General features: G+C 36.8%; 4 protein-coding genes across 9 annotated transcripts in view; all 4 read right to left on the reverse strand.

Annotated features, from left to right (window-relative positions):
* Nucleotides 1-4,325, reverse strand: part of tom1 (target of myb1 membrane trafficking protein) — a 17,834-nt gene extending 13,509 nt beyond the window's left edge. For all 3 annotated transcript variants that reach the window (XM_053514014.1, XM_053514015.1, XM_053514013.1), the window contains exons 1-5: nt 4,171-4,325; nt 2,361-2,439; nt 2,160-2,238; nt 996-1,145; nt 353-481 (exon numbers count right to left, since the gene is read on the reverse strand). In XM_053514014.1, the coding sequence (XP_053369989.1) occupies nt 353-481; nt 996-1,145; nt 2,160-2,238; nt 2,361-2,439; nt 4,171-4,222 (489 nt within the window). In that variant the 5' untranslated portion in view covers nt 4,223-4,325. The remainder of the gene's footprint in view (nt 1-352; nt 482-995; nt 1,146-2,159; nt 2,239-2,360; nt 2,440-4,170) is intronic.
* A 6,031-nt stretch (nt 4,326-10,356) lies between these two features.
* zgc:171844 (uncharacterized protein LOC100151763 homolog) lies at nt 10,357-37,077 on the reverse strand. Its single transcript, XM_053515140.1, has 6 exons — nt 36,902-37,077; nt 29,267-29,390; nt 24,330-24,403; nt 19,593-19,707; nt 13,060-13,130; nt 10,357-11,407 (listed from the first exon to the last, which is right to left on the reverse strand). Exons 1-6 carry the CDS (start codon nt 36,954-36,956, stop codon nt 11,289-11,291), a joined length of 558 nt encoding a protein of 185 aa, XP_053371115.1. The 5' UTR covers nt 36,957-37,077; the 3' UTR covers nt 10,357-11,288.
* Nucleotides 37,078-42,729: 5,652 nt separating this feature from the next.
* mfsd6l (major facilitator superfamily domain containing 6-like) lies at nt 42,730-47,096 on the reverse strand. 3 transcript variants are annotated; one of them, XM_053515071.1, is made up of 2 exons: nt 46,525-46,614; nt 42,730-45,339 (listed from the first exon to the last, which is right to left on the reverse strand). In XM_053515071.1, the coding sequence occupies exon 2, from the start codon at nt 45,299-45,301 to the stop codon at nt 43,580-43,582; it is 1,722 nt and encodes a 573-aa protein (XP_053371046.1). In that variant the 5' UTR covers nt 45,302-45,339; nt 46,525-46,614; the 3' UTR covers nt 42,730-43,579. The 3 variants fall into 3 exon arrangements, with proteins under 3 accessions (XP_053371046.1, XP_053371047.1, XP_053371044.1); XM_053515072.1 differs by lacking the exon at nt 46,525-46,614 and adding an exon at nt 46,127-46,173; XM_053515069.1 differs by lacking the exon at nt 46,525-46,614 and adding an exon at nt 46,966-47,096 and having other exon boundaries at nt 42,731-45,339.
* A 524-nt stretch (nt 47,097-47,620) lies between these two features.
* Nucleotides 47,621-70,200, reverse strand: pik3r6b (phosphoinositide-3-kinase, regulatory subunit 6b). Of its 2 annotated transcripts, none has more exons than XM_053515142.1 (20): nt 69,987-70,200; nt 67,922-68,016; nt 67,713-67,814; nt 67,420-67,511; nt 65,351-65,419; nt 65,060-65,192; nt 64,760-64,829; nt 62,179-62,362; nt 61,467-61,611; nt 61,289-61,375; nt 60,781-61,195; nt 60,555-60,651; nt 55,326-55,445; nt 54,978-55,088; nt 53,578-53,692; nt 53,346-53,413; nt 53,122-53,212; nt 52,953-53,008; nt 52,079-52,182; nt 47,621-49,191 (listed from the first exon to the last, which is right to left on the reverse strand). In XM_053515142.1, the coding sequence occupies exons 2-20, from the start codon at nt 67,983-67,985 to the stop codon at nt 49,044-49,046; spliced, it is 2,271 nt and encodes a 756-aa protein (XP_053371117.1). In that variant the 5' UTR covers nt 67,986-68,016; nt 69,987-70,200; the 3' UTR covers nt 47,621-49,043. The 2 variants fall into 2 exon arrangements, with proteins under 2 accessions (XP_053371117.1, XP_053371116.1); XM_053515141.1 differs by having other exon boundaries at nt 67,713-67,817; nt 69,987-70,199.
* Between the last annotated feature and the right edge of the window lie 1,889 nt (nt 70,201-72,089).

Consider the following 72,089-nt stretch of genomic DNA (forward strand, 5'->3'; position numbering starts at 1 on the left):
TGGGTTACTCAAACATGCAATTTAAACTATAAACTACAAAACAAATGATCAATTATACAGGAAAAGAAAAGCAGCAGGATTTACAGTTTTACAAATCAAAAGTGTCAAAGATACAGTATAGGTGTTAAAAACAACCTTTTAAACTTGTATTCTACCCTCCTGCTTCTTAATTGACTTTTCCAATAAACATATAAAATCTGATACTGGCATGAGTGTGGACATTAAATAACTCCTTACAAATAAAAACTTGTATTTGATGAAATACATGCTTAGTTTTTTACATTTTTAATAGACAATAAAATGTAATGGTCAAAACAATCAGGTGCAAATACTGTCAGTGTACAGTATGTACCTTGTTAGGGGTGTGTATTGGGCTACACATATCAGGCACAGGAAACTTTATTCCTTTCCTCCTGAGATCCTCATATACACAAACCACACCAGTTAAATCTGGAGAACTGCGGAACGCATCAGCCCAGGCCTGGAAAGAGAAAGAAAGAGAAAGTGATAGAGTGACTGGACACACCCAGCACTTTGTCCGGCACAACACACACTACAAGAGTTTCTTTATGTAAACATTATTGCGCAAGTGCTGTTGTACTGTACTTATATCAGCCAGACAACATAATTGCTAGTGAGATATTTCAGCTAATTCAATATGAGAAATACATATTAATTGATAGATATGGACAAATATTTTGTTTACATTTGCATCATCAACAGCAATAGTTCTCAAAGAAATCACAGCATGTATAAAGTATAGTAACAGTTTAAGTTTAATATAGTATTGCTAGAAATGGAAATTCTAGTTTAGACTTAGCAAGCACGGACAACTGTAGCGATCCAGGAAAAAAAATAAATAAATAAAAAATGTGCCACTGCTGTTAAACCAAATATTAGCATTCTTGGAATGCTGTTTGTCCAATCAAATTGGTGTAAAATAAATAATAATCTTCTAACATTCAACCAGTGTGTCTGACAGTCCTGAATCTTACCTGTATTATAGTCAATATTCTTTCATAAACGACCAAAGGAGGATCATTTCTGGGTAAAATAGTTCGGACCAAAACCCCTTCTACAAAGTCTCTGGAAGACACTAGGACATGGAACCTGTAGCCACAGTTTTTCACACAGGCCTCCAGAACCTAAGATATAAGCAAGGGAAATGAAGTAGTAGAATCACAGACAGTAAAGAAATTTTCACAATTCTCACAAAATTACTTGTTCAACAGGATTTAAAGAATTCCAACCAGCTGGTAGGAAAAAAAATAGGTATTGTAATGTATGAAGTAATCAAGTAAATTTTTAATAGTACCATAATGTTTAACAATATGAATATATTAACAATAACCAGCCTATTAATACTTTTTACAGTATATTGTAAAATAGATTTTAGTTTAAAACTATTAACACAGCTAATTGGGAATATAATACAATATGAATTCAGTCTTAAATTTAAAATGTCTATACACACACACACAAAATGGAGACCTACTTGATATTAGGTGAGTGGTCATAATGTTAAGGCTGATTGGTGTGCATATACACACATCGATCAGCCATAATATTGTGGCCTACAGTGCCTAATAATAAGTAGGTCCACCTTTTGCTGCCGGACACATAGGGGCATGTTCTCCACTAGACCTCTGAAGATGGTACCAAGCAGTCAGTAGCAGATTCTTTAAATCCTGTAGGTTGCAACGTGGGGCCTGCATGGATCAGACTTGTTTTTCAAACACATTCCACACATGCTCGTTCGAATAGTGATCTGGAGAATTTGGAAAACCAGGTCACTGCCTTAAACTCTTTGTTGTGTTCCTCAAACCATTCTTGATCAGTTTTTGAAGTGGGGCAGGGCACATCACCTGCTAAAAGAGGCCATTGCCATGAAGAGACATACTGAGTCAGCAACAACGTTTAGGCAGGTGGTATGTGTCAAAGTAACATCCACATGAATGCCAGGACCAAAGGATTTCCAGCAAAACATTGCCCAACGCATCACACTGCCTCTGCCAGGTTGCCTTCATCCCATAGTGCATCCAGGTGCCATCTCCCCCCAGGTAAGCGACACACAATCCAAACTTTTAATCTCTCTACCTTTTTTTTTCTCTCACTGTGTAGACACACGTTGAAAAAAGGATATAAAGCGAGCTACTCACTGTTAATGCCAGCATGACCTCTTTAAAATTTTTATTTCCCACAATCCTCTTTTTGATTGCTCTGACCGCATCTTTAGGACTAAAACAGAAAAGAAACATAGCAGTAATGTAATATATGACAAATAAAAGGCAAATGCAGTGTTAGTAATGCAGTGTTATAAAATTACAAATCCAGTGCAAGGGATATGACATGACACACACCCATCTTCTGTCTCACAGATGATGTCGCAGATCTCCATATTGATGCCCCAGTCTTCTGTCTGCAAACTTGTAGCATGTTCTAACACACACATGCATATCCGTCATGCAGAAACCATCCAAATATACAGATTTACACATGACGTAGATGAACTCAGATAAAATAAGATCATGAGCAAAGGTAACACGAGAAATAAGTACACCATTATTCATTCTAAGCATAATTTGATCATTCTTTTTGCAAACAAAATCAGAGATCGTTTCAATATTTTATGAATGCAATGAATATGCATTTCAAACAACAACAAAAACAATACACTAAAAAGCATTGCATATCCTTTCACAGATGTTCTGTAGAGTCGAAGTGTGCATAAACACGGTACATGCCATATCAATCTATTGTGTGCTCATGCTACCGTGCTTGATAAATTGCCTTGGACATCTAAGGCAGCTTTTAGCCTACTGTAAAAGTAAAAGCTTGTTTTATACAGGTGACTTTTCCCTTTCACTTGTGTCATGCCAGCACAAGACTGCGTTATGCTCAAGGTGTGGCTGTAACCTTGAAAAAGCATTGAACTGTTTGTTGGCAAAATATTTACTCAGAATTGCTCAATTAGAAATTATTTAGTCTTACATAAATGATCAAAAAAATGTTGTCCAGAAGCTGCATGAGTGTTTGCTTAATGATAACGAAGTGAGGGTGCAATTTGGAAATATTCAATGATGCATATGTTTTTTCAGCACTTCAGTCAGAAATTAATTTACAGCCCGTGTGATTACACTTCTTTGTCTTGGTTTATATTAGTTCAGGGATCTGGGGAGGGCAAGCAACTCTCAGACAAAAGGCTTCAATTTTGCTATTTGGGGTTGCTCAGACTGATCCAGAGTTTTGCTTTGAGCCAAGTCACTGTTGTGTTACATAAATTTATTCTTTGTTCGTTAGGTTTGGCACACTCAGTGTTACTTGGCACACTGGTTTATTCAGGCACATGAATAGATCAGCTGAAAGGGAGGAGATGGTGCTGGAATGTAGGAGAAGGGTGTGTAAAACTTTATCAGATTGTTTTAATTCTTAGACTTTTTTTGTTGTTGTTTTTTTTTTACAATGGTGCAAGAATTTGTGGAATTGAATAAAAGCTTTGTGTTAAAGATATTTATCATCGTAGTTATGCAATATCTTTGGTACTGTAGCTCTCAGCAATAAAGAGGATGTAAGAGAAAAAAAAAGATAATTACACCAAAAATATGAATCTAACAACATATGCATTGTGCACTTGGACATGGATGGTGCAAGTAGGTTTTGTCAGGACGAAGAAAATATTGCACAAATTATAATAACTGTTTACAGTCCTAGATGAAAAGTGCTGCAAAAGAAGAGGAAAAGCCACTCTCAATCATTATCTGACATTTCACAGTCAAAATCAGAACTAATAAAAAGATTTACAGTAAATACATAAGACACCAATGCAATTTGACAAGTACAGCAAACCGAGTCAAAACGCACCAATCAGAAACAGCAGTGCAAGGTTAAACCCCGCCTCCTATGTGTGATTGGACAGATGCGCTGTCAGACTGAGCTTAATCCATGCATTTGCTGTCAAGTTTTATTCTATTCTTATTACTGTGCGTTTTTAGCTAGGTGTAAAACTCTAACTCGAGACAAGATATATTTCTATAGTTTGCTGCAAACGGAATACGTTTTAAATTCAATATGTCTGTGCTATACGTGCTCAGGGTATCGGGCTAATATTAAAAGCAATACACTCGCTAACCGGCGCGTCCAGTGTTTATTTTAACCAAGTGTTAGACTCACCTATCCGCAGGCCTACAGGTGTACAAAAAGGGTTTCCTGTTAAAAACTCCATCTTGCCTGTCGGCTCTTTTCTGAAGGATATGAGATGGCACCCAAAGAAAAAAAAAAAAAAAAAGCAAACCCAAACAAACCCTGCTGTTTCTGAAAGGGCTTACTCGGCGAACTGGAAACTCAGCGATGTGACGTCATCTTTTAAAGGGGACGCGTGATTGATATACAGTACTCACTCTCAAGGCGGGGTACACACACATGCGCAGTTCGGGAATACCGGTTAACCTACTCATGTTTAGAATCATGAATGAATCGGACCAGGACTCTGATATGCCACTGTGCCTGATGTACCCTGAGTAAATTTTTGTAGGAACGCATTCTTAAAAAAAAAAAACATGGCTACTGGTCAACCTTTCCATATCTGCACACCCAATAAATCTAACATAAGACACAATATACACAATATACATGCACCATACATCAAAAGTAATGACTTTCCTACATACTGTATACACTGATCAGTCTAAAGATTAAAACTACTGAAAAGTGAAAGGGATATTAATAATAATCTCTTTACAATGGCACCTTACAAGGCGTGAGACATACAGTATTTAGCAGTAAGTGAACTAATATTCCTTTCACTTGTCAATAGCTTTAATGTTTTGGCTGATCAGTGTACAATATATACCATGTAGGATATACATGTTTGATGTATGGTGCCTGTATACTGTGTATATTGTGTCTTTAATCATATGTTCGCTTTATTGGGTGTGCAGATATGAAATGGTTGACCAGTTGCCATGTTTTTAAAATTAATATTCGTGAATAACACAATCTTCTCAGTTTATATCAGACACCATTATAAAAGCCATTGCCACTGGTTGAAAAGATTTCACACTATAGAGCTACCTCAAATTCTCAGAGACAACATTATTAAACATCACGTAAATGGGAAAATCTATATAGCCATAACATATAACATATACAACACATACATATACATAACATAACAAATACTGTTAAATCACTGCCAGCAAATATTAGATTAGTCATATGCCAAAGGTTTATGGAACCAGAGCTAATCATCACCTGAAAGATGTGTTATGGAAGATTTCACAGTGGGGCGTAGGTGATAGTGAAGGGAAGAAAGAAACCAGGAAAAATTAGGGAAGAGTTGCTGGACATCTAGAAATCAGTAAAAACCACAATTTCACAGAGACAATATACTCTGGTCAGACAAAACAAAAGCAGAACAGTTTGGAAGTATTTTAGCTTGTCATTAGACAATAGAGAAGTACAGTACAGAGGTAGGGGAATCATAATACTGTACGTGGCTGCTTCTCTGAAATCAGTGCAGGTGCAATACATGCTATTGTAAGAAACATAAATCAAGCAATATACTGGGACATAACATCTCATCAGTAAAAATTTTATCTGGGAGAAGACTAACCTTTCCACAAGAAGATTCAAAACAGACAGCCAAAGTACCTGAAAAAAATCTTAGATGGGCATACAAACTTTAATTTAAAAAGCCAAAATACATCTTACCATGGCCATCTTGTACAAATATCCAGTTGTATTTGCCAAAAATGGCTTTGCAACAAAGTACTAATGTTGGTAACTTGTGGTATTCTGATACTTTTCCCTTTATTTGTTTTTACGCACACCTTAGTTTATGTTCATATTCTTTTTAATATGCTTTTCTGCTAATATATACAGTATCAATCAAAAGTTTGGGATCACTTGCAAATTTGTTTTGCTCTCTACATTCTACAACAATACTGGGGATTTCAAAACTGTGAAATAACACATATGGAATTAGGTAATTATGTACCAACAACAACAGCCAGATAGTTGCACGGACAGAACTGTCAAGTGCATTTGCAAATTCCATCAAGCACCATAATGAAAACCATAAAGAAAAACTTACCTATGCTGCAGAGGAGAAGCTTATTTAGTGTGGCCAGCCTCAGAAATCATCAATTATCAGACCCTCAGATTAGAACCATTATGAAGGCTTAACAGAACATAAGTAGCAGATACATCTCAACATTAACTTTTTTATAAGAAGATTATTGCATATTTTGGACACCTTGTACAATGTACAAATAAATAAAAATCAGGAACGGCCATGAAGTTAAAGAGTGATCCCAAACTTTTGAGTATAAATGTATATAGTTTATACAGAGTCAGCTAAAAAATTTATACACACAGTATGATGAAAATTATATTATATTAATATAATATTAATACATTATCATATTGTTATATAACACATATAGCAATAAATTTAGTATTAAAATATTTATACAAGGTTTTTATTTCCTGAACCGTGTCAAAACTAAAATTTTTGGCTGACCCTGTATATATTTATATATTTATAAGTACACAATACAGTGGCAGTGGTGACTCAGAGGGCTAAGACACTGAGTTACTGATCGGAAGATCGGCGATTCGATCCCCATCTCCACCAGGTTGCCACTGTTGGGCCCTTGAGCAAGGCTCGTAACCCTATCTGCTCCAGGGGTGCTGTATCATGGCTGACCCTGCGCTCTGACCCCAGTTACACTGGGATATGCGAAGAAGGAATTTCACTGTGCTGTAATGTATATGTGACAAATAAAGGCTTAAACTTAAACATTATGTGTAGAAATTTTATTAAAGCAAGTATATTAACCTCTTCAGACCTCATATGAAGACAGGAAAATTTCTCCTAACTTAATTGTGTATTCACCAATCAGTCATGATACAGGGCCTCTGTGGTGTCTGGCACCAGGACGTTGGCAGCGGATACTGGGTGCTGAGGGTTGGCCTCTGTGAATCAGACTTATTTGTCAAGCACACCCCATGGATGCTCAGTTGTGAAGTTTAAAGCCTCGTTGGAGCCATGGGCTTTTTTCTTTCTAGGCACCATGCAGAGCATGCTGTGTACACTGGATGTTCTGGTGCTGCATTGCCTTTTCTTTGGGATAGGACTATTTGGTCCCAGCGGACATGTGTGAGCCTTGGGTGCCTATAATCCTGTCACCAGTTTGCTGGCACATAGTTGGTGATCAAAGTTGTTCACGTCACCCGGCAGTGGTGTTAACGTTAAGGCTGAACGGTGTATATCATTGTATAGCCAAGCTTTATATTTAAATACAGTTATTAAGTTCATAGTTATTAGGTTCTTGTAAAGAAAAACAACAGTAGTCCAGGTCAGGAGGATAAATAACAAAAAAACATACAAAAAAATTGTCCATGCACTACTGTATATGCTACTTTTTGCAAACCAAAATTCATTTTTGTAGCAACACGCTTCTTTGGTTTCTTCCAACCTATGTACTAAATATATTTCTGTATTAAATAATTGTCATTAATAAATATTGGTTTAGGAAGTCAATTCTAAAAAGTACCAGTCACATCAGTCTGATAGCATTCTCATTTTATTTTATTAATATGATGTCCTGTAAGGGGAAATCTAAAGAATATACACTGCTAACAACTGTGTTCTATTTGGCTTTGATCACTGATTATGATTTGCATAATTTGTACTTTTTTATTGTATCTTTCTCATATCCAGGTTTGCTTTAAAATAAAATAAGAAAAAAAGAGTGGTGAAGATGAGTCATGACATACAGTACAGCTGTGACAAACAAGAGGGAAGAGAATGAGCAGACATGGAAAGGTTTGTTTAGCAGGAAAAGCAATAAATTCAAATAATCACCTGAAATGTCACAGCCAGGTCTTAATCAATTTGAGTTAATTAAAGCATTAGGAATGTCAATAGTATTGATGAAAAATAAAGTTCAAAGCATTCAGAGTTTTTTTCCAGCCACTTTATTAAGAACATCTGTACACTTTAGAAGAATTTCCAAAGTGTTAGAGATGACAAAAAGGCTATGAAAAAACTACTCTGAAAGTGAGTTTACAATTTCAGCCTTTACGAAAAAAGTTAATGAGATCACATGTTGTCCTTATTCTCCTATTAGTTGTTAAAACCTGATGTGTTTGACTTGTATCTGATGATTGGTTGATTGATAATGGCATGAATGAATACATTTGTTCCTTTTAAAGTGTACCATTCGGTGCAATGTCTTAAATGTGTACAGTATAAATCGTCTACACATTGTACTGATGGCACTGGTGGATTTAAATAATTCCCTTACCGTTTATGTCATTACTTAAGAAGACTCTTCTTATTATCTACTGTACAAATCAAAAGACAATTTGTCCTTGCACCAAATGTGTTAGTTAAGATGATGTGCCCTGTAGCAGTATGAAGTGTTTATTCATCCCACTATTTTGATGTTGCGCTCACCTTAACATGAGCACCCACCTGAATAAATGCCACTCAGTTGCTGACTTTCATTTGGTACTAATTGTCTGCATTAGCCTTACGTCAGAAGTCATTTTTGTGTGACATGTTGCTAGGGAACGTACTCAAAAGCATGGCACGTCTCAGGCGATCCATCATGCGTGACCTTGGTCCATACTGCTTGTCTCTATGGACACTGCTGATTGGCTGCACGGATCTCTCATCAGCACAAATAAACATTCTTTTTCTTTTAATTCTTACCATTTACTGTAACAGAACCATTTTGTAAAAAGTCATAAAAAACATTACATGCTATATACAAGTACAGGGCAACTAAGATTGTTGGGCTTTTAAAAAGCTGTTTATTTAACCAACCAAAAAAAGGAAAATACACTAAAAAGAAAAATTGTGTGTTTCCCAAAAATATGCTGGTGGACATGTGCATTTTTGGTCCCCAGGGTGTACTGAAACACTATGAATGAACAGATATAGTTATAGGTTCTACCTTCTTAAAGGGGGTTCTACAGTATATGGGTTCTGGAATAGCATTCTGGATTGAAGTTTTTTTATTTGTTTCTCATATTCTTTTCATATATACAGTACATCAATAAAGCCTTATCATTACAATGCAAAATGGCCAGTATTGCGTAGGTTCCCATGGTGTCACATGGGCAGTTCTTACCACTTACAGCATGACTCCAGACCTCTGGGGACGTGCTGTGGTGTCTGGCACCAGGACATTGCCAGCTGATCCATTGGGTGCTGTTGGTTGCAGGGTGGGGCCACCATGGATAGCACTTGTTTGTCTGGTTTATCCCATTAGATTGGGATCTGTGGAATTTGGAGGCTGCGTCAGCTGCCTTGGGCCTTGGGCAAATTGCCTTGGCAGTTTGTGCTGCATCGGCTTTACTGTGGGATCAGGACGAGCTTGTCTTCGGTCCCTGCAATAATGGGCGCCCAAGATTCTGTCACTAGTTCACTGGTATATAATTGATAATCAGTGTTAATGTTTGTTATTTCTGATCTGTGTATTTTGTAGTTGACAAATTGATTTTTTTTTGCATTTCTATTTTTATAGATACGGTACTGTACAGTGTGACCGTTTGACCTTCAAACATCAACAACAAGCATACGTAATTAAACATAATTATACTGACAGTCATCTTTTTAAGACATTGCATGCCTTCCTTCCTGCATCCCAATGAACCTCCCTACTTGATGTATGAGTCATCCTGCTGCGCAGTGCAGTGGCTCAGAGCAGAACACTGAAAGGTACAAGACAACAACAGGTTTCCTGGTCATCCACAGCAGTTTGGGAAAAGGTCATATATTCATTCACAATGACACAATGTGATACTTGGGAATGTATCATATGCTTTCTCATCAAAAGAAGAATCTGATACTGATCACAAATTGTAAATGTTTTATCTTAAGTAGTCAGCTACTGCTTAAACTTGTTTCGACTGTTGTTAATTAATTCTGGCTAATCAGAAGGTGTACATTAATTTTCATTCACTTACTCATCCATTGTGTCTACCAATTATCCTGTGTAGGGTCAAGGGCGGCCTGGAGCCTAACCCAGGGAACTCACAGACAGTTGCACACCCAATCATACATTATGGGCAATTTGTAAACATCAACCAGACTTATGCAGATGTCTGAAAAGGAACTGCTGAAAGGAACAAGATTACGTGGAGGAACCCACAAACTAAGAACACCACAGCTCTTATAACTTACTGTCAATAGAAACTAAATCATTTCACGAATACTTCAAAACATCAAAATTAAAACTATAAACTTATTAAGAAAAATGGTTATTGTATACAATACACACACACAAAGATTAATAAAATCATTCAATAAATGTAATGCCTTTAACTTATGACGCAATACCAAAATGCAAGACTCATTTGTTTAGTTTATTTAAAATTTCATTTAGTGACATTTACATGAACATCAAACTTTACAAACTGTTAACGGAGTTAAAGATGTTGCAGCTAAAAGAGAGCACACTTCACATATAAACATGACGAAAAGTTGAAACTACTCAGCCACAAGCAAAGCAAATGTTTCACATATTTAATTCAGCCTGCTTTTTTAATTACATCTGTACAGAACATTTTATTCAAAATATGGATCGTTTAGCCTATTACAGTGAATTATAAACAACTTATCGTTTTTTCAGCATGGATGTGACCTGGACTTGAACTTCAGGCATGTAGCAAATAACGGCACACAAATACAATCAAACCCTGGTTAGCTGTTGTTCTTGGTTCTGTTTACTCCTCCTTAGTGTGGAGTCCATCTATCTATTTGTTTTTATTCAGCCCGGTTAGTGTGTAATGTAATCTCTTTCTGTAGTCTCTCAGGCACACCGGCATGTCAGTCATGTACACTGAAGTGAACTAGAGCTGTATTCAGGTTCTACACCAAGCATGCACTGACAAACATAATAGAGTAAACAGCTGATGCAACTTAGACAACGAAAGGGGGGGGGGGGTGATATAAATTTAAATGATCAATTACTAAACGGTTTTAATCTTTGTACACTTCCTTAGCGGGAACAAGACAGACACGAAACTATTCATAATTACAATAATTTCACCCGCACCACATTGCATAAAGTTTATCTTGTTATTTATTTAAAAATTACTTCCTAAATTTGCACATCAATAATGAGACCGGTCCTCAGTACCTCATAAAATATCTTCTTGTGTAAAAAGCCTCTTGTCTACAGATACCTCTTTCTTAGTCCCTTGCAAAGTGTCACCATATTTTATTTATTTATTTATTTTTATCTCATTCTTAGTCATTCTCATTATCTCTTATTCTACATGACAGAACAGGTAAAACCACAGCATTCTTTAAGCAGAGTAAGGCCAGCCTTGGTCACTTGTGGAGAGGAGACCTGCTGGGCCCTAGAGGTCATTCTTTTCTTCTGAGTGGAGCCTAATTGAGAGAGAGAGAGAGAGAGAGAGAGAGAGAGAGAGAATATTATACACTCATTACAAGTGGAAATACACAGAATAAGGATCTGCTTTGTTTAAAAGGTGCTTTTAGAAAAATCTTCAAAAGAATCTCTCGTACACTTTCTTATACTTGCATGATAAAAAGAGAATAAATGAGCAGTTGTGATTAGATTGCTACATAGTAAGACTGTACACATCTACAAAATACAATAACATTAGTTTTAATACTCTGTCTGTTTCCGTGAATTGATATTTACATTCTCAGATTCACAGGCATGCTTTGACTTTTCAAAAACGCTTCTTCTGATACGACACAAATCTACAAATTACATTTTCAGAGAAATATACAGTATTTATCAAAAGAATGCTATGTAAGCTTTACTCAACCTTCTCTAATCACCACAGTAGACCGACCCCAACAGAGATATTGTACTGTATTTATGTCCTAGTATATGTATGATGATAAGTGCTTTATAATGACTGCTACAAGGAATTATATACAAAATTATTCTGACTGATACTCATACACTTTTATCTGATGATAATGAAACATTCATATTTTGCTTGGTGAGCTCTCTTCTAGAATGATAATACTGTATGCCCATCTACAGGGAACCAGAGCTCACTAAATTTAGGTTTGATGATGTTGAAAGCGAGGTAAATCATAGCTCTCACAGTCAACAGATTTGATTTTAATTTGGCACTATGGGAGATTTTGGGCCGAAGTTTTAAACAGCGCTTAAATCAGCGCTGGTTTTAAACCAGCTTTACCATAATCATCAAAACAATAGTTTAGGAAATATCTTTCGTAATAATGATGGAAATCTTACAGTACCATCCCAGAAACTTGATTCTGACTGGATTCTACACCTGGGGATATGTATGTTTTATTAATATTATTATTATTATTATTAGCAGTATTATTCTTAGGGCTGTCAATATCGACACGCTAACATGTGCTTAATCTAAAAATCGTAACGCCTCCTATTTTTTTAACCCAAATTAATCATATAACCAAGTTTGGAGCCTAACGGCTTCCCATAACAGCAGCGTGGTTACCTGGCTGTGTGTGATAATAGCACTTAACTTGAATAATAAGATGACTCAGGAAACATCACCAGGTGTTGTGTACAGCCAGTTTCATTATAAAAAGCTTCGAGATGGAAGTTTAGATAAAACCAAAGTTGTGCGCTCGAGCTACCTTCAAGGGGAACTATTTTTACAAGGATACGTTAAATGTAAACCCACAACCTGTGTGAGTGGTGGCTCAGGTGGCTAAGGCTCCAGGTTGTTGAGTTTCAGATCTGAGGATCTGGGTTTGAGCTGCATGCAGTGCTGGTCCCATTCGATATATTTTAATGTAACATTTGTTAAATGTTGATATTTGAGATACATTATAAAACTGCATAATCTGTTTCCTCTAACCAGTTTCTCTGTTTTTTTTTTGGTTTTTTTGCAATTTTTATATTATATATTAAGTAAATAAAGTGTTTTAAAGTGTATCCTAAATACTGCTTAAGCAACACTGCCTTTTTTCTAAGAACAAATTGTAGTTAACCACATTTTAAAACAACATGCTTTCAGGTCTGCATTATTATCCACAAATAATTTTTGCTACACTCATATACATACTTTTCTTGGTAGCGCTTGTTGGAAATTTTGCACGTAAGAACTCCGCCATCTCTTTGTCCTCCTCTTGCTCCCTGTGTGGGACAGAGTTACAGTATATACTGTATATGAATAAAGCAAGCTGTCTTAATAACAAATGTACAAATGTGCACAAATAACAAGAAGGTAGAAGAAGGAGGTAAACAAACACAAATCATTTTGAAGCTGAAGACACATTTATCTCCTGCACATATATTCACATATGTAAATTATAGTTCAAAGCAAAAAAGAAGTCCAAAGCAATCGTTTGCACTTCCCTTCTGGCTGACAGAAGAGGTTTATATCGCTGAAAGAATCTGATATTGCTTTCAGCTCATCTCGCTATACCTTTGTGCCACCAAGCTCTTTACCAGCTGACAGCCATGTCACTCAGCAGCTTTTATCAATTTATTTTTATTTTACACATTTATTTACTGTAGTGTATAGCACCTTACAGCAACCTAAGTTGAGCCAAAGTGCTTCTCAGCATTAAAAGTTACAATAAAATGGCAATGAGTTTTTTTCCAAAAAAAGAAAAAAGAAAAACTGCAAACAATTATCAAATTATAAGAAAGACATGAAATTAAAAATATCAAAAGCCATTTTAAATAGGTTCGTCTTAAGTTTTAAACAGAAGCAAAGTAATGGTAAAGTAATTAAAATAACCTTAAATAACTGTTTTTAAGTGTAACAACATGATTGATTGAGTGACGTCAATACTGTATACCATATCAGAGAGCTACCGTAGATATACTGTAGGCCCAACATCACAAATGAACCTTTATTAGCATGTCAGTTGGGCATAAACCAGGGATTTTGGGTGTGGTTTAGATAAAAAGCCACAAGACAACATCCCACATACTGTACTGTATGTGGAAGAGGCTAAACAGTGCTTTCCTCTACATTGCCCAGTGGGACAGCATGAGCAGCAGTTTAAAAAGACACTTTGGCAAGTGTTACCCTTTAGTCTCCCCATTTTGTAGCTGTCATATAATGGGATAACTGACTGATGAGTGGGAATCAGAAATTGGGAAGTGGGCACATAACAGAGAAGAGTAATTACTAAAACACATCCATAACACTTCCTTAGCAGCTGACACACTTTTGACAGGGTCTGATTGCTTCTCCCTTCTGACTCCCAGGTATCACATTAGGAAGACTGTCACGATACAAAAATGAATCGATATCGAATCGATAAATTTATAAAATCACAAGTACAGAATTGCAATATATTGCTTTGATATTAAACAAACTTAGCAAATAATTCACTCCTATCATACAAAAATAAAGAAAAAAGTGATTGATGCTTTTGTGTGCCTTCCAATTTGTATCAGCTATGGCTGGATGAGATTGCCACATGCTGCATGTACATGGAGATATCAGAGGTGATGGACTACGCTAAAAACATTGTGTATTAAACTGCGGTCCAATTCTGTTCAGATAAACTTGGCTTTCACATTTGGAGCTGATGTAAGCTGCGCACAAGTACGCTAATATACGCTAATGCGCAGTACACTAATTCATGCCTAGACACAATATGAAGTGTTTGACATGAGACTAAACGTGTTACATCTAAATACAGTATATATATATGATAATATTATTTATATGATATAAATATAATATACATCATACTACTTCGTTTCCTCAAGTGTGTATAAATCTTTTTGCCTGACTCTGTATATAACATTTAGGAGAACAGTTAATCGCCTAGTATAATTGTTTCTTACAGGTCCCATGACATAACTCTCCTTGATGAAGTTCGCCAGCATGAGTATACAGGGTTTTGTTTCTGCATTTTAATAAATTATAATGAAAAGTTTAAGAAAATATTATTTATCGGAGAAGATGCAGGAAATAATTTGTAAAATAATTCTAGGACTCGATATCATCTTTAGTTGTTTTAGTATTAACTTAGGCTTGTTTTAGACTTTGTGGTATTTATACTTATCTCTTGCCTCATTCTATCAAAATTGTTCTTGCTAAATATATTCATGTTCTTTTTACATGAACAAAGTTTGACAAAAAGTAATTCATTCTTCTAGGAAAAATATCCTAATCTCTGGTGCCATTTCACAATGAAAAATGCACAAGTGAAGCCAACTAGTTGAAGTGAAAGCTTAACCTTAAAAAGGATTTGATGATTTTGGGCCCGCTTTCATTTGGACTCGACCCTTACTTGGCTTTGACTCCATTAAGACACAATCTTGGCTAGTCCTGGTTTTGGACTTGTCTTAACCAAAGGTAGTTGACTACTGCCCTTATTATAACAACTACACAGTTTAAAGTACTATATGTTTTGGATGGCAGTGTGGACAATATACAAGAAATCAATGATCTCTCTCTTATAATTTTAGATGGATTTTAATAAATTGATGGAAACATCTTAAAGTTTTATCTGTGGGTGACCCTTCTCCTGTAGATTTATCAAGTCCTTGATTGAATGGCACAGTGGATTTCCAGTCATGACAAAACAAGAATTTAATTTTTGGTTGAAATAAAGTAGATCTGCTAAACAAGCACTGCCAATTTTAACTCGCCTTGGGCTGTTGCTCTTTTTTTCCCTAAAAGCTCAGTTTCAATCAAGCTGCTGCATTTTCTTTTTTCTTTTCATCATATGCTTCAGTGAAATTTCAGAAATAATCAAATTTTTTATTCTGGAAATGACCTTTTTTTTTATCTAAATATATATTTCACAAAAAGCCACATGGTTTATGGCTTAGGCTAGTGTGCAAAAATAAGTTGTAGGCCAAAACCCATTGCTTTAAATGTGTTATCTGGGACCTCCCAGACGTTTTGTCCCATGGCCATGTTTTTATAAATGTGTTACAATGTTGGAAATCACAACACGCTATTTTAAAGTGACATATTTAGTATTAACTTCTTTTAATAACAGGGTTATACAGAATGAATGCAATTATTAAATAATCTTTTTCAAAATGTGTTTAGTGGGTGGAAAATTCAAGAACACAAAGATCTACTAGCTCCTTTAACATCTTATTGGACACTAATATTTAAATCATGAGTGTTACACAGTCTGTTCAGAAAAGAAACCTACACAGATGGGATTCGTGTTTTATTTTTCTTTTAAGTTAAAAATACCCTGGCTGCAAAACGTTGTTTTCTTTTGAACAAGCAAATTATGCACAAATACGTGCATTAATCTTTTAACCAAATGGAAATATTATCATTAATAATCAAGATCATTTTTAATATATTATTTAATATTATTTTTTCCATCATTTGATATTCATGTTTGTGGTTGCTGATTGATCCAACTTACAAGTGGATGGGCACAACGGCACAACAGCTTGTCAGAACACAGAGGAATAGTTTTGGTGTGTGACATACTCAAATGTTAATGACAGGTGAAGCTTGTTGATAAAGACCAAAAGAAGATCAAAATTTTGGACGAAGAAGAAGTTTGACAGTGATGCTCATAAAAGAAAACAATTACAAGAGAAAGAGCTTTGTGACAAGAGGTGGGTTTAGATATGGCCAGCATGGCTCCTGAAGTTAGGGTGGGTAATATCCTGATGTTAGCCAAATCAAAAAAATTAAATAACAAGGTTATATTTAGGATACAATTTTTGAAACATTGGGTTCACATGGTCCTCCGGAATGGTTCAGTAGGCCTTGGCAGTGACACACCCATCTAGCACAAGTATTGGGCCTAGGGAATGCCATGATATTGCAGCACAAACCATCACTGATCATTGTTGCAGGCAACAGTCTGGGTGGTACGCTTCTTTGGGGTTTCTGCACACTGTAACTCTCCTGGATGTGGGAAAGACAGTGAAGGTGGACTCATCAGAGAACAATGAGAGAATTGTAATGTAACATTAGAGAATCATGTTTCATATTGGCCACAGCCCAAGATTTTTTTGAAACCGACGTTTGGCATTGGCACTGGCACAAGTGACCAAAGGTTTGGCTATAGCAGTCTGGCCATGTCAACCCTGTGGAGCAGTTAACCCGATGAACAGTTTTGGTAGAAACAAGAGAGTTAAGGTGCACAATTAATTCTGCAGTAAGTTGGGCAACTGTGGTTTATGTTTTTTGGATACAATACGGGTTAGCACCTGGACATACCTTTCAGACAGCTTCCTCTTGCGTCCACAGTTACTCCTGTTGGAAGTGGTTCGTCCTTCTTGGTGGTATGTTGTCATTACCCTGGATACTGTGGCTCATGATACATTATAAAGACTTGCTGTCTTGATCACAGATGCGCCAGCGAGACGCGCACCAACAATTTGTCCAATAACTCTGATATGTCACCCATAATATTGTGTATTGCAATATTTTAAGCAAAACTGTGCTATTACTCTGCTAATTAAACTTTCACACTCTGCTCTTACTGAGGGAATGTACAATCAATGAAGATTGAACCAGGCTGGTCAAATTTAGCCATGAAACCTCTAACACTAAATTGGCCAGTGTTCATTGTCCAACCTCTGTATGTCCTCACTTTATGTGTGCTCTGTTGTTAGTTTATGTAACACTAAATATGAATTTACGCAATTTCACACGCTAATGTCTGAAGCCTGCAGCACAATCATTACACAACCATTGCAACCTATTTAGCATGTTACTGATTTGGTTAACGTCCATCAAAAACGTTTATCTAATATTATACTGATATTCAAAGCTATGTCAGAGGAATTTCCTGTTATGCTAATATTTTATATCTTCGCGATACAGTACATTGAGTCTTTTGCCGTGAATTGATCAAGGAGGTTCATTTTATTTCCTGATTTAAAATTATATTAACTGTGCATAATGAAGGAGGCACGGTGGTGTAGTAGTTAGCACTGTCGCCTTCAAATTCCGACCAGGCTCGATTCCGGTCTCTGTGTGCATGGAGTTTGCATGTTCTCCCCGTGCTTGGTGGGTTTCCTCTGGTACTCCGGTTTCCTCTCACATTCCAAAGACATGTAGGTTAGGTTAATTGACGTTTCCAAATTGCCCATAGTGTGTGAATGGGTGTGTATGTGTGTGTGCCCTGCGATGGATTGGCACCCTGTCCAGGCTGTACCCTGCCTCGTGCCTTAAGCCTCCTGGGATAGGCTCCAGGTCCCCGCGACCCTGAATACAGAATAAAGTGGTATAAATATATATATATATATATATATAAAACATTTGTGTTCTTCCAAATGCATGTAGTAGAAAAGTTCTTCAAGTAGAAGCTTCTTCTTGTTCTTTGTCAGGCTGCTGAAAGGTAATTCATCCAGGGCTCCGTACACGCTAGACTTAGAGGTGATAGGTCTCTTCAGTCAGGTGAAAGTGTTAAGAAGGATTTTGCTGGTCATCCCTTCCTCTGAGAGGAGATTTAATGCCCTGAGGCTGAATAATGTGGCCATACGCCATGTGCACCAGGAGAAACCGGACAGACTGGACCCTAAAGGAATATGCCAGTCTTTTATCAAAGTCAATCATAGCTCAAAAATCCCCTTCAATCTGGCTCCATACCTATGGCCATGCTCTGGTTAAATGTTTTGGTAGCCTTCAATAGCTCTTACTGCTTTTCAAGTGCATATGACCTCGAGTATCATCGCTGCCATGCTGACTCGTTTAGAAAAGTAAGAAGTAATAATAGTATATTCCTTTTACTAAAAAGTTACTAGTAATAGCAACATATTACCTTTATAACTAGCACAACACTGCACACAACATACCAAAATTCTTTAATTGTTCTTGCAACATCAAGAAACCACACACACTTTATAGTCCCTCGGCTAACTAGCTGACTAGCTTACATTGACATGTACATTCCTGTTAAAATTGATTCCCATGAAATGTAATTTCGTTTATTACTTTTCTTTCTCATCTGATGAGCTTTCTTTTTTTAAGTAAAAAAATTATATTAATAAAAAATAATTTATCGTTTGTCCCAGACATCTCACCTTCCTGAAGGCGGCCACATATTGCTAGCAGCTTCCAGACAATTGCAAATCATATAGAATGTGCCAGAAATTAATTATTTGCAAAGGAGCGAGAAATAGAATCTCTTTCTTCATCATTCCAGTTGAGTGTCAGTTGCAGTGCTTTGTAATGTCCCTGTGCGGTTATACTAAATAAAGTAATTCTCAAAACCAATCGAATTAGTGTACTGGAACTGTTACACCCAACACACACACAAACACACACACACACACACACACACAGACGAAAGCTATAGTAACTGAAACTGTTATGCTACCAAATCTCTTTAACCTTTGTTTCTGTTTACCAATCTACCTTAACTCACATATCTCTCGATTACCTCCTTCACCTGTTTTATCTATAAAACAAGTTCTCCTGAATCAGGGCCATGGTAAGACTGGCAGCAATCGCGCAAAACATGAAGACATGAGAAAAGAATGTGTATGTGGATAGGAAGTAAAAGTAAATGCGTGTGCTATTACAGCTGTTTGGACAGAAACAGGCACAAATGCCAAAGACTGTTCCTTAGATCACTGGATTGGATTCAGCACCTTGTTTGTGCTGGAACAAACAAGCACAGTTCTAAAAGCACCAACCTCAGTCTTTCGAACTCCACATCATCCACCAGGAAGTCCCGAGTCTCCACCAGTTTATGGATCTGCTGCAAAAGCTCATCCTCACGCTGCCGGTCTTCACTGGACTTGTCTCTATCTAGAAAATCATAAATTAAAGAGTGTTTTAAACTTAAACTTTGCTCAGCTCTTACACCATACACAGGTTATTCTAGGGACACTGATATAATTTACAAAACAGGGAAATTTTAATAAAATTTTATTTGTATAGCGCTTGAAACAGTAGCAAGGTGACTCTGAGCTCATTGCAGTCATTCCTGTGAACATTCAGCTAGTGAAACACCTGATCCTTCAGATAAAATCAACAGATAACTTGTCACCAACTTGTGACATTTATGCATTTATATGTGGAAACCGTACACACAAGCATTCATAAACACTACTTGCACATTACAGGAACTCAACTGGGAGTTATTGCCACATCCTCTGTTACCGACCTGACCTCACAAACTCCCAGTGCGACTTTAATTCAATCTGTCTTTACTGAGCAAGCCAGAGGTGAGGTCCTTCTATACTGTAACTGTGTGCTAAATGGTAAAAAGTGCAATTGTATGATGTAAAATGTAAGTCCACTTGTTGAGAATACAACTAATTTCCTGATGAAGACTTGGGTACAGAACTGTTCATGTGCTAAAAATATCAGGGCAATTGCCATTTTTTATCAAAATGCACCCAAAGCCACCCTAATGGTTTCTAAATGAACCACTGTACTTACCAAAGAATATCATTTTACCAGAAAAGTCTTGTAATTGTCAAGTATTTGAACTATTTGGATTACAGTTTTTTACAGACGCCAGGACACATTTCTCAATACTTAGGTCACTTTTGCAAAACTCTTCACACAATTCTCCTAACCAACTTTTAGCTTGGCAAAGCAGTTAATTTCACATTCAAAATGTACTACAACTACCAAAACACTTTATTCAGGTCTCAAATAAACTCATTCTTCCAGACCACTAGCAAAGGTTAACAGCCAACAAACATTTACATTTAGTCATTTGGCAGACGCTCTTATCCAGAGCGACTTACATTTTTATCTCATTATACATCTGAGCAGTTGAGGGTTAAGGGCCTTGCTCAAGGGCCCAACAGTGGCAACTTGATGGTTGTGGGGTTTGAACCTGGGATCTTCCGAACCGTAGTCCAATGCCTTAACCACTGAGCTACCCCTGACCCCACCTTGTCACCCACAACACACCTTGTCACCCACAAAACAATGACCTAAAAAACACTAACAACATGTAGCATTACACAGTGTTTTCTTGTGTAAAACAAGGACACATCTCCGTTTTGCAATATATATCGTTTATAACTGCAATATATGTTACTGGAATGAATCAGACATGATGCAGAATTCGTCAATATGTTATGTTGTTTATTTATTTTTATTTTTTTGCACTAAGTAATTCCAAACTTCAAGAATTTGTATACACACCATCCACTGATACAGATACAATAGTAATGCTAATCTACTCGGTCTTCTCCACAGATTCTCATCCACATCACATCTTATGTCATCCAGGGCAATACACCTATGAAAGAATCTTCTGGCATGCCTGATCCATCCCTGGCAATCTTCTGCTGATATGTCCAGGCATTCAGCATTCATTGCATCCAGGAAGGAACATTTGATCATGTGGATGATGGTCGTAAACCTTCCGCCACCATGAGGAAAATATGGAGGAATGAAGAGTAAGCTGGGAGGAGAAGTGACTCCATTCTGGGATGGGCCGCAAACCACTCGGTGACTGCACGGGAGTGGTGAAATGCCACATTTTCCCATACAATTATAAATGTTGGCTGATTCCTTCTCTCCGCATCCCTTTACTCACCTAGCACAACTCTTCCATAAAGTAACACCTGTGTAGATGTTCATCTACAATGAGAATCAGCTGTGGCTGGTTAAACTGCATTTTTAGATTTAAAATATGTTTCAATAAAATATTGCTGTTGAATTTTGCTGTCTTATTTAGTTTTTCATTATGTTACTGTTTTGAACATAAGTTTAACAGTTTTGAAAACAGTATGTAAGCATGTGCAAATTATATGCTTAATTACTTCATGTCCCACATAAAAAAAATAAAATAAATAAATAAAAACATTCAGGAATTATGATGTAATTACAGTGGGTCCTCGCCATACGAATGCCCTGGCTAACAAATTTTAGAACTACAAACCCAAATGTCCTGTACGTACAAAGATTTTTGGCAGTTGTTGTGTCTGAATGAGAAAAGAATTCATAAAATTTGAGAGATGTAGTCTTTGAATGCATTTTGTGCCAAAACAATGATAATTGATCCTCAGTTTAGCTCACATAGACTTCTGTTGTGCTTAGTGTGTGAAGAGTTTTGCAAAAGTGACCTAAGTATTGAAAAATGTGTCATAGCGCCTGTAAAAAACTGTAAATGGTAAAAATTTCTGTCTTGCCTTTGAAGATGTGCATGTAATTAGCATATTTTGTTTATAGTTGTGTTTATTGCTCTATTTTGCCTCCTAGTGGAATATCAGAAATTAGATGCTTTGTTGTGCTTATTAATTTGACCTTTCAGTGAAACCCATTTTATTAAAGGATGGTTTCTAAATGTGTTAGACCAGAACTTTTCCAAAGACTGTTTAACCTCAGGCAAAAAATAGATAGGATGGTAAATTAAAGTAAATAAAATCATTCAAAGTGTCTGAAACAGTTGCAAACTTGCCAAGAATTTGCCTAATTAACAAGTTTAAACTGCTAGACACCACTTACAGAACAAGCTGTTTAAAAGGACTGCACGAAAAAGCTTCTGGAGAAAAACTTGGGGAATTCAGTGTCTGAAATTAACTAAGCATTACTGGAATTACAATTCAAATAGCATTTTTGATCATACAAAGCCTTGAAGAACTTCAGAAGATTGATAAAGTTGTATACAAATTAGACATATGATATTTCAGCTAATGACCTGCTTGAGATTTGGCTCTTAATTTTTAAATCCCAGATATTCAATGAAATAAACATGTAAGGACAACAAAATAAATGTTTTGTTATAAACAAAATAGTCTAGAGGTTAAATCTTTACTGAAAATCTGTAGTGTGAGATGATAGTTTAAGATGTCCGGCATGGAGGAAGGATCCTCAAGAGGCGATAGAAATGTCTTTACCTGCTTAGACATTATAGAAATAGGGTAAGCTAAAAAGATTACTTAAAACATAAAAAATGCTAACCTGTTATCTAACTAATTAACCTTGCCACGCTAATTAGAAATACATTTATAAAGTAATCTGAATTAAATATTAGAATTATATGCTCAATTACTTCATGTACCACATAAAAAAATAAAATAAATAAATAAAAACATTCAGGAATTATGATGTAATTACAGTGGGTCCTCGCCATACGAATGCCCTAGCTAACAAATTTTAGAACTACAAACCCAAATTTTGGCTGGATTTTCAACATGTGAAGATGTTTTGACGTTCAAGCCTCCAGCAGTAAACTTTTTTTTTTTTTTTTTGGCCAGATTTAGTGAAGATATACTGTAGCACCATAAGTCCAAAGAATGCTAAAAAAAAAAAAAAAAAGGTGGTACCAAGAAAAAAACATTAGACATTAGATAATCAGTAATTCTGTGTTCTGATGGACTGAAACTTGTCATAGTTTTAATGGTACTGATTGTATATGCAAAGAAAAAAAATCACAATCATAATTAAAGGTTAAGTAAGGTTTAATGTCTATTTATTTAGCATTTTTACGTCATTAAAATGTCTTTTCTATATGGTTTGATTGTTTTCATATGCAAAAACTGAATAAAGTCTTGGAAATTTTGGTAACATTTTTGGGTGGATGGAATGGATTATCTGCATTTACATTGTTTTCTTATGAGAAAATGCATTTTTCTATATAAAATTTCGACTGACAAACTCACCTTTGGAATGGATTCCATAATTTGTGATTATTGATTGTTTGTATGGCAAGTCTCCACTGTATTGTACAACATGATTTCTAGGAAAAGTTAGGACATTTAAAAAAAAATTATATTAAAGGAAAACTAAAAGAAATTCAAATCACTATATAGAGCTTCAGATGGCTTCTGCAGATTGCATGGCTAATGTGTTTACCGACAGTGGTTTCTGGGAGTATTCCTGGGCCCATTTAGTAATGTCAATGACAAAATCATGCCGATGAGTGACGCAGTATCGATTTGTCGTCTGAAGCCTGAATACTATGGGCATCCAACAAGGGTCTTTGATCTTGTCCCTTACGCACAGAGATTTTTCCAATTTCTCTGAATCTTTTAATGATGTTATGCACTGTAGATAATGCAAAGCCTTTACAATTTTACATTGAGGAACGTTGTTTTTAAAGTATTCCACAATAACAGACTGATTTTAGATGTTCTTCCAGCTGAATCATATTTCAAATTTTTTGCCCTTTGTTGCCACTGGCCCAACTTTTTTGGGACCTGTAGCAAGCAACAAATTTGAAATGAGCTCATAAAGTGGATAAAAGTGAAAATTTCTTCATTTAAACATTTATGTTCTTTCTGTTCTATTATGAATAAAATATTGGCTCATGTGATTTCAAAGTGTTTTAGTTTTAATTTTATTAAAATTTAAAAAACGTCTCAACTTTTCCAGAGTTCGGGTTGAAAAACAACTGGGCACATCTGTATGAGGTGCAAAACAAATTGTACTTTAATTCATTAAAATTGCCTTTGTGAGCCTACCTGGAATCGACACCAATTTCTGCAGTTCTTTTTTAAGCCTTGTGATCTCTTTACATAGTTGAATATCATCCATCCTGAAGGAAGATGATACAAAGCAAAATTAGGAAAGTGTTGTTAAAAATCATACACAAATAAATTGCAGCTCTTTCTGAAGTTGTCTAGTATCATTGTGTTATACAGATTTGTTTAGAACACTGTGGAAATACAGAACAGGAGGAAATAGAGCCTGGTTACACATGCATACACATAGCACTGCATACACATTCACACACTTGTTCACACATATTTAGAGAGCTAGTCCACCTACTGGCATGTTATTGGGAGGTGGGTGGAAACAGAAAACCTGAAGGGTACTCTACAACCACAAATAAAACAAGCTCAATACTGAACCCAGCTAACGTACACTAAAGATGTAAGGCAGCAACTTTCCCCGCTGCCCTATTGTGCTACCAATTTACAGTATTAGACTTTTAAAAATACCTTTTTTTGTATCTTAGCATCTGTTATGTGCTTTGTTGTACGCAACTCTGGTCCATTCTAACAAAAACAAACAAGAAAACAATGCAAAATGCTCCATTTCAATAGTGCTGGCATAAATGACAGCCATTAAGACTATTAGAGATTATTCCATGAGCTGATCTGATCAGAGCCTCATGGTTTATTTGCTAAAATTACTTTAACCTTTCGTGGCCTCATCTTGATGATGACTCAGTGCAAGTCTAAGTGTCTTCCCACTCTCATATCAGCTCTCTTATTTGGCCTGTCATTTGAGTTCAGGGATCAGAGATGAGATGCAAAGCATGCACACACACGCAGGTATAAACAAACACAAATAATAATAATAATAATAATAATAAAAAAAAAAAAAGGTCTATATGTAAATATGCACATTATCTAGAGTTCATTAACAGCATTCTATACATGTGTAAGCATCAACAAAACACATTTCTATTTAACCAAGATGGTAAATCTGTGAATCAAATATATTGTCTCTTTCCAAAATACACAAATAAGATCAGCTAAACACCAAGTTTTTACTTTTATGTTTATTTCAAATATCACATTCATAACAAAATTTTACAAAAAAGTTTTTGCTATTTGTGGTGAAAAAAAATGGGCTATTGTTAAGGATACAATTTCAGCAAACAAAAAAAAGCAGGAAAACTGTCTCAGCCTTCAAATTCCCCAAATCACAATCCAATAGAGCACCACCAGACAAACAAGTCTGACCCATCACAACGCTCCAACCCACAACCCACAGCACCCAAAGGATTTGCTGCCAACAACTGCTGCCTCAAAAACTACCAACAAAGAGCACCTTAGATTAGGGCCGTTATAAAAGCTTTTTGCATATTTTGGATGCCTTCTGCATTGATTTACAATGGAAAAAACATGGAATTGTAAGAGTGTCTTAACTTTTGATTCATACTGTAGCTTATTAAAAAAGTGGATTACCGTGTGACAATACTTATTGATTATACACTTGGATACACACTTACATTATATATTATAATTTTGGTAACAGTCTATATTACTTCTATAATGACTGCTGACATTCATTTCCCAGCAGTCTATTATTGCTGATGTTAGATGAATTCTAGTGTGACTACAGCTGCAATTTCATTTACTTAAGGGTATTTAGAAATGACTAGAGATTAAAAGCGCAGCGTTATCCGAGAGGAGAGCTCGAAAATCCTTTTTTATGTCAGAGCCAAAGAAAATGCATGTACTTTGAAAGTGAAAAGACTGTTGCAGTAATTAAATAATTTGATACCACTGAGACATTATGAAACAAGTAATGAGAGATGTTTAAGCTATCTTGGCTGAAGCAAATGTTTGAAGCAAATGAACTAAGCATGGACAAACTTGTTGGAATTCTCAATTAAAGAGGATTTGCAACCAGATATATAAAAAAACTATTTTTATTTATGATAGTTTGCCAATTACAGTACGTGTGATTTATTAAATAGTATGCTTTAAGCTCATATTCATTTAATCTTAACTCAAACATGTTGTCTTAGTCATGTGTATACTGTGTTAGATGTCTCCTTTGGGGGTATGCTGTGATGCCAGAGAACTTTTTGGACAAGTTGAAATAATTCCTCTCTAGGTCATTTAGCTGAGATGCAGGATTTAATTTATTGAAAGACAAAATTTGCAAGAAGAAGAAACAAAAAAAAAAAAAAAACATAAACAAGACAGGGTCTTATGCCAAAGACCAAAAATCTGGTCTACGAGGAGAAAGAGAACATACTGTAGGTCTAATGAGGGCTATATGACAGACAGGTGAGAATGATCAGTTGTAACCATAGGAACCTTCCGGAATTCCTGAGAGAATGACTTCTGGAAGAAACACATGGTATTATCAGTTTTTGGCTGAGATAGTAGTTATTTAGTGTTAGTATTATTATTTTTTTCTCCCAATAATTACTCATGTGAAGCTCCCTATAATTTTCATCATAGGTACAGTATACCTCAACTATGAGACACAAAAAAAAGAAAAAAAATTAGAAAATCACATTTGTAGGATTTGCAAAAAAAATTATTTGCAAATTATGGTGAAAAATAAGTATTTGTTCAACATTGTCAGACCCAGCCACGTTTCATATTTAATGCTCTTGCTGATGGAAGGAGGTTTTTACTCAAAATCTCACGATACATGGCCCCATTTATACTTTCTTTACTTGGATAAGTCGTCCTGGTCCCTTTGCATAAAAACAGCCCCAAAGCATGATGTTTCCACCCCCATGCTTAACAGTTGGTATAGTGTTCTTTGGATGCAACTCAGCATTCTTTTTCTTTCAAACATAAAGTTCTATTTTGGTTTCATCTGACCATATGACATTCCCCCAATTCTCTTCTGGATCATCCAAATGCTCTCTAGCAAACTTCAGACGGGCCTGGACATGTACTGGCTTAAGCAGGGGGACACGTCTGTTACTGCAGTATTTGAGTCCCTGGTGGCGCAGTGTGTTACTGATGGTAGCCTTTGTTACTTTGGTCCCAGCTCTCTCCAGGTCATTCACTAGATCCCCCCGTGTGGTTCTGGGATTTTTACAGTTCTTGTAATCTTTTTGACCCCACAGGGTGAGATCTTGCGTGGAGCCCCAGATCGAGGGAGATTATCAGTGGTCTTGTACAGTACATCTTCCATTTTTTAATAATTGCGTCCACAGTTGATGTCTTCCCAGACTAGTGCAGGTCTACAGTTTTGTTTCTGGTGTCCTTTGACAGCTCTTTGGTCTTGGCCATAGTGGAATTTGGAAAGTGACTGTTTGAGATTGTGGACAGGTGTCTTTTATACAGATGCCATTAATACAGATAACGAGTGGAGGACAGATGAGCTTCTTAAAGAAAAAGTCTGTAAGAGCCAGAAATCTTCCTTGTTTGGAGATAACCAAATACTTATTTTCCACCATAATTTGCAAATAAATGCATTAAAAATCCTACAATCATCCTCGCTCATCTTTTTAAGTGGAAGAACTTGCACAGATGGTGACTGACTAAATACTTTTTTGCCCCACTGTAGAAGACATCTGTCTGTACACTGTCTTGTGGTTGTGACATACGTTAGGTGCCCGAATGGTATCAGAAAACACTGCCTGCTAGAGAGGCAGCTTCAAAGTACAGCTGGTGGTGTCCGTGGTAACAGTGTCATGTACAGTATGTTGAACAACGTAACATGACATCATCACACTAACAGTGGTTCAGGGCAGGTGGTCCTCCAGGGCTGAGGTTAAAAACCACTGGTCTATACCAGCTATATAGATGACTGACAATACAAACCAACATGACTTGATTTGCTGCAGTGTGCATTTTGCTTATTCATAATGTTCAAATAAGAGCTGAAACAGATGGAGGCAACATCTTTAATACTCTAGTGGTTAATTACATGTGGCATATGGTTTCATCCTTTTTTTAAATTCCCTGATGAAAGAAGCATGCGAAAGGTTTTTTATTAATCCTACTTCAGAAGTGTTTTTTTCTGTATTTCTGCTTGAATATTAATGAAGGTAACGAAATCCTTCTACTCCTAATTAATTTTAAGAACAAGAAAATTTTATTTATTAGGATCTTAGTTTATTTAAGCTCCTCATTTTCTTTGGTTTGTGTGTGTGTGTGTGTGTGTGTGTGTACCGTGATTAGCACATACCACAAATAGCCAAACAGCTCAAGTGGAATTACAGCTTGCCAGCTGTATAATTGTCAGCATGGGTCCACCACCTAATTCTTGCCAGTGCTCCTTTCCCTGCACTAGATCTTTTTCTGGCTGGACTTGCATAATCCTTCCATGTGTCTTGAAACGCCTAGAATAATGTTTGAGTCCTACCTTAAAGCACATCATGAGGGTAACCCTGCTTCGAAAAATTATTTAGCATTTTTATTAGAATCTAACTTTTTAAGTCTAAATAAACAAAGGATCATGTAATTCAGTGCAAATAATACACAATATGATTTTCACATGATGTGACGTCACACGGTTGAGGGGTGTGTTTACGCAAATGGAGGTCATGTACTGCTGTCCAGCTGTACTCAGGCTTATGCAACAGTGCTACCTTCCTGGATAACTGCGCTTCTAAATCTCAAGCGGCACTGCAGCCTGTCTCAACACACACACACACACACACACACACCACTTCTTCTCTGTGCTTCTAAGAACACCTGTCATTTTCAAAAGTCAGAGATGACTCATCTTTGTAAATGCATACACACTATGAGGTAAATAGAGACTAGTGGATTTTTCCACCTTCAGCACCACATCATCACAAAAGACGGATCTGAGTCAGATCAGAGGTGCTAAAACTGAAATACAATACTGACTATACTTACTAAAATGAAAAAAATATATAAAAAATTAACAACGTTCAGCATTATTTCAGGCTGCCAGTCAAGTATTTATGGGGTTTATTTAGGAAGAGGAGTGAAAAATAGCTTACATGTATCTCAGCTCAGACTCTCTCCGCACAAGCACATCTCGTATCCTCTCGATTTTGAACAGCTCTCCTTCGATATCGTCCACAGTGATGGTGGAGTCTGCCATGGACACAATGCTGTCTTCATCTGCAAGAGACAAATGAGGGGAATGAACAAGGCCATGGGAAACCTCAAATTATAAAATAATGATATTGCTTTATTTTTTATTTCTTTATAAGCTAATTAAGGTTCCTTAAAAGAACTGTAGCAAATTAAATGCCTGGGCTACAGTGATTTTTATTACGATTGATGGTAATCTGGATAATTAGTTTATTAAATCTCAACAGAAACAATATAATAAAATCCAATACACAAAAAATGACATTAATGTTGCTTTTATACAACAATTCTACAAATGCCATTTATTATTAAAAAATTATGATTAGTTTGTTGATTTTACCAGGTATATTAGTCTGCCAAAACATACAGTATTCTTTCACAACTGGTGAAACTATCTACCCATAACTGGCAGAACAAGCATTGAGCTAGCAACTAACAGTTAGCCATCGACAGTTAGTATAACATTAACAGGGCTGGCAGTAGTTTTAAATTCATACCAGTACTATGTAGCCATAGTACTACATACTACGTACTACATGTCATTGGACACCGTGCCACACACACACACACACACACACACACACACACACAGACCCCTCCTACTTTTGCCTTCACAGACACACACACTAACACAAACTAACCGCGTCATGTTTCCTTCACTGTCTACCAAACAGATTATTGTTGTTACAGTATGTCTGAATGGTGGAAAATATAGTCACACGGTTGATCCACTGGCTGCATTTCTTTGGCAAAAATAAAGAATATCTAATGTGTAGAATAAATGGTGAAAAAGAAAAACGAGTCAAGTGCAGCTGAATGTAGCGGAGTAAGACTAGTGCTTCTTCTTCGCAAATTTAAGTAAAAACAAAAAGTATGGTTCAGCGAAACTACTCATAGAAGTAATTTTATTTCAAAAACTTACTTGAGTAAATTCGTTCTTTTGATCAGAAATAAAATAAAATTTTATTTTATAGAATTTCCTCTCATCTAATGGAATTACTCCATCTGAACTAACTGTTTTACAATGGCTTATTAATAATTTTGTTTTCAAACAATTAAGACAAATTTCAGAACACAGCATTACTGTGACAGTATAAAGATGATTTTTCAGCTAAAATACAGTGATTCAATGAATGTCTTGAAAATTCTGAATAAATGTAAATTAGACTTCTAAATGAAAGCTAAGCTGACGGATTTAACAATGACTAATCCGGCATGCTTTCATTTTAACAAGATACGCCTTCAGTAGAGGGTGGGTTTGGGGCCAGTGTGGTTTGGGGCCACAATCATAGTTTGATTGACAATTTACCCGAACAAGATCTTATTCAGTTCACAATCAGGCTAGCTACTGGCTCAGGTGTGAATTAAAGCCTAATTGACAATGGCAGCACGGACACATTTTGAGAGCTGAAAGAAGACCTTTGATACCCAAAGTATTTTAGTAATCATTTTACACCCTGTTTGTACTTGTAGCCATCAAAAACCAGATAGTAAAAAACGTAGCGGTCAATAATTCATGTTTTGCAGTCGCTGGCTGTGGATGCTCTATGGATCAGTCCTTTGGTCTAGACCCGAGACTTTTCACCAACAGACTGACATTTTCTCCTTAATCCATCGCCACGGAAACAAGAAGGAAATTAGCACAGGTTCTGTCATTGAGCATGGTCAGTAAGCAAGGAAAAGACATCAAGCACTAGACTCCTTATTGAACCATGACACGAGGGCCATACGGATGTCTGTATATGAGTTGTGTGTATTTGACAACTTTAGAGCTCTAAAGTTGTGTGTATTAGACATATGATCAATGGTCGAATGTCGTTATTGAGTAGATAATGACATACAAAGATACTTTGCAGGGATGGAAATCAACAGGAGATCATAACTGGGTATTTATTTAGTATGAAACTAAATGCACTGATAATGAGCACTAGGAGTAGGAACAATGTGCATGGAAAATGTTGCCTTGTTGTCCTGAGTTCACTAAAAACCCAGACTTGAAAACAGAATGAAGAAGGAGGAAGATGAGGAAAAAGCAAATAATAAATCACATGGTCATATATACAGTACAGGAATCTCATTGCCTTTTGCATGAAAAAGTCACTCTTTCTATGAGGATAAGCAACCACTGTTTAATTCATATTCTTTGACTGATCAGTGTCTTTACTATGTGTGTGTGTTATAATATTCTCTTTTCTCATTACTCTTGTGCACCTTCCAGGCTCATTTCTTTCTATCAGTCTGCTTATCATCGTAAAAAAAAAAAACATCCTCCATGCTTTTCACTCCACACTCTGCCCCTTTGGCTCACGTCATCACCTCTGTCAATTACAATATCCATCTCTATTAAAGAGGAGCATGGATTGTGGACTATAAATAGTGCACAGTCCTAATTTGCAAGTGTGAAAATATCAAAATGATGAAATATTTGAATAATACATATGACAAACGATCTCTGCTTATACATGTTTTTTTGCTTATACCAACAGTAATGTATATTACATCTGGTCTTACACTAAGAAGCTGTTCCCTTGGTTACAGTACGCCCTTTTCCTGACATTCTCCCCACACTCTGAGGTGAAATTTATTTCTCCTAATTAACTGGGTTTCAAAATAAGTGTATGTGTTAACATGGAAAAAATTAATGAGAAAAACTTTCTGACTACAAACGTGAATGAGATGTGTATCACCTTAACGGTGTAAAGGTTGAAGTCACACACACATAAGACTGAGCTGCTGAGTTGATGCAGCCTGAGTCATAGCACCTGAGAGACACGGACACAGTGGGCTGTTCATCACAGCAGCATTCGCTTCAAACACACATACACCCACGAATAAAAGCAAGACCTCTGTGGTTGTAGGAGTGTCTAAGTGGGAATTTAATTATTCTTCAAAATACAGTTTGAGTAATTATGTATTTATTAATGCCTTTAGCTAGACTCAATGTCCAAGAGCTATAAAGTTAGATTGCTATCTTTTGAAAGGATGAGGCTTATTTTTGGATAAAGTCTAGAAAACTAACCATAGAAAAAATTTACAGGAGAGGAATACAATGATCATGAATGAAGCTTTTGTATGATGACAAATAATTTTCATAAAATAGGTCCTAATGTATTCCTTTTCCATAACTGACTGTACATTCACAGTCATAAAGGATGTAATGAAGAGCATGCTCATGAAGTTTCCCCTAAAAATTTAGCAAAAAGAGGGAAAATCCTACTTGAAATTTATTTAAAATGTAATCTGATTCCTGATTTTGATCCTGATACTTAAGATGTTTTCTTTTTCATCATATACTATATTAGGTATTTGGTAACAGTGATTAAGCCCTGCTTATTTTGCAATATTTACTGATTTTCCAGTTGCCATATGTTTGCCACATCTCTGTTCTGCCATTACTTTTGCTCACAACCTCCAGCTTCCAGATTTTATTTATCGTTAAAGCGTACATCTCCTGTTGCATTGAGCCTATCAAAGAGAACAAAATGCTTCATGCTTATGTGCTGCTTGTTAACCAGCCATAACATCACATGAGGAATGGCATCTGAGGCCAGCCTGGAAACCATCAAATTTCATTCTTCATTATTTACTATGTGGTTCGGTTGTTTGTCTGTGGGTTTAATTGCACTTGTGTTTTTATGTGCATTTTATTAACTTACAATCCCTTTATGTCAGTAGTGAGGTTTCCATGGACAATATTTTTTAATCCGAATGAATTGATTCCCATTAAAGGCAACTTAACTGTCTTATCCGATTAGATGTGCATTTACATGCACAAGGCATTTAATTAGAATATAACTTTTTTATGTGTAAAGTGGTTGCGTCCACTGTAAAGTGTTTAATTAATTTTTCTCCAGATTTGATTATAAAATCTTTTATAATACAATTAACCCTTCCTTTTGCAATACGATTGGTTACAAAAATTCAGTCTCATTCATGATTGGTTGGATGGATTGTTCTCAACTCTGCCCTGCACATTTTAGTGTTTTCCCAGCTCTCATCACACTTGATTTAATTAATCAGCTAATTAACAGCCTTTTCTAAATTAAATTAGGTGTGATTGGTCCTCCGTGGTGGGAGATGAGAACCAATAGGGTAAATGCTTTCCTATGTGTAAAATGCGAGCCAATCAGTACCCCATCCTCATATAGATACCCAGTGGATGAAAGTCCAATGTAAAGACACCTAATATGACCTGATGTTATTCCACATGGAGCAAATATGCACTGAAAGAATATAGCAACAAAAAAAGAAAATGGACTGAGGATGGATGAAGAATGGATTATCAAAGAAACATATAGATATATGTCAACACACGTTAGTCCTCTAGCCTAATTTGAAGCACTTTATGTATTAACAGGAATTGAGTGATGGCCAAACAAAGAAATATTCTTGTTCTGCCTATCTGGATAGTGTTGGTCCATGGCATGTGTATTAGTCGTGTGTATTACGTTTTTTTTTTTATTTTATTTATGTAGGACTTTTAACAATGGTCATTATCTCAAAGCAGCTTTACCTAATCAAAACCCATAATTAGGAAATGAGTATGAAATGTGTGAGAAAATATGTATAAAGATGTTTTTGCATGTAAGGAAAACAAATATCACAGTCTGTTTAAAATTTTATTGAATTCATTTTTAACTTGTTCCAGAATATTTGATTTCCCTTGAAATTGTGAAACCAAGCCAACATTTCAAATGAAGTCAGTAAAGCACTGACTGCTCACGACAGACCTGACTCAAACCCTCAACATTCAATCCTGGTCATTTATTATTGTATCAGTTTTTGATGAATGCAAATATTATATCATGCAGCAAAACATACTCACAGGGTAACGCTACACTGCCTGGGCAAAACGGTTTTTAAAAAATCTGTTTGGATTTAAATAAGCAAATACTAAAGAGCCTTTTACTGGATAATTATTGCAGTCATTATGTATAAATATAAATATGTATGTTTCAGTTTACTGATAAAGTCAGTAGCTTCTCATTTTTCATTTCAAGACACACCCTGTAAATAGAGATTCTGTGTTTTAGAAAGGTAAAATTATTAGGCTATACCAAACAAAGAACATCACTTAGGAAATTGTTATAATCACTGGAATCCATGGTTTGAAAAAAAGAAAGAAAGAAAGAAAGAAAGATGACCATGCTCTGAGATTATTTTAATGCTTGGTGAATTTTAATTAAAAAACATTGACAGCTGAAATCACAGCTGCCTTTAATAGTGAAAAGAAGAACATTTCCACACACCCAATGTGACAGGAACTTACAGGATTGGAGCTAAACGAGTGTGTTCATAAGAAAATCTTCTTTTAATGAGTTAAAATAAAAAGAAATATAAAATTAAACTTTAAAGCAATAAGGCCAAGTTGTCTGATGAGTCCAGATAGACCCTATTCCAGAGTGATGGGCATGCCAGGGTAAGAAGGAACATGCACTGTATGTGGCACTAAAATGTTATATCAGGTTATTACATCAATTGATCTTTTTCTCTGATAGCACAGGCATATTGCAGGACAACAGTGGCACGAGTCTGGACCTTAATTATTAAGAAAAGTGAGTTAAGGAAATACAATATTTTATACATAAAATGTACTGTAGTACAAACATTTTCATAGGCTCAAACAAATGAACATAATCATAAACATTGGGATTATATCTAGTACTAATAGTACTTATGCTTGGTACCAATTACAATCTTTACCTGAAGTCTGAAACTCATGGACATCACCTAATGCTGAATTTTACTGCAGCTGCTTTTAATTGCTGCTTGTTTGTGACCTTTTCTGCCTTTAGTTTTGTCTTCATTGGGTGAGAAGCATGCTTAATTGGGTTGAGGTCAGGTGACAGACTCTGCCGTTTAGCAACGTTGAATTTTTATTTTGCATTGGGTAGCTTTTGCAATTTACTTTGTGCCACTATTCATTAGCATTTGACTAAATCTAAACAAAAAATATCGCCATATACACTTCAGAATTCCTAGTGCAACTTCTATCAGCCTTTAGATTATCATTAAACAACATCAACCCAGTTCCCCTGCCAAATATACAAGCCAATTTTATAACACTGGTTTGCTTTGGAACATAAGCTTTTTCTTTCCTTCCTTCATTTTTCCTTTCGAATAATTCTAATATGAGTAATTTTATTTTAAAAAATTTAAATAATATTTCATTAAAGTTTTATTTTTATTTAACTGTTCTTGAGTGTTACTTGTGGTTTGCCTCTTGAGGTAAACCGTCTGTATTTACATTCGTGAAAACTTCTCTTAATAGTGGACAATGATATAGCTACCTCATCCAGAGTGTTCTTGATTTGGCTAGATGTTGTAAATCAGTTTTCTTCAACAAGAAAATATTAATTACTTAATCTTCAGTTGTGTTCTGTGGCCTCCAATAGCCTTTGGTGTTACTTCTGGTGAGCTTGACAGTGCAATCCTTCTTTTTAAGAATCCCAAATGTTGATTTGTCCACTCTCAAAATTTCTGCTATCTCTCATTTTAGCCTGATGATGATGACCGCATTCATTTTCATCAACACCTCTTTGGGACTGCATATAAAGAGTTACCATGAATAACAACCAAATAAATACAAATTCATCATTTTGGAATCAACGGCAGACCTTTTATCTCTTTCATTAGTCCTGAAAAAACTATGAAACATGATATAACTGGCCACCAAATGGTTAATTAAGCTGTTATCCAAATATAGATAGATAGATAGATAGATAGATAGAGTACTTTATTAATCCCAAAGAAAAATTGTATCATTGCAGCAACTAGTTCACAGATTATACCACAAATAAGAAAAGAGGGAGTATTGCAGTGAGGAAAAGGCAAAGTTAATTAAAAAAATATATAATAAAAATATTTTATAATTTAAAAAAATATTTATGGTCAAATAATACGAATATGTACACAGGTGTGATGACTGTAAATACAGACGGGAAGGGAACTATACATAAGGTGCACCAGCAAGTTAAAATAGTAATAAAGAAAAATGAGCCAGCAAGTTGAAAAATTTATAACCGAATAAATGAAGGACATGAGCACAGTGTAATGAAGTCAGAATGTATATGAGTCTATTTATAGTGATGTTAGAGAAGGAGTTTTGCAGTTGGCAGAAAAGATTTCCTGTAGCATTCGATATTTCTGATCCTGTAAAAAAAATGCTATAATTCCTAAACCATTCATGAACAATTATTTTAATGCCTTTGATGTAAAGTTGGGCTTCACTTCACCAATATCTTGATTGCTCCACCTTAAATCCAGTGTCCATATTGATGTACAGGTTTGAAAACGTGGCGCTGTCCAAATACTTATGGACATTCCGGTATACTTTTAGACTAAACCGTGTGCACACAGTTTAGGTGATGATCACAGGTATAATGTTTCTTACTGTACTTTTTACACATAACAAGCCACATGACAGTTGCCCTTACATCAGGTTGCAGAGAGCTATACAGGGATGTTATTTCTCTCTCTCTCTCTCTCTCTCTCACACACACACACACACACCGTGATGCGCAGCTTGATGTGCTCACCTGTTCTGCGCGCGTCCTCCACGGAGCCGTAGAGCTTCCTGCGCTCCTTCTGCATCGTGCCAGCGCGCGTCCGCCTAAAGCACGACCTCAGCGGCGCCCTGCAGTCCCGTAACCAACCCAGCTGTCGGGCATTAAAGTCAAACGTCACAGCCTTAATTCACTGTAGTCTTACTCTCTCATACGTCAACAACTCGCGCGCGTGAATGTGAGTGGGCGCGCGAGCGCTCGCGCGTGTGTGAGAGAGAGAGAGGTTGTGAGAGAGAGAGAGAGAGAGAGAGAGAGCGTGTGTAAAATACTACTGAATGGACTATAAATACTGAAACACGCCACCTTGTGAGCAAATGGTGACAACTGGCACAAATCTTACAGCTGAGTGAAGGATGGATCCATTTATTACGAGGTTAACAGATGTGTGTGTGTGTGTGTGATTTTTAGATACTGTAATGTAAATGACCTGCTTTCTGCTGATATGGAATGTTCCAGCAAAGAGACCATAAAGACTGCACTTCCCACTAACAACACCTGCTCAAGTTTGGGTTTTTTTTTTTCTTACAGGTGCATGTATTGGTGAGATGAACAGTTTTGTTTCATTTTTTGTGAACTACTGACAAAAATCTTTTCTAAATATACTCTCTCACTCACCCATCTTCTATACCGCTTTATCCTGTATTCAAAGTCACAGGGGCCTGGAGCCTATCCAAGGAGGCTTAGGGCATGAGGTTGGGTACACTTTGGACAGGGTGCCAATCCATCGCAGGGCACACACACACACATGCACACACTCCTGGTAATTTGCATGTCTTTGGACTGTGGGTGGAAACCCACAAAGCACAGGGGGAACATGGAAACTCAGCACACAGAGATGGGAATCGAGCCTGGCCGGGAATCGAACCCGCACGTGCAATGCGACAGTGCTAACCACTACACCACCATGCCGCCTATTTAAAATATAGCTATTGTTATTTAGAGTTTATGTTGTTGCCTGGCCTTTAGGCTGCTCCCAGCAAGGGATCGCACCATCCGGTCTGCACATACTGTACAGTACAAGCTTGGCACAATTTTTATGCCAGATGCGGTGCAACTTTGTGCAGCATTGTGGCTTACTGGATTGCAAGGTGTATTGGTTAGCTAATTAGTGTAGTGGCTAATTGGCATTCCACAATTGCCTGTAGTGTGTAATAAGTGTGTGAGTGTGTATGTGTGCCCTGCAATGGATTGGAACCCTGTCCAGGGTGTATGTACCTCAACTTGTGCCCAAGGTCTTCTGAGATAGGCTCCAGGCTTCTGGTCACCCTGTACAAGCTAAACGGTATAGAAAGTGGTGACTTACAGTACTATAGTGGTTAGCACTGTTTCCTTGCATGTCCAGGGCTGGGGGATTGAATCTCATCTCCGCACTGTGTGTGGAGTGCATGCTCTCCCTATGCTTTGTGCTTTCCTTAAGGTAGACATGCAGTATAGGGTGATTGGCATTTGCTTGTAATGTGTAATTGGGCATGTCAGTGTATATGCTTCTTCTCTTTGATAAGTTGGCACATTAAGGATGTACCTCACCTGGGATAGTCTCCAGGTCCCCCTGAAACCTGTTCTATTTTACAGGATATTTTAAAGCCTAAATAAATTGCATTGTAAAGTGGCAATAATATTGTATACTTTTCTATACACTCTTTTATGCGATACAGTATCAACATCTCCCCCAACAGTTTAGCTATTTCTTGAAACGGAATAGGTTCATATGGTGTATTTGGCTTGTTCAACTCTAGGAGTCCTGGAAAGTATTTAGATTGAACATTACAACAGTGGTTCAGAATCAGAAAGTGTGCAAATGATAACCTTTTGGTGTAATAGTGTACCAACAGTAGGCAGATCCCCCCAGATCACTGTCTGAATAACAACTCAGTTAGACTGTCAAATAGTTATTTAACACCTGTTCTATGCTGATCATGAAGTGCAGAGATTGATAAAATTATTGTATTTTTTATAGCCCTTTTTTCAACACAAATATCATTCCATCAGCCCTGAGTGAGAAGATCCACTGCCATTGTTACAGAGAAGGTCCCTCTAAAGTAATCCAATGGAAATTCAGCTTCAAAAGAATCAGGATTCAATGTGTCTTACCCTGGACGGTGCTGTGAATCATGATTTTTAATGCAAGTAACCAGAGGCCCAAGTAAACTTCCTGTAGCTAACCAGAAATAGATAAATAGATGAAACACACACACACATGCACGCACACATGCACGCACACAAGCACCCACACAAGCACACACACAAGCACACACAAGCACACACGCACACACACACACACACACATACACACACACACACACACACACACACACACACACACACACACACAACCTGTACCCTTCCTGTTTGTGTCAAGCCTGATAGTGGTTAAGATTTAAATGAAATGAAACATTTTTCTTTTTCCCACAGCAGTGTGGAAATAATTGATTACACCATGTCCAAATGTACAATAGACAAATTTCTTATCTTTTATCTCGGGGGTCTGCAAATCATTTTCTCACATCCACTGAGAACAATGCAAACAACTGGGGCAGCAGCGAGATATTTAAAAAATAAATAAATAAATAAATAAATAAATAAATCTCACCTATTGTTTAACAAGACATTCCAGAGATGGCAGCATATTGTAAAGATTGTCAGCAACAACAGTCCGTGAAAAGTCTCATTAAAATTACAATTTTATCAAGGGTCTGCAGCTTGGTACTAAATTGATTTCTTGCTTCTGTTCAAGCTTTTATTGTCACATATTTACCTGCAGTACAGTTTAGTCGCCGTATCTACATGGCCTCTACCAGGTACAGTACATTCACGTTGTACTTGTACAAGTGGTACCACATGGTTTTAGTGTAATAAATCTCACCCAAAGAAAGTTATTGAACTACACTGGGAGCTTAGTACTTCTGCAAGCACAACGTGTGCAAATAAAGTTTCCCCTGGCCGTTTACCATGCCCTAGCACCCTAAGAGCAAATATTATTACAGTGCTCTTGCTTGCTGAAAGCTCCCTTATCTTTAACTACAGTGTGGTAGTGCTAGCCTGCTTTAACCCTGCCGCCAAGGATCAACAGGAAGAAACCAAGGTTGTTCTGATACGACGCCATGTCAAATTATCGATTGGTAAATAACATGCGTTAAAAAAGATAAGACGAATAGAAAGAAGTTGGAAATGAGGTATATGATCCATTTAAACAGCCTTAAACAGATGTGCTACTCACTGATAAGACTAATGGTGATGGGCTTGGACATATTGTATTGCAATAATTTGGCCTTGGTGTGCATATTTTCTGCCCTTTTGGAAATTTATGGCTAGAAAGATGGAAAACTTATGTTTCATTTTTCTAGCCATAAATTTCTAAAAGGACATAAAACATGCACAGCAAGGCCAAATTATCTTATTAATTTTATGTGTAAACATTTACTATGTTTATCTATCATCTAAATTTAAGGGTGTTTAAGTCACATCGGGGATCTTGTGAATAAAAGTGTTAAACTGACATTTATCAAAGACTTCAAGCACAGTAGAGTGTAAGATTCTTAGCCGCAGAAAACATTTAAATGGTGCAAACGTTTCAAAGAATGTGCCTTGAAACCCACTGCAGTCGAACACCAGACAAACACCACTTGCACGTTACAGGAACTTGGCTCAGAGTTACTGCCACATTACCTGTAAACAGTAGACCTGCCCTCACTCCAAGCCATTTCCACATGTTTCGGCCATTAAATAAGGTTCCTGTAATGTGCAAGTGGTGTTTGTGAATGATTGCGTGTACAGATTTTTTAAGGTTCAGGCGTTGAACCTCAAGGTTGCACTATCTGAAAGGTCTTGGGAACGACTGCGGTGCAGCCAAGCCATATTCTTTATACTTTCATTTACAAGTCCTGGTTTGACTTGAACACTCCTCAAAATGAGAGACAGTGTATGCGACATAATTCAGGAAAAAAAAAATCTTGGATACCATTTTGTGTTGTCACTGCAGCTAAATTTTGGAAAACGACCATAATTTATGAAAAACGAAAACAACATTTTGACCAAAATTGAGTGTGTGCCAATAATATACTTTTTTTTTTAATCTTTAAGAAATATTTGAACAAATATATTTGTGCCTAAATCTGGCAAAGATATCTGTGACACTATCCTGTGCTATTACAGGATAGAAAAATAGATACTTTATTGATTCCAAAGGAAATTTCCAACTTTCTTATTAAAAAAAATAAGAATAGCACTTATATACCCACGTGTTTAAATTACCTAATAAAATGTTTTAGCTCAGATCATGAGACTGATGATGATAATTACTGATATCTACATTACATGTCCAAACGTTTGTGTACACCTGAACATTACCTTCATACTGTACGTGTGAGAAACACACAACTGTACACACAAAGGTTTTGGTATGCTATAGTTTTACAATTCCCTTTCACTGGAACTAAGAGACCCAAACCTGTTCCAGCATGTTAAAGCTCATGTCCACAAAGTGCCAAGCCTCTTCACCTGAAATTAGTGCCTGACCTAACACTCTTGTAGCTGAATGAGTACATATCCCCAGAGCCACATCAAAAAAAAAAAAAAAACTATTGGAAAGCCTTTACACATTATGGAAGGTTTTTATAACAGCAAAGAAGAGACAAAATAAGGCGCAAATAGGTTTAGAGACAGGGTGGAATATGATTTAGTTACATATTGGGATTCTTTTGTGTGCCATTTTATGTATGTACTTTTAATACTTACTTCTTAATTTATATACAGTATGTCTGCTTTTAAAATGGGAAAATGTTGCAGTTCCTCTATAAACCTACAAGTTTACAAACTCCTTTTTACACATTGGCAGGCAGCAATGCATTCGGTGTAGTAAGAAGAAATTATTTGCAAAGTTTGCTTACAATTGTAACAAAATAGAAAAGAATATTAAATGGGGATAGTTATAAAATTATAATGCTTCTAGAACTGCAATACAAATCAATTTGGCACCTACTGTAGTTATCGTGATAACGCTTCGGTGGTCCCTGGTAATTCTTATCCCTAGAGGGGTTGCTCAGAAAGCAAATATGGTTGTGATAGGAAATTACAGTGTAATTTCCTATTGTAAAATTTGTCAATAATGATTATTGTATATTAAGGAGATTTATAAATGTAAAAGTAAACTATAAATCTAATGGTGGCCAAGGCGTCTTCAATAAAATTGGAACAATGTCCTTAAATGCATATTTTGGTTGGGAAACCAGAATTTATTTCTGGTTGATAAACCCGCCCAAGAAAAAGAAATCAGTTCAAGAAAACTTGTGGTTTTCATCATTACTGTATAATGTATAGTAGAAAACTTGACCGAGGGTTTCCCCAGTCTACCACATATGCTGTTGACTGTACAGGATGCAATGCTAAAGAAACAAGAACAGATTTTTACTAAACTGTACTGAGTAACTTCTAAGTAGTATCCTGTAAATAATGTGTATGAATCAGACAAAGTGTGCTGTACAGTCATACCACTTATCTGAAAAACTGAAAATATAGTGAAATCTTACACTCTATACTCTATGTATTAGTTTCTGTTTGCTCTATGAGGAGTTGTATTTGCACTGTGGAAACAATGGCAGTTCGGCAAACATTCCTACGTGAAGAACAGAAACAAAACAGAACAGAAAAAGGCTATTAATATAAGAGCTAACTGTAGATACAGTACTGTATGAAATCATGTCTATACTGTGTAAAAAAAAATAAGTTACAAACAAATGTGCTGGTTTACACAATGTTAGCTCAATGACAGCATCACCCTGTGCCCTAATTAATTATTTTCCTATAACAATGTCACAGCACTTTCTTTGAGATAACATTTTCTATCTATTATAGAACAGAATCCTACATATTTAAATATCCTGTAGGTTCATTTAATTCTGTGCATGTCTTAGTATTTACATTTACAAAAGCCAATCCTTTAACAGTCTCTCTTTTTTCTCTTTCATTTAACAAGGTCAGAAAGCTTAAAGTTACAGCTCTAAAGCATTGCCACTGAAGACTACTTCCAAAAATGCGAAAAGCCATCTTACTGAAAGAGTCACCATACAAACAATTACATAAGTGCACACACGCTTATATTATTATATTATTTAAAAATAATCAACACCTTGGGATGAATCAGAATCAAGAATTTTCCAGCACTGTGGTATAATTGCATATATTGTCTAATCCATTGTGGAAGTGATATCGCTATTTTAAGAAAGCAATAAAAACATATACTTTATTTCATTGCTTTTGAAATGTAATATGACTCGATGGATTTCTGAGGTTTAAGAAGCAATAAAGAAGACACAGTTATGTAAGCTTTACTTTTCTTTATAAGGATGTAGATTAGCATACTTCCCAACAATGTGTAATTAAAGTTAATCATTTCAGCATTATGAAAGCTGAGACAAACTGCAGCTCATGCAGCATCCAGCAGTGACAGTTTGAGCAACAGAAGAAAAGCAACTGTGATTGAATGTCCTTGCATATTGTTCTTAAAACTGTTAAGGACAATCTGGATAAAGTACATTTTTTCAAACTACTTGCTTGCTCTGAGTCCTTCACATTTCAAGGTCTTTGACTTTGTCAGTCACTCAGCAGGTTTTCTAGCATTTTTTTTTTTTTGTGGAAGAAAATTTATTATACGTATTAATCCCGCCGCCTCCAATTATTGTTTCCTTTGTCCTCCTCCATGGCTTTCTCCAACCAGTCATTGTCCTGCTCAGACTCTGACTCACTCATTTCACTTGCATCAGCAGCCAGAAGGCGTGAATAATTTATTCTGCGCTGGCGAGGGATCCTCCATTGCAATATGGCTAAAGAAATGCACCACACTCCAAGCATCACTGCTGTACCCTGAAAAAGGACTTTAATCCCAAACTTCTGCACCACAAACCCACTTAATACACTGCCTATTCCGGCACCAAGATCTAAATAAAGGGTTTCAAACACTCGCTTTACTGCCAGCTCTGTCCCTGGAGAGGCTATGTCTGCAGATTGAGCCTCTAATGACCACCAGAGGGCTCCAACGCTGATTCCTGCCAACACCTGAGCAGGAAGTACTGTCCACGGAGCCTGCATGAAAGAATAGGAAAGACACTGCAGAGTCAGACCCAGGATACCAAGAGGCAGGAGCCGGCCATGGGACTTTAGAAGACGAGTTAAACATCCATTCAACGGGGCAAAAGCAGCCTGGCACAGAGGTACAGTGGCCAAAGTAATACCCATTTGAAGCTCAGTAGCATTCTGATCTTGCATCTGCCACAGGAGAAAGTCCGAAACAGCTGAACCTGCCATGCCAGTAAGAACAGCAGTGATGGCACAGAGGAGTGCCTGCGAGTCTCCTCGCACTAGGTGCAGTGCCTTCAAGCCAGCCCCGGGAACATGTTCACGTTTGTGCCGGTAAAGAGGTAACAAAGCAACAAGCGGCACTGTTAAAACCATCAGTAAAGCGTATGTATAAAAATGCAACACTGTTCCAATTAAACAGTAAAAGATGCTTACTAGAATACCAGAGCATCCCATACCACCAGCAGCCCCTAACAATCTCCATGGTTTAACGGCGCCGTGACGTTCTGTGGCGTCCACTAAATCAAGGTACTCATGCAGTCCATCGTCAGCTGTCCATGTAAGCGGAGCAGCCATAATCTCCCATAGGCTTATGATGATCATGATCAAGAAAAACATCTGATGTTGTGTGTCCATGACTTTCAAACTCTCAAGGAACCCATATCGAGTCTCGTCCACTTCCTGCTGCTTTTGTTCACGCTTTATTAAAGATCTGCTCCTTTTACCTGGTGAGGGCATATGACCTTTTTTTGTTTCCAAAGAGTCTGGCTTGTTGCTTTGACTACCTGCGGTATGTTGATGTGATACTGTGATGTTGAATGGCTGTGCAGATATATTTTGCACAGTGTTACTGTGCTCTTGGGAGTGCCTTATATTGTGCTGTGTTGAGTACGCAACAGGTGCAGAGAATTTTTGTAGAGTTGTCTGGGGTTTCAAAGTAGTAGAGCTATATTCCGTGTTCAGCTGACTAATATTACAGCTTCTGTTCTCTGTGCTCTTTCCAGTGGGTGGGAAGAGCAGAATCGCTGACGCGACTGCTGCTGAACAAACAAGAGAGGCTGTTATGATCATGCGCCGTTTGTTATGACGTCTGGCAAGGATGCAGGAGAGAGGCCTCCAGACCAGAGCAACTGTGTGTTTGACAGTCATGATGGTTCCTGTCATTATGGCAGTGAGGCCAAGGTGTCTGAAGTAAAGGGTGAGGAAAGGCAAAAGGCAGCCTATGGCACAAGAATAGATGAAATGGAAGAAAGCTGCAAAGCTTACAGCTCCTCTGACATCCCACTGTTTGGTCCTCTTCATGGCTGCTCCCTGTGTTACACCAAACAGTCATAAGAACTCTGTGAATGAAAGAAAAAATAAGCAGGTAAGTATGAGGGTAAGTAACCAAAATATAAAAATAAAGTGTAAAAAGCAAAACAGTCAGATAAAAACTTCTGCATAGTGGGAACGCATCTTTGCCCCATGATGTCCACAGTGCTTTTGGTAATATAATTATATATAATATATAATGATAATTATAATAATATAGTTTCATATTTATTTATTTAAAAAATGTTTACAATATATTTATTGTGGTATACTTCATTAGCCAAGCATGAAACAAAGTAGTAGGCTAGGCAGACTAAGTCAAAGCTGGGTAAATGCATCCGTCTTCAGCTGTTTGCTTACAGTATTTATATGCGTAATGTTCATGTGTTTAACATTCCATGCCATTGGTTTTCTTTAAAGCAAATTTGTTTACTTGTTGTGTGCTGGATGTTTAGATACAGGGTGGCCCCAAAGTCTGGATCCCTGGGCAAATAAGCAAATATAAAATGTTACGTTTAGCCTTAACTTCTTTATATAAAGAAACCTGATGAGAATGAGAACGACTTTTATTCAATCCTCTATTATTAGTTTTAAAGCCATTTTGGATCTAAAATAATAAAAAAAAATATATATATATATGTAAAGAATAATGCATATGGATCGAAACTTTGGGGCCACCCTATACCCTGTAACTACAGCTAAAATACCATTGCTTTGTTATGGCTTTAATCCAAGCTTTTAATGAAGCATACAAAACCGGTTTTACTCTCCAATCCTATCATTAAATATACAAAAAAAAGTAAAACAGTTTTTTACCAAAAATTCATAGATGCAGGATTTTACACTGTTGTTAATAAGTAGACAAAGCGAAAATATCCACTTGGAGGCTGGAGCCTATCCCAGGGCATGAGACGGGGTACACCCTGAATGGGAGGCTAATTCATCTCAGGGCACACACACACACACGCACACACACACACACACACACACACATTCCCATGCTCATTCACACACCACATGCAGTTTGGGAACGCCAATTACCCTAATCTGTATCTGTAAAAGTATCCTCAAAGCGTCACCACATCAAATACTTATTTTATTTACTTAATTACACTTTGTGTTTATTTATTTATTTATTATTTATTTATTTCCCCCTTGCTCTACAACATTTACTTAATATTTTTTATATATCAATTCTAACTTTAAGCACCTACCCCTATACAGGGATGTACAGAAATGCTCCTTCTAAGGTATCTTTGTATAGGTGTTATGGACCATGGGATAAGTCCACCCTGTATTCTGGAGCTGAGTTTCCGGACCTGGAGCAGGAACTGGATTTACATACCGGATCTCGCAGCCTTTAAAATGCCACACGAACATGATTTAAAACACCGTGACTGTCACCATGTTCCCGTATAATACTGTAGGTGAAATTGAGTAAATACGTTACACTGCCTGAGCAGGAAGTAGACGAAGCGAAAATATCCACTTTATCCAAACTTTCAGAAAGACGGAATGTTATCTAGACTTTGTATAGTTCACCAGCAGAAAAGACCCGGATGTGTGCGTAACGCACTGTTATTACCTGTGCACCTGTTTCGGTGTTTTTGTACACGTCATGCTGGAAAACAATAAAAAAATAAGGAATTATTTACCTTTACACACAGTCTCCTAATGACGCAGTGGAGTCATGCTGCTCAGGCGTGGAAATGAACATTAAATAATAATAATATTATTAATAATAAAAAAAAAATCCTGTGTATCCGTTGAGTGTGAAAGTTGTCTGCGTCCGTCTGATAGCGCGTGAGAGACAGTGCTGTGTCCAGCCAGTGCGGCTTACCTTACAAGACGTTTTTACTCACCAGTGCCCCCTGTCGACCGTCACTAATATCACAGCTCAACATGGCGGAGTGTAAACTAAAACAGTGTTTAAACAGCCTGGGGTCCTGGGGGTTGCCCCTAAACATATGTTTAATGGAAAATGTGTGTGAAAATGGTGCCCTGCAATAGACTGCCTTGTGTTCATTGTTACAGCAATTTGTTACAAAACATTCTGGAGCACTACTGAATTTTAGTCAAAACTACTAACTATATGGCCTTAGGTTATTAAAGTAACAAAAACAATAACAGTCAGTTTTAAGATAGGAAGGACTGCTGCTCTGGAATAGTTCTTTCATGGACAGTGTTGTCAAAGAGCATTTGCAAAATCCATCAAGCACCATGATGAAACTGGCTCTCCTGATGGCCTTCAGCATTTTTTTTTTTTTACAATGTAGAAAGAAATAAAAATCAGAAACGACCATGGAAATTAGAAGTAGTATATATAATGTGTGCACACAAAAATGTGTGCGTGTGTGTGTGTGTTTCAGCTGTTAAGCTCGCATATTTAGATCATGACATCAATATGGTTCAAATGAAAATAAATCAAGATTTGCATATGCCAGGCACAATTAACAACTGCATTTATTGGACTAATTTTAAGTTATTATCAAAGAGAGAACTTAACACGTCTTGAATCAGTTGTGAAGATCATAAATATTTTGAAACAGATGTGCAAGACATACAGGTGCACAGAGATATGATGTGTAAAATAGACATTTTGACAGTGACAATATCCTTATTTCGTGAAAAAGCTAGAACGACATCCAGATACTGTACGTGCATATTCTGGCCTTCTCACAATCACCAGTTCTGAACTCATTTAAGTAGCTATAATAGATTCTGGAGCCATGTGTTTGGTAGCACCATCCTTCACCATCATCAAATCTGAAGGGATACCTTTTGCAAAAAATAGTGAACATACCTTCAGTACAGTGTCAGCAAGGAGACATGCAACTGTAAATGTACACCAAGTCACACCGAAGCTGTTTTGTGGTTTGTTTGTTTTTTCTGTAAAAATATTCGTCTTACAGAACAACAGAATGGCAGCAGAGTGTAAGCTTTAGATATTGTAAAAAATAAATATTTCTACATGTATTAAGGAATTAACATAACATCATACTACCTATTATGATTAAACAATAAATTAAATTTGTATGTAAGTGGCCATTGGTGAGTTTTAGTTATAGCCAAATAATCTGTAATGTTTTTTGTCTTGGGACAGGTTTTCACGCTACTGTAGATGCCCTTCCTGACGCAACCCTTCCATTTTATCCAGGTTTGGGATGGCACTGCATCCAATGGCTGCGGCTGGGGCATTGGCTGGAAATCGAACCTGGGCCTTTTCATAGGCAGACGAGAAACCTACTACTAAGCCACCAATGCCCCACAGACAAATACCTGCAATATTTAGTTTTATATAAAATTTTAGTTTTTTTTATTTAGTGATTTTATGCATATGGTGCTTGTTTTCTGTCTACCTTCTTATTTAATTGAATTAGATAAAGGAGAGTAGAAGAGGAGTAAAACTTCACCTTCAAGACCTGATCTCATTAACCTAAAATATTAAGATTTATTTTTTTATTACAGAAATTATTAGTAAATTAAAATATGAAAGAAGTATTTTTTAAAAGTGGTTGACTAAATACCATATTGGGACCATATCAAAAATCCACAAGACAACACAAAATCAGACACAGAATAGCAATAACAAGAAACTGTTTTTGTGCAATACTGTATCTGTACTGGCTGAGATGCTACATTCATAGACACAGACACATGTACGGAGGTATGTGATTTCAGCCCGCAGAGGTCTTGATCAGTAGCAAGAGTGTGCATGACTGCTACATCATTGTCATTGAGCAGCTCCAGAGAAGGTGTTGATTGGTAAACAAAAAGTCTTGCTCAGAAATTTGCCCAGTCCTGAGTCTTCATCCAGGCTGTGTTTAGACTTGCTGCCTTGAAGAGTGTATCCAGGATCTGTACACGGAGACACCTCTATGCTACAGAACAGAGATGCTAAATTATATAAATATCTTAGCACTTAGCACTATCATATACAAAACATACATGTAAACAATTAAAATACTGATACTGTATACAGTACACAATACCACCGGGGCACTTTAGGGCATGACTTCACAAGACTGCCAAGGGTGTGCTCTGGTGTTTGGCACTGGGTTGTTTACAGTGGATCCTTTGATTGCTGGGGGTTGTGTGGTAGGGCCTTAATGGATTAGACTTGTTTGTCCAGAGCAATTCATTGATGCTCAGTTAGATTAAGATCTGGGGAATTTAAAGGCCAAATCAACAACCTTTAACTGTACATGACAGGCTATGGTGCACTGGGTGTTTAGATACCTTTGTATCATGGCCAGCATTGACTTTAGCATAGCTTAGATTTTCTAAGATTGGATAGGCTGGCCTTTGGCCCAACAGGCATAGATGAGCCTCGCGTGCCCATGATCCTATCACCAGTTTACTGGTACAGTGGAACCTCAGATTGCGAGTAATCAGGTTTTCCAAGCAATCCGGCATGACAAGCAAAAATTCTTACTTTTTTATAAATATAAATCTTTATATAGGAGTACCAAATATCATTACTGTAAGTACCATGTGGCACACATGTGCTTCTTGTTTTGTTGCTGAGCGTCACGTGATCACAACTGAGCCAATGGGTCTTCCCCCTCTCGCACTGCGGAATTGTGGGTAATTGTCTTCCATGCTCAGTCTCAGTGCGCGCGCGATGCTTGCATAGTCAACGTCTGTGCATGCATCTACTGTTTACTACTATACTTACACTGTTTACTAAAACAATGTGGCCATGTGTGTGCACGTAAAGCATCTTTTATTTTGTATTTGTATGTGTCTGGAAAGGATGACGATCACACACACCTACACCAGTTTTTTCCCCGAATAGAGACTCAACCAAGCAAAGGTAAGTCTCTATTCTGTAAATTGGGGTGTGTATGTGTGAAAGTTGTCCTACACAGCAGCCACTACCATGGTCTGCAAGCTTGTGTGTGTGTGTGTGTGTGTGTGTGTGTGTGTGCGCGCGTGTCCATGTGTCTGTGTGTGTGGGTGTGTTGAGTGAGTCATTTTACACAGCAGCCCCCTTCCAACCCCTTTCTTCTCTCCTCTCTCTGGTCTCAATCACTAGAACCATGATACTTTTCGAGGGTAAAGTGCAGGTTAATTTGTTTTATTAGGGCTCAAGCATTATAGGGTGCATAGGACCCTCTTGTTTTCCTAAGGATTATGTTTTTAACCACCTTTTGGGTCTTTTTAAAAAACTCATGAAAATTGGCAGACAGATTGGAATCTGCTGCCATTAGGATGCCTGAGAGTCTGGTACACATTTAAAGCTCATTGAGCTGAACAACTTTTGCACTACATGTCCTGGGTTCAACTCAACAGGACGCCAGTTCGCAAAAACGCACCCTATGGATTTTCATATACTCCTCCTAGGGAATTTATATGATCGCCACCTAACCGGACCGATGTGATCGAAACGCTGAAAAATTATGAATAACTTTCTGTGTGGCATTATATTGAGCGACATTATATTCAGTGACATCACATCGAATAACATCATAGTGTGATGCTTTTTTCATCTGCCGCCAATTCTACACACGTACACATCACAAATGTTAACACTCACACACCCTCCCACACACACACACACACACACACATCTCGCACACACACACACATACATCACACAAATACATGCACACATTACAAATGTAAACACTCACACAGACACACACATGCATGCATATGCACACACATACATGCACAAACACACACAAATCACAAATGTTAACACTCAAATCTCTCTCTCACACACACTAACAAGTCCTGTCTCACACACGCATCACATACATACTAACAAACACATCACAAATGTTAACACACAGACACACACCACACACAGACACACACCATACACAGACACACAGACACACACACAAACATGCACAAACACATTTACTTGTCACACACACACACACACACACACACACACACCCGCACACACACTCAACAAATATTTAGGGCCTAATCAGCCCTATATAGTGTGTGACGTGTGCAAGTTGTGCCGTGCACCAGGGCGGCAATGGCTTTTTGTAGGTCTTAATACACTTAAATAACACACAGGTTGTGTGGTGCACCCGGGGTGGCAACTATATTTTTTACTTTATATTTTGTAATAATAATTTTTATATGAATATTTTTGGGTTGTGGAACGAACCGTCAGAGTTTCCATTAATACTTATGGGGAAATTCACTATGATATACGAGCACGCTTCAGAAACGAATTATGCTTGCAATCCAAGGTTCCATTGTTATCCACATTATGATTGATAATCAGTGTTAAATAGTTGTGGTAGTTCTACCTGACCAACCACAATAGTGGTTGTGGTTGGTCAGGTAGAACTGAATCATCAAAGACAACTTTTCAGATTCATGTCACTGCTGATTTTAACAGATTTCATTGTCCATTAGTCCAGGAAGTTTGTTTTTGTTAGTGAAAATATTTTCTATATCCACGTCTTTCCACATGTCTACCATATGTTCCTATTCCTATAAAAAAAAAAAAAAAGCCTCCTAGAAGACATGGATGTTTAATATTAGCCTCCTTTTATAGGTGTTTTATTAGCTATTAGGTTTAACTGTTATCTAAACAGTACAATGCAATATGTAAAAAAATATTGTCACAAAATAGCAAATTTTGTTAAATATTAGAGCCAGTTTCAGCTGATTTTCAGGCTAGAGCTGCATTTCTCCTTATTGTATTGAGTATTGTGGCCAGGTGTTCATGCATGAACAGCAGCTAATGCAGCATTTAGATATGTTATGGTTGTAATATGTCTACCTGACTTTATTTACCTCTGGACGTTTTTGAAGGTCCTGCACGAGTCTTTGTCCAGACATATAGTAAATGATTTCTTCTCCAGAGCTCTGATGCTAATGTTGGTGACTCTAAGGGTAGCCTATTGAAAACACACACACACACACACACACAAACACACACACACACACACACACACACACACACACACTTTTAGATTACATTTACATTACATTACTAGGAAAGGGTCATAAAGTAGGACAAATCCTAGACAAACATTGATTTTTCGTTTATTTCTTAAAATAATACATCAACCATATTTAGCTGCAATCACTTAAAGCCTAATGAGCATTCTAGGTAGTTTGGATTACGTTTATTGGCAGACATGACATCCTTAGAAGGAAACTACTGTATAGGATTCTGTCAGCTAATATGCCATAGCTTTAGGTACTAAAGGCACATGCTGTAATACTGAAGTTCTTGTCTGACTGTGCTACACACAAGCATTCTTATCTTGCAAGGTCAACCATAAAACAAACAAGAAAATATCCATTTAAAACCTGCAAAAAGCTGATATATACGTTCAGGCATCAACATTCAGACAAAACAAAACCATCCCGTGCCAGCACACCACATGAAGGCTGATACTGAAAAACCTTGAACTAAACAACACTATCAACTGGTGTGTCTCCAGGGGAAAAAAGGAGGCGACACACAGTGATGATAGCAACTAAAAATCTATGTTGTTCCAGGAACAACAAAGGGGTGTATTAATCAAGAAAGGTTCTACTTAAAGATATACGGCTAAATCCTTAGCAAAATTATTATTTTAAAAACCTCACAACAAAATTTTTTGAGCATATTTAGATACGTTATATACAGTATACTGTATATAAACATACACATACTTACCATTGGAGCTCTGGTAGGATTTGGATCTTGAAAATCTACACTGAGGCTTTCAAGACCTGTAAAAAATGTTATGCTTTAAATGAATCTTGAAAATGAAAACCCCATATGGCAAACAAATGGTTAAAAAGATTTTCAATGGTTTTTTTTTTCCTTATCTTAAATGACATACTTTTAGTTGCACTGAACGGAGCTGAACTGATCGACGCGCCGCACATTACTAAAGACATTCCTCTGTCCACTTCTCGATTGCTTATGGAGGCCTGAAAGTTTAAACAGCACAAAAGCAGCCACTGTGTCAACAGACATTTATTTCCTTACTGTTGAAGTAAAGGTAGATATTCACTTTAGAGGTTTCAGAGTATTTTAAAAGTATTGTATAGAAATGATAGGCACCTTCCTGTAATTGACAGCCACAACCACACCACACTCTTCTTGCAAGGTTTTCTTATACCGTACTGATCCTGCAAAAAGAAATAAATGAATAACATAAAATTATAATAATTTTAAAAGAATAAAAATACTGGTTAATTATTAATGTAATTCAGAAAGTGAAACGTAACTATTTATGACTATTCATAACTACTACATAAGTATTTCATGCTGCTGTTCAAATATATGCTCTCACCCCTGATTGTGTCTTTAAATGTAACTCGCAGAGGCTTGAACCCTGGAAAGTCCATGTCAAGCTGACAGACAAACACCTCCTCCACAGCTTTAGATTCCAAACCACTGAAGGAAATCTACACACATGAAGTGTGAAGACGTCTCAAATACATAGCAATGTGTTGTCTGTATACTTATTTAGTTGATTAGTTAAAAAAAAAATTCCTGTAAAACAATTGTGACATTTGGGATTTTTTTTTTGTTGTTGCATGTGAGATTTATCAGGGTGAAAAACTGCTAATTTGTTAGAAACAGACACTACCTAATATATACCCACTGTACACTTTATACCCATGCTTGGAATTATATTCATGCAATTAGCCAATCATTGGTTAGTCTTTTAGCTGCCGAAAAAAAGGGGTCACCACAGCGGATCATTCGGTCTGCACATCAACTTGGCACACGTTTTATGCCGGATGCCCTTCCTGACGCAACCCTCCCGTTTTGTCCAGGCATGGGACCAGCACTGCATCCAGTGTTGGCTGAGGATCAAACCAGGGCCTTCCACATGGCAGGCGGGAGACCTACCACTGAGCCACCAGTGCCCCTATTTGGCAGCAGGGTAATCAGGTTGGTAATGTTTCTGTAATCTCAGCAAAATTGGACACACAACCATTTGATTTCAAAATCTTTAAATGGTCCGGTTTATGTAAATCTCCCCACTGTAGTTTCAGAATCCTGCTCTTTCCAGCAGTGGAACCTGATTTTGGTCTTCTGCTGTTTTAGCATCTGTGTGTTCTGGGACCCTTTTCCGCTTACAATGGTTGTAAAGAGTATATAAGTTACAGCTTATATACTCTTTACAACCTTATATACTCTTTACAACTTTTTACAGCTTGTCTCTTAAAACCAGTCTGACCCTTCTCATCTGAATACTCTTATTAACGAGTGATTTCCATCTACAGGGCTGCTGCTCACTGGAAGTTTCTTGTCTCCTTTCGTGTCTCTCACAGCATTCTGTTTAACCCAAGAGAATAAAAATCCCAGCAGTTTTTGAAATTCTAAAACCAGCCCATCTGGCACCAACAACTTCATCACAGTCACATTTTCCCTTATTCTGATGTGAGCATTATCTGAGCTACATAAATCTGTAGCTCTTCAATGGAATCTGCATGATTGAATGCATCACACTGCTGCTATGTGATATGATGATTGGATAATTGCATGAATTGTGTGTTCCTGATAAGATGGATATTGAGTGCATTTATACAATCAGACAAATGGACATTTGCGTGTTAAAATAAAAGCATACGTCTTTTTTTTTCCCTTTGGCCCTTTGACTATGCGTCAAATCAGGAGTAAATTTCACATGTATTCAATTAAAGCTCTATAGCTTGTGGAATGTTGAATGTGCAGTCAGACCTTAACAGAGTAAATGGGGATGTGGACAGGCAGCTGTGCTGTGCGTGTGTAATAGGAAATGATGTCCAAAAGAAAGGAGTTGGGCTCTGAAGAGCCAATGTCACTGGCATGCTGTAATCCAAAGAACAAACATAAATACATATATATATATATATATATAAAAAAAAGTTTTTCACCAGCTAACAGGATATTTTATGCATATGCAGATGATGTTCACTTATAATTAAATATCTCGAATACACTATTTATTTTATTATAACAACAATAATAATAATATTAATAATAATAGTAAACAGAAACCAAAAACATTTTGTGCAATCAAACTGAAGAGGGTTCAAGTAGAATTACCGTTTGAGCTAGTTTCAGGATCATGGCTCCTAGACTGTTAATGTTGGAGTCATACCATGGATCCACACTGCCCAAGGATGTTGCAAGTGAAAGCATGTTAACATCTGCTGGAACATTTTCCTGAAAAATCCCATCATAAAGGAAGAATATCATACCATACTATAATGTCATCTTTTTATATTCGCCAATATTTTAACATTTATATTGCCGATATATAATTAACTGGTAACTGTCATAAAATTCATGAACACTGAAGAAGTCTATATTGCATTTTAGAAAGTGTTCACACTTCACAAAACAGGGGTTTATTTACAATTTTTTTTTTCCTGTGGTCGGGAATTTGTTCAAGGCAACAGTCTAACAACTCAGCATATCTATATTGTAATTTGTTTGTTTTTTTTATCCTTAAAAAGCCTCCAGGAATGAGAGGCATGTACAGATGCAAATGCAGATTAGCGTTTTTTAAATGGAAACAATTCTGGCAGTCAAATCCAAGACATAAAGCAGAATCATAAACAGAGTCAGACAGAAGGTCAGTCTAAGAGCAAACAGTCAGGGATGACTGACTAACATCAGACGTGAGTATACTGAGCAATTACTTCGCAATGTGCTTGAGTCAAGAGTGTGCTTACAGTATGAAACCTGTGAGTGATTACAAACAGGTGTTCAGGATAAGAACTCAGGTGAGTGTGAAAGTGACTGTGTGCTGTGTTATACTGTGGTGGTCACCCTTGTAGGTTGTGATGTAGGTGTATTGCAGTTTACGGCACATTCTGAACTTGTCATAAGAAAGTTATTAAAGTACAAGGGGATTTCCTGCACACAACACTCTTCTAATCATTCCACTCATTTTTAATAGAATTTACATCTGTTCTCTGATTCCAAAATGTGAATTCTCTTCTTCTGAAGCCATTATTTTATTAGCTTTGACCATTCTAGCCTACCATTCTATGCTAGCATGCTAGAATGGTATTTTTTTTTTTTGCCAGAATGAGTTGATTTCCTCTATCTTTACTAGATCACCAGTCCCAGCTGAAGAGAAGCACCCAGGCAGCATGATGTCACCATCACCCTGCTTCACTGTGAGTATGGTTTACTTTTGATGATAAGCTGTTTTTTTCATTTAACATAGACTTGGGCTCAAAAGTGTTACCTTGGATTCATCAGCCAATCAATTTTTTTGCTACATGATTCAAAGTGATTTTTTGTATGTTCTCGCAAAATGTGTGTTTTGTTTTCTTTCTAGCCAAGGACGGGGACGTTTTAGTCAAACCGAGGCTTCTGATTAAATTTCTCACGAATAAGGCCGTAAAAAAATGTATTGGCATTTAAAAAAGACCTTTAGCTCAGTTCAGTGATGAGACTATTTTTACTCATTTTACTCGCCGCAGTAAAATGTTTAAATGATGTTTTAAAAAAGTTTCCACATTCATGAATGACAATCCTGGCCGAGCTTACTCAAAGCCCACTGCAGTCATTCCCATGAAGGAACGCCTGATCTTTGAAAATTTAACTTGTCATCAACTTTCTATGGGAACTGAACCCACAATAATTCAAGGACCCCACATTAGTACATTGCAGGAACTTGGCTGGCAGTTATTGCCACATCCCAGTATAGTCCTGAGCTCACTCCAAGTGATTTCCACATGTTTGGACCATTAAAGACGTTCCTAGGGGGCCAACATTGCAGACATGAAGCAGGCAGACTGATCATGGCTCTGGCTTCCTAAGACAATTTTTCAACCTTGATGGTATCCAAGCACTAGTGAAACACTGGGATACGTGAATGAATGCTATTGACTGATTCTGAGCACAGTCAAATAGCCCAGAAGTCTAGTGAAACCCCAGGTCTGCTACAGTAAGTGTTCCCTGCTTTTCTATTCTTCTATACTTCTGGGGGGTTCAGATCTGGTAACTAAGCTGGCCAAGCCATCATCAAGAGTACAGTAGTCCACCTCTATGATTCAATGATTGTGTTATGTAGGTATGTATCATCTTTTCATGAACGCAGACTCGTTAGTCCACAAAACTTGGTTCCTGGTATCTAAAGTCCACTGTTTGTGCCCCACTCCTTGCTCCATTACAAACTTTTCTTCTGATTTGCCAACCTCTGTGTGGGTATTTTCTCAGCAACTCTGCTCATAAGGCCAGCTGACCTAAGTCTCCTACAAACAGTGTCTGTGCACACTGGTGTCTACCTTGTTCTATTCAACATTGCAGCCAATTAAGTAGCAGTAGGGTGTTTGTTTCTCAAGTAGGACACTCATGAGCACTTGTTTTCTTAGACAGATATGCACTTGAGGCTTCCACTGAATCTTCTGTCCTAATTGGATCTAGTTGCAGCATGTGTCTGGAAACAATAGAGCGAAGACCTTTTAATGAAATCTTTAATTTCGTGGCCATATCGCATAGAGAATAACCCTCCATTCTCAAGGCATGTATAGACCGACTCATTTTTTTGTTTGGCTATTTTTAGTTCTAATCTACACTGAAACTGACAGTTGCAAGGAAAGTTGCAAGGTACTCAAATTATTGGTAATAACTCAGAATGAAAATATTTTTGCATGTTTTAACACCTTGCATGATCAATCTAAGACCATCCACAATTCAATTTCTGAAGAAAAAAAAAACAGTTAGTTGCAAAACCTTGGGCATTACTCTTTTGCCCAACAATTGTTCAATAATTATCAGGTGCAAACAAACAAGAACCATGAGGAGAAACTAAGTTAGACAACATTAGAGTTTGGGTCTGAGGCAGTTATACAGTAATAGTGCACACTTGTTCCATCAGGACATGTCAAGGTTATCCCCAGAGGGCGCTGCACACCAACTGGACTTTCTATGTTTTGGGGCGTTTATGTTGATATAGAGGCTTATTGTTTCTAGTTTCTGTTGCACAGGTGTTCTCAGATCATTCTTTTTAGTTTCGTTAGTTTCGCTACCCGGTTTCACTTGGTCTGGAAGTTGCGTTTGTTGCTTTCTGCTATTGTTTATCTGTTTTTAACCTGCTGTTTCTCTGTAGGTTTACAAGTTGCTTACTGTGTTTATATAATGGTTCAAAAAAGTATATGTCTATACTTATTTAATGATCAGACCTCAACCTGACAAATGTACTTGGGAGGCAGCTAGCATCGGAGAGCTCACACAGGGACTGACTACAGCGGGCAGACTGTTGCCTCATGTTACAGAGAAAGATGGCTGGCAAAAAGGAGTGCACAAGCAATGCCAAGTGTGCACCTCCTCACATGGTGCTCCAATGAGCTGGCACTAGCTCTGAGCAAGCAAGGAAGCCTGACTGGGTGGGCTCTCGGCTCATGATCTGATGAGACAGTGGCAATAAAGAATGCAAAAGAAAGCCCAAGGGTGGCTCCTTGTATACCGCTCCAACCTAAGCCTGGCAATAAGGAGGGTGTGAGGTCAGCCAAAAGGGAGGCTCTGTACACGGCATTCTGACAAGAGCTTGACAACACCACGGAAAAGAAATCCATAGCACAGTGAAGCAAAACATGCGGAGGGAGGCTGAGAGGGCGGTTTAGCATCAGCGGCTGCACACTATTCAGCGGCAAGCGCTACAGCCACCACTTTAGCTATGTACTGAGCTCCCTTGTTTTTTTGCTTGAATTTTAATGGTTGCTATATCACATATAAAGGGGAAAAATGTATTCATTTGAGTATTGAAACAATTAGTTGATTAAGCAGGTTACAAATGACTAAATAGTTCTTATTTAGTGATCAGCTTACAAATGAAGCCTGAGATTGTTTTGTGTATATGCTAACTAACAATCAAGATAATAAACATGAATATGTCATTTAAAAATAAAAAGTCTTTTAATGACCTTTCCAGAGAAAACAAAATAAAAAAAAGATTTCTAAAACTAAGCAAAGTAGCAGCAATAAAATATAACAATTAATTAAAGCTTACAGATGGAGGGTCGAAAATATGAGAGTTACGTTGCAATACTGTTACAGCTGAAAACTGAGATTACATCTGTGGTAAAGAGGCGTGGTCAAGTGATGGGGCGTGGTCAAGTGATGGGGCGTGGTCAAGTGAGTGTGTGCATGTGTGTGTGTTGCTGTAAGCTGAAAAAAAGGGGAGAGCACAAAACTCTGTGTATGTGTGTGTGTGTGTGTGTGTGTGTGTGTGTGTGTGTGTGTGTGTGTGTGTGTGCATGAGAGAGATCAAACAACAGCAAGGAAGTGCGAGCACCAGTGAGTTGTGGGTGTTGCTATGAGATGACAAAAAAAGAGTAGAGTGCAACAGTGTGTGTGTGTGAGAGAGAGAAGACACATATACAAATCTAAATAAGGTGTGTGTGTGTGTGTGTGTGTGTGTGTGTGTGTGTGTGTGTGTGTGTATGTTGCACGCATGTGTGAATCTTACTTAAAAAGGTTCACTGAGGAAAACTGGAAATAAAATCCAGACTCACAGCAACAGTCACAAATGATCCGCATTCTTTTTATACAGTATGTGAATCCATTCCCATTTCTTGACGTGTCCTTCACAAATGCCACTTGGCCACGCCCCCACCAGCACAAAATCTTTCCATCTGATTAAGAATGAAATGTGGCTACACTTATGAGATTTTTGCTATTGTGTTTGCCACCATGCTATTACTCACTTTAATCCAGTAAGTCTAACACCCACATGTCAGTGTGTTCACAGTTTGTGCGAGAATAAAGAGCACTGACGTCATCAACTAATTAACAATTCAAATTGTTTCCAGCTAATCTGATTATTGATTTTTTTTGTCGACAACAATGATTATTTTTTGTACCCACAATGTACTGCATCTGCTTCAGATAGAAACATAAGACAATAATATTTTATCATAATACCATAAATTACTGCATTACACAGTAATGGACCATTTTGTGTCCTTTGTGCAAATTCTACCACTTCAGAAATGTAGGAAGTTAGGAATTGAATTAACAAGTCTCAGATTAATGTCAGTAGCTTAAAATAAAATGTGTTGGTAATAATAATGAATAAGCTACCAATTTTACTTCTATTTTGTCTTCTATTTTGTACAGTATAAAAAGACAATAAACAGACCTCATAATTTTTTATATAGTACTGTACTTTCATAAATGTGCAGCATCGTTTTATTAAATATAGTGTTCTTCTTATGCATATAAATGTATTAGTAGGGTATTTAAATGAACCTATTTGACTAATAAAAACATTGATCTCATTATAGACCAAAAAAAAAAACCCCAGTGAATAGTCACCTGGACTGGAGAAGTACTGGACTGGCTAGTGACAGGAATGTAGTATATTTCCAAGCTCACCCTCTTCGTCACAAATGAGTTACGCATCTCCTTTTTTCTGCACACATGATCAAAAGTAAGGAGTGTCTTTAAAAACGTTTAAAAAGTACACTTATTTTAAATATTGAGGACGTTTCCCGTCTCATGAGTGAGAAAGCGCTCAAAATACAATAACAATTGTTCATACCGTATACTGTGATAAGCCTTGGCCAGCCTACCCAGAGTGCTGTCATCACCCATGACCACAACACGAGCGGTAAAGTTCTTCTCATCTTTAAGAATAGAGGTTCCACTTCCTCCTGTTCCGCCACTTTCCTTAATGACCTCCATCATTAAAGTCATTCTGTTCCCAGCCTTTGGCCATCTCACACATGGCCTTCTGGAAAATGGTAAACTCTTCTGCTGTTCCTGGACCTCCGGCACACCAGAGGGCTCAACCATCAAAAAGGAGAACTCATTTAAAGGCAAATCTCCCTCTATGCCACTGTCTCTGGATATGGTGGAGATGACGGACGCACGTTTGGCATCTTCATCTTCTTCGAGATATGCAGAGTTCCGATTACTAGAATTCAGCATCAGAGCAAAGTTTATCATCTCGTTCCCTGTTTAAAAATATCACAAATCACAAGTGTTAAAAAAAATTAAACCAACAGAGACACCATTGTCAACGTTAGGCCACATATCTCAATGCTCACATATTTCATCTTCTTTCGTCCAGACATGGAAGCTAACCTCAGGACTAGGTAGTGGAATTCCAACCAGACTGGCAGGACATGATTGTTCTGAAAAGAGAAATCACACAGCAAGCTTTAATTGAAAAAAAAATTGAATAGGTTTTTTAAGGATATGCTGCATCAATTTTTTTTTTTTTACCTATGTTAGCAGAGCAAAGGATTTCATCATAGAGTTGCTGTAATCTTGCTTTGTACTGGTCACATTCTGAACCACCATCCATCATTCTCTCCTCAACAGTGGCCACAACATCCTGGAAGTATTTTTCCAAGTCTTCACCTAAGTCCTGAAACCACCATATTTAATAAATGAGTAAATGTCGAACCATTGGCTCAGTTGTGATCATGTAACGCTCGGCAAGAAAGCGCTTGTGGACTACTCGTATATCAAGCCCTTACTCATTTATAAAAAATTTTTGCTCATTTTGGAAAATGCTCGCGGACCAAGTTACTCCACTCCAAGTTTCCACTGTATATCTAAAAGGGTCTGGGATCCTGGTTTACTAAAATCCAAACTAAAACACTAAAGTTGAATATGTAGTCTGATCAAGTTAGTATGCAAATAGTTATAGGTATAGGTTTATATGTGTTATAGGTACTTTGTAATTGCACAAAATAATTCTCAAATCGAAATGCCCTAAATTCATTAATGCTCATTAATGCACAAAATGTATAAGACATGCCAATTTACGAATATAAAAGGCATAACCACATAAAAGACATAAAGACATAAGATGTTACACATTGAAATATTTTGTACCTCAAGGGCTGCTTTGTGATCACTTATCACTGCCACCTCTTACCTTGAGACAAATGATGTTTAAAAAACACAACACAAGCACACAGATACAGACCTCTAGCGCTTGCGTAAGTTGTTTCCCATGGCACTCTCTTCCCAATCCAGCTTGTAGTGTGTGCAGTAGCACCCGGCGCTGAGGGGTCAGTGTGTCCCAGTCCAAAGCCCCACACTCCATATCAGCTCTTATTGCACTTAACAATGGTTCTGGAAACACGTCTGGATCCACAAACACAAACACTCTGTACGACACACAAACAAACAAGGATAAGATATTTAAGGACTTTTTTCCCTAAAATTATTTTACAAAGCAAAATTGTGAGAAAATAAATCAAGAAATTAAAACTAATGGCTTCCTGTTTTGTTAACAACCATGTTGGGAGACATCATGGAAAAGATGATACTGTGTTTCAGAAGAGCCAAATTATTGGCCAGCCTCAAGCAAAGAAAACAACTAAGTACATTTCTGAAATTACTGTTAATTTAACATTAGAAATTAATTATTAAAGGGCTGAATCCTCAACCTCACTGAAGAAATGTGATTAGAATAATCATCCAAAGGTTCATCCAGTCTGATCCCTAAAGAGCCAATGCAACACAACTCGCAACTTATTAGTCGATGCTAATAAATATATATATATATATATATATATATATATATATATATATATATATATATATATATATATATATATATCATACACACAGTACTGAAACTCGCGCATCTCAAACGCGCATTCTGTGTTAGTCGACGTGGCATAGCTCCAGCCACATTTGTTCCCAGTAGTGAAAGGGAAGTTGTGTCGTGTATTTGCTGTTGGACGGAAGACAAAGTATTCATAGTTGAGTCTTATTTCCTGCCCATACAGAAGTGGTTGTAAATGGGGACCAAGTTTGAAAAAGGTGGCAGAACAATTCCTTCCCACACCCGTCCCCATCCCCCCGATCCTAAAGAGAGCTCTTTTTAATTCAATTCAATTCGATTTTATTTGTCATTGTCATTGTCGCAAAGCAGCTTTACACAATCAAAAGAAATTCTTTCAAATTGTGAAATTCTTTTAAAACTATAAAAAAAGGAGGCTAATTTAAGATTTTTGCATCTTTTATTTCTTAAGAGAAAACAGAGTGACATGAGAGATACCCTACAGTCTCCTTTCGGTTTGAGACATAAGCGATAACATTTTTAAGAGCTCTTTATATCTTTCTTGTTCTCTGGGAACAGTTAAACAGTTGGTGAAGTTTTATCAGTATGTTGTATCACCCGGAGAATATACAAAATGAATACAATATACTGCAACTGTTGACATAATTAAAACCCTTAAAACCCAAGCGGCACAGATATGTGCCAGCACCTCAGCATAAAAATAAAAAATATATCTATGTGTTTATATTTATTTCTATAGAAGCCTTTGTGGAGTCTTCAGACAGTCTTCAGACATCAAACTGTGTATTCGGGTTTTCAGATACTGTATGTCAGGTAGAACAAAAGTTATCATTACTTTTATAAAGGGTACATTTTACCACTACCAGAATATGTGAATGAAGTTGCAAACAATAAAAACCCACAAAATCATCATACTATATATATATTTGGTCATGGAAACAACTGAAAACAACCATAGAAACTTGTGATTGTGTGTATTTGTGCTATTTCTTTGCCTTCGTGACCCAGTTTCTAACTTTTCGCTCAGTCGTGTTTGGGGAAGTTGAAATGAAATTGCAATGATATGTCACTCTTTACTGACCTGACATACAGTATCTGAAAATCCAAAAAAAAACCTGAGCTCTATATACTGTATATTAAAGAAATAAACAGCAAAGGAAATTATGTCTAAAATGCTTTGAGCTTTAAGGACTACATGCTATGAGGTTGTATAAGATTAAAACAGTATCACAGCAAATGCACCCTGTAATCAAATCTAAACTCCTTTAATTGATTTTAAATAAACCTTGAAAATGCTCTGCTTAGTAACAACATGCTCTTAATCCAGTGAGATTATTTGCAGCATCCTTCAAGTTGCTGTAAATTAGCTTACTGTAGATATGATCATGTATTTAAATAAAAGCATTAAAACATCTTTAGAGATATCTGAAGGTTTGACCTATTTATATGGCATTAACATGTTTCACATGAAGTTTGACTGCCAGTACCAATATTTATTTATTTATTTATTTATTATGATCAACTTTTTAATGATTTGTATACTAAGTAAATAAGTGCTGATCAAGCTAACGACACTCTCTGGCTATGTTGGCTATTATACCAATGTATTATACCAAATGTATAAATGTGGAAGTGGGCCTTTTTTTTTAGGCTTAAAGTTAGCTCGCTTCTTTCCTTTGCTCTGTATGACTGACACAGTCTTACATGTCTGCTATATCTTTGATTTTTTTTTTCTCTAGCGAATATCAACAACATTATATGTTTCATTATGCATAACTTCTGTTATGCACTATCAGGTAAACTGTATGGATCTGCTGTGTTCACTCAGCTTAAATGGATAAACTATGCATCTCCAAAAATATTAATTAAATAACACAGGAAAAACCACAGGAAGTTTATTTGTGTGTTATGGACCTTTCAGAAGCAGCAAAATGCATGCATGCAGGGTTTTATAAAGGTTTATATGTATAGTTACCTCTCATGAATGGGATAATGTTCATTCTTTAGGCTGTGCTCTGCAATGACTCTCCTTAGATACAGAGCACCTGAAAGCCATAAGACAACACACTTATTAGACTACTACATATGTTGTGCAATAGTTTGTATTTCATTTTCTCAAGAGAAATGGAAATATATTTTCATGGAAACACCTCATGCTCAGATTTGTTTAAGAACTGCTCAGCTAACATCAAACAGCATCATTAACTTAAAGAAATGTCTAATATTATAAAGAAATGCTTACGGTTAGACTATATTAAATTGCAGAAATAATTACCTGGGATATTTTGTTCTATTTTTATGTGTTTCACATAATTAAGGCCGACGCTGCAGTAAGGTTCCGGTAGTGTAATCAGGCGTTTTAGGCACACGTATATCCTTTCACACAGCTCGTCTGGAATGTAAGCACACTGCCGAGCAGAACAGAATGTTTATGAGAACTTGACAGTTCTTGTTGCCAACAGCAATGTTATAAGATAAAACCACTGAAACTACAAGCTGGTTAATTATGAAATGTTATTTTAGCCATAAACCCAGCCATAAAAGCCATAGAAGGAAGAAAACCTACCTGTATTACTGCATAGGCTAGAGTGTGCAATAAAGGAATGATGCGAATTTTGCAATCAGTCCTCTCTGCCTGGGGAAGAAAAAAAACATTTATATAATCAGTCTCCTTAAATCTTTATTGTCATTAGCATTAACGATATGTTAACGCTATTTGGTTTCCTGCTGCAATTAAAACAATGCAAGTTTAATGTAATGGTAACCAATATACACTCACCAGCCACTTAATTAAGTACAACACCTGTTCAACTGTGTGTTAAAGCAAAAATCCATATATCATCCAATCACAAATAGCATATATCATAAAGCATGTCAAATCAATACATTAGGCATGCAGATCTGGTCAAGACGATCTGCTGAAGTTTAAACTGAGCATCAGAACGGGAAATAAAAATAATTTTAAATGTGACAGGGCTGTTGGTGCCAGACAGGCTGGTTATTTCTGCTATTTCCAAAACTGCTGATCTACTGAGATTTGTATGCATAACCATCTCTGTGGTTTTACAAAGAATGGGTTGAAAACATCCAGTGATCAGCAGTTCTCTGTGTAACAAAACTTAAATAACATCTTGTTTCAACCAAGGTATACCGATGGCATGGCTGAATGCACAACACGTCAAACCTTAAAGCAGACGGGCTACGGCAGGAGAAGACCACACCAGGTGGCAAGACAGGAAGCTAAGAACAGAAAACTGCGGCAGACCAAAATCGTACGACAAAAGATTGGCAAAACATTGTCTGGTTTAATGAGTTGCTATTTCTTCTGTGACATTCAGATGGTTTTAACAAAAGTTTCCAGTACCTTGTTGAATTCATGCCATGCAGAATTAAGACAGTTTTGAGGACAAAAGAGGGCTGAACCCAATACTTTAGCCCTCTTTTGGAAGGTATTGCAAGGTAAACCTTATGAAGTGACTGGTGATTGTATAAGTCATTCCAATATCATCAGACAAAAAAAAAAAAAGTCTTTGTGCACAGTTAACTAATAATTACTAAATGTGTACATATGTTACATATCAATATCTAACAAATCGATTGCATTAACAGATCTTTAAATACTGAAAATAAATATAGGAACAGAAGGAAGTAAAAAAAAGAAAATTGTTTGATTGATTAATTGATTGATTGATTGTTTGATTGATTGACTGAAGTAGTTCAGTATTCTACATATTTTTATTGTCAGTATGAAACATACAAATGAACAAATAATGAATCCCCAATTGATTGATTGATTGATTGTTTGATTGATTGACTGAAGTAGTTTAGTATTCTATATATTTTTATTGTCAGTATGAAACATACAAATGAACAAATAATGAATCCCCACTATATATTTTTTTATTTACATAAATTCACTTTCTCTTACTTCCTTCTCATTAACAATAATTATTAATTGCTAGAGACTTGAACAATTGTGTGGACGATTCCAGTTCGGTGCTTTAACAGTTACAGTAATATCTAAAATTAAACAAGATGTAATAATGCCCTCCTCCTCCCAATTTAGTGAATAAATGTGTTAATATAGCTTATTCTATACAATTCCTTAGGTTTAGGATATTCAGCCACAACATGTTGACCTCTACTGAGATCAATGTATATTAAATTTGTATAATTTAAATGATAAGGCAATAATTTCTCATACAATTTCACTATTAAAAGTGGTTCATTCTTTTAATCTATTTGAATTTGAAACAGTCATAATATCATGAACAGATCAATGTTAAGCCTATGAAAAGGACACAGTGACAGCTTCATATTAGTTATTCATCTTTCATCATGAAAGAACATAATGCTCACATTTTGTTAATTAACATTGATGTTAACAGTAAATAAGGAATATTTTCTATAAATAAATATTCACTTGCTGTGTAGGAGAAATGTGAAGGAATGATTATTTGCCTAATAATTAATTACTCTAATTATCACATCTTGAGTAATTAGCCAGTGCTCTTACTTAAATGACTTAAATGTTTCTGCTCATCACCACGACATGAAAAATGTGTTAGAACCAGAAATGTGTTACAGATTTTTACAATTAGTTTTACAGTAAAACCAGATTTTAAAAAGACTAACCTTTTCGAGCTCCTTAACAAGGACCCTTAGCAGAGAGATGCTAGTACAGGGATTATTCTCCACCTTTTTATGCAGGGTCCATCTTAGCATCCCTTGACAGAAGAGAGTTATAAAAAAGTTATTGTTTTAATGTTATGTTGAATTTTTGTGCTAACGACAAAGCCTGAAGCTTCTGTTACTCTAATCAAAGCATTAGATTACTAATGTGAAAATTCTCTATACAAAGTCTTACATTGTTTGACATGTCCATACATAAAACTTATTTTCATTTAATTCAAAGAGTCCTTAGGCACCTTTATTGCAGGCTGAGACACCTTGAGCATGCGTCTCCAGTTCCCTGAGCATGGCATGAACACGTTGAAAAAGGCTTGACTCTACATCGGATGATACATCACCTGCTACAGAATGAATTCAGATTTTTTAGCACACAATATACAGTAATATTACAATTAATAAAAGATTTTTGTGATGTTTTACGTGGTATATAATTGAGAAAAGGCACCTCTTTTCTCCATCAGAGCTCTTAACTTGCTAACAGAGGTAGCACCACATAACATGAAAGGCATGAGTCATACTGCAACTCAAATGGCCTCCAACCTGCAACCCAAAAAAAAAAACTTTGGTTTCATATACACTCACAGAAAACACATGTACGCTAACAAAGACAGTGACTGTATGCCATTCATAATTAGGACAGTTCATAATAAAATCGTGGTATAGTCGGCCAAACTACAGTATATTGTTGCAAAATAGAAAGATGTTTACATATCTGCTGATGCATAAAAAGATGAAGTAATAGAAACCAAAAGTTACTTCAAAGCTTGACACAGAATACACCAGTGAGGTTTGTGAATACCAAGAGATAAAAACACATTGTGTATAACTCATCATTTTTTTATTATTATTTACAGCATTTTAATGATTACAATGTCTTTTGTTAAACCTTGTTTCATTGAACAATAAACACAATGGTAGTACTGCAGGTGTTGGAGCATTAATATTCAGGTTTGCAGCTGGGATGCAGCTGGGTCACTATTAGTTATATTTTCATATGAGTGTATTCATTATTCATTCTGTGCACAACAGCTGAGATCTTTGATGATAATGCATGCATCTATCATAATGCACTACATAGGCAATGTTTGCAATATTAAAGCAAAGACTGTGCCTGGCTTTTTAAAATTGATTTTGCCATTTATAAATATTATTAATATTAATACTTAGCCTTTTAAGAGGCCCTTTGGAATGTAATAGACTGTGTAAGTTAGTAAGGTAACCATAAGTTACGTTAATATAAGGTAAGTTAACCATAGCCACCCTATGATATTTTATTGGATTTCACCTTATAAGATTATATAGAAAATGTCAGTATCAGAATGCACTTTAAAAGCTATGGAACGGTGCTGCTGATTGTCTAAATGGGCCACTTGCACTCACTGCTATGACGCATTTCCATCTTGCACTATTTTAGCTCTCACATTTCCGGTACCTAATTGATGGAATTACATCCCTTAGTTTGTCCTTCATAATCCAATTAAAAAGTGTGTCTGCCATAAAGTATTTAAGATAAAAGATTTGCAAACACAAATGAAAAAAATATAATCAGCACTGCTGCGTCTTTCTCTCTCTCTCTCTCTCTCTCTCTCTCTGTTTTAAGCTTTCACGGCTTCCATGTTTAGAATAAGCTCGGGAGACAATAATTAACAAACCTACGTCATAATCCTTTTCACTATTTCCACAAATGAACATCCGCCTTTAATTCTTATTTAGCAATGAACAAAATTAATTAAATGGCTATTTTATCAGAACCCCAGCAGAGATACAGACATGAAAAGAAGTACAGTAGTCTGTCCAGTATAAATAAAGTCACTACAAAAAAAATTCTGTTAGTTTCCTTGTCTTGGAAAGCTGATTTTTGAATATATTATGGAATGATAGGACACCAACAAGAACAAAAAGTGGCTGGTGATACTCGTGTTGATAAAAATAATAGTAATCGAATAGAAATGTAGTAGTAAGAACATCTGCAATCAGTCCAGAATGATTAACATTTATGCGCAGGGTATGATCAGTCCAAAGTCTGGTTGTAATTCATCAGCTTTTCCCTTAGGTTTAAATTGTAACATCTTAAAGTTTAATATTCAAGCAGTAATCTGAGTTCCAGATCAACATGTATTTGACTCTATGATGTACGGTGCGTGCAAACACGTTAAGGCCAAACTGAAAATAAACCACACAGAAAGTAAATAACACAAAGTTCTACCTTTCCGTGATCATGATATTGATGAAGATATTAATCAAAGAGATGTGATATAGTGGTAACATCAGTTAGTAGTCTCACTACTGCTCTTGTACATAATATTCATATTTTATTGTTATCAGAACAATAAAAGGAACTGCTGAAACACATAAACTTCTTGTACTTTACTCTTATTTGTATTACATTTCATTTGACACATGCTATTGTGCTACTAAGGCTGAAATGTTTTCAAGTTTTAAAGTGTTAAAAAGAGCAATGTCGAGAAAGCATGAGCATGTCCAATTGCGAGAAATGAAGTGTCACATACCCTGAAGGAAACAGCAATGTTTAATCCAAATCCAGCAGGTTTTAGATACCTTCCTTAGTGCAGCTGGCAGCAAGCAGCTTTACATCGATCTCTTTGTCTGTAGGTTTCTCTTCCTCAAAATATTAGCATGTGTGAAACTTGCGTGAGTTTTGCTAAAGATGGGGCCTGGCAGCGAGACGGACATGTAGCGAGTAGCTGCCAAAGGCCAAATACACACCAACTCTCACAGAAACCCATACATGCTCGTCCCCACTTCCTATTTTCTTATAGACTTGCAAGATTAGGTTTCCTGTCTTCTAAATGTGTGGGTGTACATGGTCTGACATGACATATTTTTAGTCTGAACTTAAGCTTTTACAACGCTGTAAGACAGCTTTTCAAGCTCACTAAATTGGTTGGTTTTTCGAGATTAAATACCCAGGAGGAAAAAAAAAAAGTACAATACATGAAGAAACATTCAAGCTTTAAGAAGAAGCCAAATAGAAACTTGCTGGTGGTCAGAGCTGTAGTAAATCTACACGGGGTTATTTAGTAACACAGGTAGGAGGAAGTTCCACCTGGGGGTTTTTCAGTTCTGTTGCACATGTAAGTAATATGAGCTGTTTTGAGGTGATTTAAATTTGAGGATGTGGATTAAGACATTACGATCACTGCAATACCTATTTCCCCTTTTTAACACCAAATGCAGTCACAAGCAACAAAGATCAGTTTCTCTCAGGCTGATATTATTTAAATTCTCATTAGATAAATGCGAATTACGTAACATGCATTCTGGGAAGCCCATAGATAAGAATTTTAACTGTAATTTCCTGATACTTACATCTACAGTAGTTGTCCTAAAATATAGCATATTATGTTTGAACACACCCATATGACTGACAGCTGTTTCTTGTGGCCACACGTACCCAGTTAGAATGATTGTTTACCTTTACTGTAAGCCATGCATTTCGCCCTTAAGGGCTACTTTCGTTGTTGTCACGCCAATGACAAAATCCAAGGCAAATTATACATCCCAGATCATATTGCAACCTACACATATGGCCACAATTTAAACCCCGGCACTACACCCTGCTGCTATACTTAAGCAGCACTACACAGCTACTGTACCTTAGTACTGATCTCAATCTCTTTCTTAGCCTGTATACGCATATATACAGTACATATATGCACAATGTATATACATTAAGAGGTTTAAAAAGTTTCACCACATAGGCCTTGCATTTCTTATGATGATTCTGAGTATAATTTTATTTTATATATATATAATTTTATTATATACACTACCGTTCAAAAGTTTGGGGTCACTTGCAAATTTCTTTGTTTTTGTTTAGTGATTTATTTTCTACATTCTACAACAATACTGGGGATTTCAAAACTATAAAATAACTCATATGGGATTAGGTAATTCCGTAACAACAAGAAAAACAACAGTTAGTTGTTATTTTAAGACACAGAGGTCAGCCTTTCTGTAATAGTTCTTGCAAGAACAGTATTGTCAAGTGCATTTGCAAAATCCGTCAAGCACCATAATGAAACTGGAATGTGCAGTTTTTTGCTTTCTTGGGGGTCTGGGGACTCAAAACCGGTCAGTATCTGGTGTGACCACCATTTGCCTCATGCAGTGCAACACATCATCTTCGCATAGAGTTTATCAGATTGTCAATTGTGGCCTGTGGAATGTTGGTCCACTCCTCTTCAATGGCTGTGCGAAATTGTTGGATATTAGTGGGATCTGGTACACGCTGTCGTATACGCCGAGACAAAACTGCACATTCCAGGGTGGCCTTTTATTGTGGGCAGTATAAGGTACACCTGTGCACTACTCATGATGTCAGATCAACATCTTGATGTGGCACACCTGTGAGGTGGGATGGATTATCTCAGCAAAGCAGAAGTGCTCACTATCACACATTTAGACTGATTTTTGAACAATGTTTGAGACAAATGGTAATATTGTGTATCTGGAATGAATTTTAGATTTTTAAGTCCATCTCATGAAAAATCGGAGCAGAAACAAAGGTGTTGCGTTTATATTTTTGTTGAGTGTATACATAAAATAAAATAATAAACTAAACATACTCAGATTAGAGAGTTCGTTCTCTC

This window comes from Clarias gariepinus, chromosome 16, assembly GCF_024256425.1.
Source record: "Clarias gariepinus isolate MV-2021 ecotype Netherlands chromosome 16, CGAR_prim_01v2, whole genome shotgun sequence".
Lineage (NCBI taxonomy): Eukaryota > Metazoa > Chordata > Actinopteri > Siluriformes > Clariidae > Clarias > Clarias gariepinus.

Bases quoted from the DNA above. Each gene is read 5' to 3' on its own strand.
- pik3r6b (XM_053515141.1), bottom strand. From the start codon at position 67,985: ATGCCTTTCATGTTATGTGGTGCTACCTCTGTTAGCAAGTTAAGAGCT. The intron at 67,818-67,921 runs GTGCCTTTTCTC...TTCATTCTGTAG, and splicing joins AGCTCTGATGGAGAAAAGAG to CAGGTGATGTATCATCCGAT. The intron at 53,009-53,121 runs GTATGTCATTTA...CATTTTTTACAG, and splicing joins TCCGTTCAGTGCAACTAAAA to GTCTTGAAAGCCTCAGTGTA.
- zgc:171844 (XM_053515140.1), bottom strand. From the start codon at position 36,956: ATGCAGAAGGAGCGCAGGAAGCTCTACGGCTCCGTGGAGGACGCGCGC. The intron at 24,404-29,266 runs GTAAGCTATTTT...ATCTTCCTTCAG, and splicing joins GAGTCTGAGCTGAGATACAT to GATGGATGATATTCAACTAT. The intron at 11,408-13,059 runs GTATGTATATGA...TCTCTCAATTAG, and splicing joins AACAAGCGCTACCAAGAAAA to GCTCCACTCAGAAGAAAAGA.
- mfsd6l (XM_053515071.1), bottom strand. From the start codon at position 45,301: ATGAAGAGGACCAAACAGTGGGATGTCAGAGGAGCTGTAAGCTTTGCA.